The 56,538-nt window shown below is 45.8% G+C and overlaps 1 pseudogene; it reads left to right on the top strand.

The window, feature by feature from the left end:
- Positions 1-27,848: 27,848 nt before the first annotated feature.
- LOC140204399 (galectin-9-like) lies at positions 27,849-55,249 on the top strand (annotated as a pseudogene).
- Positions 55,250-56,538: the final 1,289 nt, after the last annotated feature.

Genomic DNA, 56,538 nt, shown 5'->3' with positions numbered 1-56,538 from the left:
CGAAAGAATGCGCCTTCTGCAATTGTGCTTTCACCGAGGACCCATATCACTGCAACACAAGCAAAATGCTGGAGGTATCAGTGGGTCAGGCAGCATCTGTGGAAATGAATAAACGGTCAACATTTCAGGCCAAAACTCCTTGTCAGGACTGGAAAGGAAGGTGCAAGATGCCCGAATCAGAAGTTAGAAGAAGGGCAAGGAGTACAACGAAAAGGTGATAGGTGAAGCCAGGTGAGTGGGGATGAAGTAAGAAGCTGGGAGGTGATAGGTGGAAAACGTAAAGGGCTGGAGAAGAAGGAATCTGATAGGAGAGGATAGTGGACCATGGAAGAAAGGGAAGGAGGAGGAGCAGCAATGGCATGTGAGAAGAGGAGAGGTAAGAAGGGAGACAGAGTGGGGAAATGAAGAAAAGGTAAGGAGGAAGGGAAAAACTACTGGAAGAATTACCATAAGATATAGGAGTAGAATTAGGCTACTTGGCCCATCGAGTCTGCTCCACTATTTATTCATGGCTGATTCTTTTCTTTTTATTCCCTCCTCATCCCCACTCCCCAGCCTTCTCCCCATAACCTTTGATGCCATGCCCAATCAAGAACCTATCAATCTCCACCTTAAGTACACCCAAATGAGGCTGTGCCCTCTTGTCCTAGACTCCCCCATCATGGGAAACATCCTTTCCACATCTACTCTGTCTATGCCCTTCAACATTCGAAAGGTTTCAATGAGATTTCAACCCCATCCTTCTAAATTCCAATGAGTGCAGACCCAGAGCTATCAAACGTTCCCTGTATGATAACCCTTTCATTCCCAGAATCAGCTTTGTGAACTGCCTCTGGACCCTCTCCAATGCCAGCACATCTTTTCTAAGATGAGGGGCCCAAAACTGTTCACAATACTCAAGGTGAGGCCTCACCAGTGCCTCATAAAGCCTCAGCATCACATCCCTGCTCTGGTATTCTAGACCTCTTGAAATGAATGTGATCATGCATTTGTCTTCCCCACCGCTGATTCAACCCGCAAGTTAATCTTTAGGGTGTTCTGCTCAAGGATTCCCAAGTCCCTTTGCATCTCAGGTTTTTGAATTTTCTTCCCATTTACAAAATAGTCTTATTTATTTCTTCTACCAAAGCGCATGACCATTCATTTTTATCTGTCTAAGTCCTTCTGCTGTCTACCTGCCCCTCCACCAATCTTTGTATCATCTACAAACTTAGCAACAAAGCCATTTATTCCATCATCTAAATCATTTTTATACAACATAAAAAGAAGCCGTCCCAACACCGACCCCTATGGAACACCACTAGACACTGGCAACCAACGAGAAAAGGATTCATTTATTCACTCTCGCTGCCTCCTACCAATCAGCCAATGCTCTAACCATGCCAGAAACTTTCCCGGGATACTAAGGGCTCTCAGCTTAGTCAGCAGCCTCATGTGTGACCCATATCATTGTATAAAAATTCCCTTGCTCAAATATTCAAAACCTTTTGTTATAAAGGCCAATGTTCCATTTATCTTATCTGCACATTTCCTTGCTATGACTCATACAAGGGCATAGAATTCACCCTTTAAATTTCTCATTCACTCACCATTTCAAAAATATACACCTCTCTGTTTATATTGTGGGGATGGATTATTAGCTGTAGTCAGATGTATCAGTATTACAGTGGAGTAAAAGGAATTGCAGAGGTATTAGAGAGGAGTTGACCAGAATTGATTGGAAAGGGACACTGGCAGGGATGATGGCAGAGCAGCAATGGTTGGAATTCCTGGAAGCAATTCAGAAGCCACAGGATATATACATCCAAAAGAGGAAGAAGTATTCTGAAGCCAAGATGACACAACCACATTTGGAGCCCTTGTCCATTCATCCGTCCCCATAGATCTCCCTCCTGGCACTTAGCCTTGCAAGTGGAACAAGTTCTAGGCTTGCCCCTACACCTCCTCCCTCATGACCATTCAGGACCCCAAACAGTCCTTCCAGATGAGGCAACACTTCACCTGTGAGTCTTTTGGGGTCACATCGACCGCTTTGCCTTTCACCTACGTTCCGTCCACCAGGAAAAGTGGGATTTCCCAGTTGGCACCCATTCCCATTCTGACATGACAATCCATGGCTTGCATTATTGTTGCGAAGAGGCCACACTCGGGTTGGAGGAACAACACCTTATATTTAGTCTGGGTAGCCTCCAACCTGACGGCATGAACACTGATTTTTCGAACTTTCGTAATGCCCCCCCCCTTCACCATTCCCCATCCCCTTTTCCATCTCTCTCCTAATCTGCCTATCTCTGATGCTCCTCCCCCCTTTTCTTTCTTCCAGGGCCTTCTGTCCTCTCCTATCACATTCCCTTATCTCCAGCCCTGTATCTCTTTCACCAGTCAACTTCCTACCTCCTTACTCCCCCCTCCTGGTTTCTCCCTATCACCTTGAGCTTCTCCCTCCCCTACCCCCACCTTTTCCTCTACTCCTCATCTTTTTCTCTCCAGCCCTACTGAAGGGTTCTGGACTGAAACGTTGACTGTACTCTTTTCCATAGATGCTACCTGGCCTGCTGAGTTCCTCCAGCATTTTATGTGTGTTGCATTCACTATTTCCATGGTTACCCCTTTCAGTATGCTGGAAAGCAGATTATCAGCCCCTGGCTGAAGAGTCATAGATCATTGCAGCACAGAAACCTGTCACTTGGCCCCCTTGTTCATGTCCTTTCAGAGCCAGAGTGTTAAGTCTCTCTACCGAGATGAAGCATTGATGATATTTACACTTGGGTTCTTGAAGCTATTCCTCCTTGAGGACCACGACATTGGCTTAAGGTTTGGAGGCTTGCATGCCTCAGTGACCCAGAGAATTATGTTGGCTGGATTCAGGGCATTATGCTTTGGTTCTTGGTAGGGTCACCTATGCCAAACAGGTCAAAGGATAGTCAAAGAGTGGACTGCCAATCCTCCAGGTTCAGGGTTTGGCACACGGCTAACAACCCTGAGCGGTAAAATAAAGTTGTTATGGAAACAGCAATGAAGAATCCTTCTACATGTGATGGAATTCCTAAACCTCCAGCTGGGACTTGTATGATTGACAGTAGTGTAAATCAAGAAGAACATAACAAAATAAGAAATAGGAGCAGGAGTAGGCCATCCTGACAGTCGGACAGGACAGGTCTCAGAGCTTGTTAAGCAACCTCATGTGTGGCACCTTGTCAAAGTCCTTCTGAAAATCCAAATACACAACACAAAGTGTTTTTACCCCTGTCTTTGTCTATCCTGCTTGTCATTTCTTCAAAGAATTTTTCAGGCACAATTTTCCCTTGAGGAAACCATACTGACTACTACCTATCAACTCCCAACATCTTCACCACCATGAGGTCAGACTAACTAGCATATAGTTTCCTTTCTTCTGCCTCTCTCCCTTATTGAAGCGTGGAGTGACATTTGCAATTTTCCAATCTTCTGGAACCATTCCAGAATCTAGTGATTCTTGAAAGATCATTACTAATGCCTCTATGATCTCTTCAGCCACCTCTTTCAGTACCCTGGGGTGTACACCATCTGGCCCAGCTGACTCGTGTACCTTCAGACCTTTCAGTTTTCCAAGAACCTTCTCTCTTGTTATGGTAATTTCACACACTTCATGACCCCAGACACCTGGAACTTTCACCATTCTGCTAGTGTCTTCCATTGTGAAGTCTGATGCAAAATACTTATTCAGTTCGTCCGCCATTACTACCTCTCCAGCATTATTTTCCAGGAGTCCGATATCGGCTCTTGCCTCTCTTTTACACTTTATGTATCTGAAGAAACTTTTGGTGTCCTCTTTAATATTATTGGCTAGCTTACTTTCATATTCCATCTTTAACATTTTAATGACTTTTTTAGTTGTTTTCATTTGTTTTTTAAAATTTCCTAATTCTCTAACATCCCACTATTTTTTGCTTTATTATCTGCCCTCTCTTGAATGGGCTGCTGGCGACGGTGGTGGTGGTGGTGGTGGCGGAAACGATAGGGTCTTTTAAGAGACTCCTGGATGGCCACATGGAGCTTAGAAAAATAGAGGACTATGGGTAAGCCTAGGTAGTTCTAAGGTAGGGACATGTTTGGCACAGCTTTGTGAGCTGAAGGGCCTGTATTGTGCTGTAGGTTTTCTATGTTTCTCTTTGGCTTTTATGTTGGCTTTGACTTCTCTTGTTAGCCACAGCTGTGTCATCTTGCCTTTAGAATACTACTTCCTCTTTGGGATGTATATTTCCTGTGCCTTCCCAATTAACTGTTTATTTTAAGTTTTGCAGTTACTTAACTTAAGAACATAAGAAATAGGAGCAGGAGTAGGCCATCCGGCCCATTGAGCCATCCCTGCTATTCAATAAGATCATGGCTGACTGTCCATAAACTCAGCTCCATCTACCTGCCTTTTCCCCATTACCTTTAATTCCCCTACTATGTAAAAATCTTGTGTAGGTTTTGAAGGAAAAACAGTACACACATGGATTTTTGTTCTGTCTTGTCTGTGTTTTTTGGTTTGGGGTTTTTAATTTGCTTTCACTGTAATTGATTTTAGAGAATCCCAAAATTTTACACTGGCCATGTCAAATCCGGATTAATCTCTACTCCGAATATAAGCTGCCCACATTTGAGAGGGAAATGGGTGTTTGGTGAAATTGCTCATTAGTACTGTATACAGTTAATTGGGAATTTGAAATTAACAGTTTTGGAAAGATTGGAATACTAGAAGTTGCTTTATTAACAAGACTCACACACAAAAAATGCTGGTGAAGGCTCTCAGCCCGAAATGTCGACTGTACCTCTTCCTATAGATGCTGCCTGGCCTGCTGTGTTCACCAGTATTTTTTGTGTGTGTTGCTTGAATTTCCAGCACCTGTAGATTTCCTCGCGTTTGCATTATTAACAAGACTGCTTTCTTTGATAGAACATAAAAAATGTTGCTCAAGACTAGGTCCTTGTATCCCACGATACAAGCTCATTGGTTAAGACTCTGATTGAAGTTATAATTTTTTAGATTTAAATTAGATTCAACTTTACATAGAACATAGAACATAGAACATAGAATAGTACAGCACAGTACAGGCCCTTCGGCCCACAATGTTGTGCCAACCCTCAAACTCTGCCTCCCATATAAGCCCCCACCTTAGATTCCTCCATATACCTGTCTAGTAGTCTCTTAAACTTCACTAGTGTATCTGCCTCCACCACTGACTCAGGCAGTGCATTCCACGCACCAACCACTCTCTGAGTGAGAAACCTTCCTCTAATATCCCCCTTGAACTTCCCACTCCTTACCTTAAAGCCATGTCCTCTTGTATTGAGCAGTGGTGCCCTGGGGAAGAGGCGCTGGCTATCCACTCTATCTATTCCTCTTATTATCTTGTACACCTCTATCATGTCTCCTTTCATCCTCCTTCTCTCCAAAGAGTAAAGCCCTAGCTCCCTTAATCTCTGATCATAATGCATACTTTCTAAACCAGGCAGCATCCTGGTAAATCTCCTCTGTACCCTTTCCAATGCTTCCACATCCTTTCCATAGTGAGGCGACCAGAACTGGACACAGTACTCCAAGTGTGGCCTACCAGAGTTTTATAGAGCTGCATCATTACATCGCGACTCTTAAACTCTATCCCTCAACTTATGAAAGCTAACACCCCATAAGCTTTCTTAACTACCCTATCTACCTGTGAGGCAACTTTCAGGGATCTGTGGACATGTAACCCAAGATCCCTCTGCTCCTCCACACTACCAAGTATCCTGCCATTTACTTTTTACTCTGCCTTGGAGTTTGTCCTTCCAAAGTGTACCATCTCACACTTCTCCGGGTTGAACTACATCTGCCACTTCTCAGCCCACTTCTGCATCCTATCAATGTCTCTCTGCAATCTTTGACAATCCTCTACACTATCTACAACACCACCAACCTTTGTGTCGTCTGCAAACTTGCCAACCCACCCTTCTACCCCCACATCCAGGTCATTAATAAAAATCACGAAAAGTATAGGTCCCAGAACAGATACAAAGCCAATGAAATGCATTTAGCATCTGACCGGAAATGCAAAGAATAGTGTTATTTACAAAATAACTGTGAATAAAAAAAGTGGTATAGCACACAAATATAAAAGTACTGAGACAGTACAATATGGGTGCAATACTGCTTAGCACTGTGATGTGAGGTTCAGCAGTGTCACAGCCTCAGGGAAGAAGCTCTTCCTGTGCCTGCTGGTGCGGGAGCGGAGGCTCCTGTAGCGCCTACCGGATGGGAGGAGAGTAAAAAGTCCATGGTTGGGGTGAGGTGCATCCTTGATAATGCTTTTCACCCTGCCCAGACAGTGTTTATGGTAGATGTTCTCAACTGGGTGCCGATAATCCGCTGGGCAGTTTTCACCACATGCTGGAGTGCTTTGCAATCCGATACGGGACAAAGCCCTGCAGCCAACGACTCATAGGAGAATGAAGTATTTCCTAGGGATGATTGGGTATTGTAGACAGTGGATTTTAGATTATGCAGTTATTGTTAGGGCCATCTAGAATATGTGTCCTCCCTATCAACCAGATCTGTTATGCTGGATGGCGGAAGCTGAGGAGGCATTTGAATGAATAAAAGAGGCAAGATATCAGCCCAGCTTTGGGCCTCCCAGACTATAGTAAGGAGTTCCACATTTTCATTCACCATAAGGGTGGCTTTTCTCAGGCCATGTTGACTTGGGACCATGGGGGAAAGCAAAAGCTGATTGCTTATTTCAGATATTGAACCTGGAGATTAGGTGGTGCTGTAGACATTGAAAAGAAAGAACTGTTTGAAACTTTGATCTGGAATATCATTTCGGGTATTGCTGGTCACTAACACAGTCATCAGGGTAAAGGAGAAGCCGCAGCAGGTTCACGCTTCTCACTGTGGGAAGGTGCCTAACGACATAAAGAAAATGTAAACCGCTGAGACGATGACTGGATCAGCTTGTGAACCTAACCTGACAGATGTGACAGCCAGGAACATTCAAGCTGCTGGCAGCACGTAGAAAAGCCCCTTTCTCCCCTTTTTGATACACCCAAATGTTATTGGGGGAAGATGGGGAGATAAATTTGGAAACAACGAGTGTTTCAGAGGATGGCATACCCCTATAGGATAATGCTATCTCCAGGGTAAAAAAACTTAATATTTTCCTTGCTGAAGGTAACACTTGTCCAGGGAGACAGTAAGCCAGTTAGGGAGCTGACTAATATGGCATTAGCATTGGAAAAGTTAGCAAATGAAACTGCAGGAGAAGGAGAAGATGGTGGTGCGACGCAGCGCGCGCAGCCTCGCCAGTGAAATGATATCGTATTTGTTAAATAGGGTACCGTGCACAATTCTGATTTGACGGAGACAGCCGTGAGAAGGATAGAGGAACATCTGGAGAAACTTCTGAAATGCCCGCCTCGCTGCTGCTGCTACTGTACGATCGAGAATCTCCGGAGGGAAGGCCCCAGATCCTCGGCTTTGCCTGCTGCTGGCGGCTGGGGCTGGGGTTGAAGCGCTCGGCAGAGATGGTGCTTGGTGCTCGGTGTCAGAGGGCTGGACGGAGGCTCGAAGTTTTCGGACGACTCAGAGTCGGACTGTGGTCGGGCATGGCAGGGAGAGTTTTGTTCCTTCTCCCGTCTGCGTGAGATGTGGGACCTTCGAGAGACTTTGAACTTTTTTTTACTGTGCCTATGGCCTGTTCTTCATCACGTTACGGTATTGCTTGCACTGTTGTAACTATATGTTATAATTATGTGTTTTTTGTCAGTTTTTCAGTCTTGGTCTGTCCTGTGTTTCTGTGATATCACACCAGAGGAATATTGTATCATTTCTTAATGCATGCATTACTAAATGGCAATAAAAGAGGACTACGTGTCCTCATAATCTAATCTAATCTAATATATTTGTGATCAAACCCAACAAGCAATATCTGAATTGTTGGCAGAACTGGTGGCAGTGCAAATCTGAATGGCATTCGACGCTGTTTCATCCAAGAAAGGTGGCACGTATGGCCTGATTGAGCAGGAATGTTGCACTAGATGAATCAGAAGAATATAACTCACTTGACAGATCACATCCGAGAAGGACCAGGAAGATAAAGAAAGTAGGAGACCATTTCCACAGTTGCTACCTCCATGAAGTTGGTGGTCACTTAGGATGGTGGACTGCTGCCCTGCATTACGGAGTGAGTATTGGTATTATAATATTGGTAGCCATCCTCTTGCAAGAGTAACACTTGCCTTGCCTAGCGGCTTAATCTAGGGGGTGATAACCCCCTGCCCGGCCAAACTTAAGAAATCTTGCTTGGGTGGATGCTGCATGATGTGTCCCCTGTTACAAATCAGTACCCCGAAATAACAAACAGTACACAATATGTGATTAAACGATTAAGCTTTATAATTCTTACTTTGACTATATGGTTAGTAGAGAAACAAAATATAAAAGAAAAAGGGCCCAAATCTTATTAAACAATCTGTGCACAAAGTTGGAGCTCACTTACAGGCAGATCAATCCTCATTGACCTCCTCCGATCGTCGCTGCCATTCGGACCCTTGCTCCGAGTCCACCTCATCCAGCGGTCTACCAAATCTCTCCATTCGTGTCTTCTCTCTTCATCACTCTCTCTCCCTCTGGCAAAAGTCTGTGAAATCAACTGCTTCCAGAATCTCAGGACAGGGCAACAAAATCCTGATTGGCCAACATGCAGCTACACTCCTGTTATCTCCAGCCATAACCCAAACATTGCTGCTACAGAGAAATCATTACTTCAGCAGTGAACATTACGAAAAAACCATTACATTAGCAGTGAAACCTTACAGAGCGTTACATAAGTTTGTGTAATATATCAGGACTAAGAAGGAGAGGATATTGAAAATTGGTATAATGCATTTTGATAAAAGGAACAATAGCGCAGACTATTATCTAAATGAGGAGAAAATTAAAATAACAGAGGTGCAGAGGGACTTGAGAGTCCTTGTGCAAGACTCCCAGAAGATTAATCTACAGGCTAAGTCTGTGGTAAAGAAGGCAAATGTAATGTTGGCATTTATTTCAAAGGGAATAGAATATAAAAGTAAGGAGATAATGCTGAGGTTTTATAAGACATTAGTCAGGCTGCACTTGGAGTATTGTCAAAAGTTTCAGGCCTCGTATCTCAGAAAGATTGTGCTGTCATTGGAGAGAGTCCAGAGGAGGTTCACTAGGATGATTCTGGGAATGAAGGGGTTAACATATGAGAAGCGTTTGGCAACTTTGGGCCTGAACTTAGAAGAATGCTTGGGGATCTCATTGAAACCTACTGGATGTTGAAAGGACTGGGTAGGGTGGATGTGGAGAGCATGTTTCCTCTGGTGGGGGTATTCAGAACTAGAGAGCACAGCCTCAAAACTGAGGGGCAACTTTTTAGAACAGAGGTAAGGAAGAATTCTTTTAGCCAGAGAGCAGCGAATCTGTGGAATGCTCTGCCACAGACTGCGGTGGAGGCCAAGTCCATATTTAAGGTGGAAGTTGATAGTTTCCTGATTGGTCAGGGCGTCAAAGAATATGGTGAGAAATCAGATGTATAGGGTTATGGGATCTGGGATCAGCCATGATGGAATGGCAGAGCAGACTTGATGGGCTGAATGGCCTAATTCTGCTCTTATGGACTTTTAAAAGGGGATTTTGCTTGACTAAATCTGAGACTGTGTCATTATATGAAGTTCTGAAATCACTTTGATTACTGCATTCCAAAGCAGAAGATTATGAAATTATGGAGTTGTCAAGTAATGATAAAAAGAAGGTAATGGGAAATGTAAACAACAGGAATTCTGCAGATGCAGGAAATTCAAGCAACACACATCCCCTCCCCCTCCAACTTTCAAATCCTTTACTCACTCTTCCTTCAGTTAGTCCTGACGAAGGGTCTCGGCCTGAAACGTCGACTGCACCTCTTCCTACAGATGCTGCTTGGCCTGCTACGTTCACCAACAACTTTGATGTGTGTTGTAATGGGAAATGTATTTGAAGGGTTAAGATTTTTATGTATTTAATCTTGTAATGTGACAAAATGGAACCTATATAATCCCAGAGTACTTTTGTACATGTTGAATATGTATGTGACAGGAGGTATATGATGTATGTAATGAACTAAATGAGTATTTTGCATCATTCTTCACTGTGGAAGACACTAGCGGTGTGCCTGATGTTGTAGTGTGTAAAGGAAGAGAAGTGGGTGCAGTTACTATTACAAGAGAGAAGGTGCTCAAAAAGCTGAAAGACCTAAAAGTACATAAGTTACTTGGACCAGATTAATTGCACCTAGGTTTCTGAAGGAGGTAGCGTTAGAGATTGTGGCGGAAATAGCAATGATCTTTCAAAAATTACTGGACTCTGGCATGGTGCTAGAGGACTGGAAAATTGCAAATGTCTCTCCGCTATTTAAGAAAGTAGGAAGGCATCAGAAAGGAAATTATTGACCAGTTAGGCTGACCTCAGTGGTTGGGAAGATGTAAGAGTCAATTGTTAAGGATGAGGTGATGGAGTACTTGGTGACACAGGACAAGATAGGACAAAGTCAGCATGGTTTCCTCAGGAAAATTCCTGCCTGACGAACCTGCTGGAATTCTTTGAGGAGATTACAAGTAGGATAGACAAAGGGGATGCAGTGGATGTTGTACATTTGGACTTTCAGAAGACCTTTGACAAGGTGCCACGCATAAGCAACACACATCAAAGTTGCTGGTGAATGCAGCAGGCCAGGCAGCATCTCTAGGAAGAGGTACAGTCGACGTTTCAGGCCGAGACCCTTCGTCAGGACTAACTGAAGGAAGAGCTAGTAAGAGATTTGAAAGTGGGAGGGGGAGGGGGAGATCCAAAATGATAGGAGAAGACAGGAGGGGGAGAGATGGAGCCAAGCGCTGGACAAGTGATTGGCAAAGGGGATACGAGAGGATCATGGGACAGGAGGTCCGGGAAGAAAGATGGGGGGGGGGAACCCAGAGGATGGGCAAGGGGTACATTCAGAGGAACAAAAGGAGAGTGAGAGAAAGAATGTGTGTATAAAAAATAACAGATGGGGTACGAGGGGGAGGTGGGGCATTAGCAGAAGTTAGAGAAGTCGATGTTCATGCCATCAGGTTGGAGGCTACCCAGACAGAATATAAGGTGTTGTTCCTCCAACCTGAGTGTGGCTTCATTTTTACAGTAGAGGAGGCCGTGGATAGACATGTCAGAATGGGAATGGGATGTGGAATTAAAATGTGTGGCCACTGGGAGATCCTGCTTTCTCTGGCGGACAGAGCGTAGGTGTTCAGCAAAGCGGTCTCCCAGTCTGCGTCGGGTCTCGCCAATATATAAAAGGCCACATCGGGAGCACCGGACGCAGTATATCACCCCAGCCGACTCACAGGTGAAGTGTCGCCTCACCTGGAAGAACTATTTGGGGCCCTGAATGGTGGTAAGGGAGGAAGTGTAAGGGCAGTGTAGCACTTGTTCCGCTTACAAGGATAAGTGCCAGGAGGGAGATCAGTGGGGAGGGATGGGGGGGACGAATAGACAAGGGAGTCGCGTAGGGAGCGATCCCTGCGGAAAGCAGCGCGGGGGGAGGGAAGGATGTGCTTAGTGGTGGGATCCCGTTGGAGGTGGCGGAAGTTATGGAGAATAATATGTTGGACCCGGAGGCTGGTGGGGTGGTAGGTGAGGACCAGGGGAACCCTATTCCTAGTGGGGTGGCGGGAGGATGGAGTGAGAGCGGCTGCTTACCAAGTTAAGAGCCCATGGTATTACAGGAAGGTTACTGGCATGGTTTGAGCATTGGTTGATAGGTAGGAGGCAGTAAGTGGGAATAAAAGGATCCTTTTCTGGTTGTCTGCCAGTGACTAGTGGTGTTCTGCAGGGGTCGGTGTTGGGACCACTTCTTTTTATGCTGTATATAAATGATTTAGATGATGGAATAGATGGTTTTGTTGCCAAGTTTGCAGATGATATGAAGATTGGTGGAGGGGCAGGTGGTGTTGAGGAAACAGGCAGGATGAGAAGGACTTGGACAGATTAGGAGAATGGGCAAGAGAGTGGCAAATGAAATACAATGTTAGAAAATGCATGGTAGAAATAAATGTGCAGACTATTTTCTAAACGGGAAGAAAATCTAGGAATCTGAGAAGCAGAGAGACTTGGGAGTCCTTGTGCAGAACACCCTGAAGGTTAACTTGCAGGTTGAGTTGGTGGTGAGGAAGGCAAATGCAATGTTAGCATTCATTTCAAGAGGTCCAGAATACAAGAGCAGGGATGTGATGCTGAGGCTTTATAAGGCACTGGTGAGGCCTCACCTTGAGTATTGTGAACAGTTCTGGGCCCCTCATCTTAGAAAAGATGTGTTGGCATTGGAGAGGGTCCAGAGGAGGTTCACAAGGATGATTCCAGAAATGAAAGGGTTATCATACGAGGAATGTTTGATGGGTCTGGGTCTGTACTCACTGGAATTCAAAAGGATGTTGGGGGGGGTGGTGGTCTCATCAAAGCCTTTTGTATGTTGAAAGGCCTAGACAGAGTAGATGTGGAAAGGATGTTTCCCATGGTGGGAGAGTGAGTCTAGGACAAGAGGGCACAGCCTCAGGATAGAGGGGCACCCTTTCAAAACAGAAGTGTGGAGAAATTTCTTTAGCCAAAGGGTGGTGAATTTGTGGAATTTGTTGCCACATGCAGCTGTGGAGGCCAAGTCACTAGGTGTATTTAAGGGAGAGATTGATAGGTTTTTGACGGGACACGGCATCAAAGGTTACGGGGAGAAGGCCGATAACTGGGGTTGAGGAAGATATTGGAAAAATGGATCAGCCATGTTTGAATGGCGAGGCAGACTCAATAGGCCGGATAGCTAATTCTGCTCCTACGTCTTGTGGTCTTATGTTGTGATCACTGTTCATTGTCAAAGTAAGGGGATATTGGTCAATAGCCTGGCCTTGAACAGAATAGCCACTGCAAAGTGGGGAAGCTGACACACCCAGAACAGCCAAAGAAATGTATAAAAATGAACTTTTTAAGCAGCAAAACAGAAGCCGCCTGTCATCCATTGTAAGGAGTGGAGGTGGACTTACCTCGCAAGTAATAAGCATGGTTTTGAACAGATTCACTCTGTATTTTTAGTTCTTTGTTATAAAACCTAGCAAAAGGTACATGAGACATCTTTCCTCCCTCCCCCTCTTTCTGCTTTCCACAGGGATTGCTCCCTACACAACTCCTTGTCCATTCGTCCCTCCTCACTGACCTCCCTCCTGACACTTATCCTTGCAAGCGGAACGAGTGCTATACCAGCCCCTACCCCGCCACCCTCATTACCATTCAGGGTCCTAAACAGTCTTTCCAGGTGAGGCGACACTTCACCTGTGAGTCTGTTGGGGTCATATACTGTGCTCAGTCCTCCCAGTGTGGCCTCCTGTATATTGGTGAGACCCGACGTAGATTGGAAGACTGTTTCGCTGAGCACCTACGCCCAGTCTGCCAGAAAAAGCGGGATCTCCCAGTGGTCACCCATTTTAATTCCACTGTCATGATGAGGCCACACTTAAGTTGGAGGAACAACACCTTGTATTCCATTTGGGTAGCCTCCAACCTGATGGCATGAGCATCGATTTCTCAAACTTCTGGTAATGCCCCCAACCCCTACCTTCCCATCCCCTTTTCCCTCTCTCACCTGATCTCCTTGCCCTCCCATTGCCCCCCTCTGGTGCTCCTCCCTACTTTTCATCCTTCTATGGCCTTCAGTCGCTTTCACCAATCAACTTCCCAGCTCTCTACTTCATCCCTCCCCCTCCAGGTTTCACCCATCACCCTGTGTTGCTCTCTCCTCTCCCCCACCTTTTAAATCTACTCCTCAGCTTTTTTTTGCCGTATTTCTGCTGTGCGTTTCCCTGAGAACATCTGCTCCCAATTTATGTTCCCAGGTTCCTGCCTAATAGCATCATATTTCCCCCTAACCCGATTAAGTGCTTTCCCTAATTTTCTGCTCCTATCCCTCTCCATTGTTATGCTGAAGGAGATAGAGTTGTGATCACTACCTCCAAAATGCTCTCCCACCGAGAGATCTGACATCTGACCAGGTTCATTTCCCAATACCAGATCAAGTACAGCCTCTCTTCCAGTTGGCTTACCTACATATTGTGACAGGAAACCTTCCTGAACACACCTAACAAACTCCACCCCATCTGATCCCCTTGCTCTAAGGAGATGCAAGTCAATATTAGGAATGTTAAAATTACGCAGCACAACAACCCTATTATTATTGCACTGTTCCAGAATCTGCCTCCCTATCTGTTCCTCAATGTCTCTGTTGCTATTGGGTCTATAAAAAACAGCCATTAGAGTTATTGCCCCTTTCCTGTTTCTGTCTTCCACCCACAATGACTCAGTTGACAATCCCTCCAAGACTTCCCTCTTTTCTGCAGCCGTGACACTATCCCTGATCAGCAGTGCCACACCCCCACCTCTTCTGCCTCCCTCCCTGTCCTTTTTGAAACATCTAAAGCCTGGCACACTCAGCAGCCATTCCCGCCCCTGAGCCATCCAAGTTTCTGTAATGGCCACACATCATAGTTCCATGTATTGATCCATACTCGATAAGTCATCCACCTTGCTTATGATACTCCTTGCATTAAAATAGATGCATCTCAAATCATCTGGCTGAGTGCATCTTTGCTCTATCATCATCTGCCTATCCTTCCTCATAAACTCCCTACAAGCTGTCACTACTTGTGTGCCAACCGCCCCATCCTCTGCCTCTTCACTTTGATTTCCACCCTGCTGCAAATCTAGTTTAAACCCAACAGCATCTGCAAACCTCCCTCCCAGGATATTGGTTTCCCTCCAGCTCAGGTGCAACCTGTCCCACTTGTACAGGTCACCCCTTCCCCAGAAAAGATTCCAATGATCCAAGAACTAGAAACCCTGCCCTCCGCACCATCTCCTCAGCCACTCACTCATCTGCACTATCTTCCTGTTCTGCCCTTCCCTAGGTTGTGCTACTGGGAGTACCACCTTGGAGGTCCCGCTTTTCAGACTCCTTCCTAACTCCCTAAACTTACTATGCAGGACCTCTACCTCTCTCCTGCCTATGTCATTGGTGCCAACATGTACCATGACCTCTGGCTGCTCACACTCCCCTTCAAGAATATTTTCTAACCGCTCAGAGACATCCTGGACCCTAGCACCCAGGAAGCAACACACTATCCTGGTGTCTCTTTTGCTGCCACAGAATTTCCTATCTGTTGCCCCTAATGATTGAGTCCCCTATGACTATTACTCCACCTGACTTCACCCTACTCTTCTGAGGCTCAGAGCCGACCCCAGTGCTATTGGTCTGGCTGCTGCTGCCTTACCCAGATGGGTCATTCCCCTCAGTAGTATTCAAAGGGGTATACCTGTTGCTGAGGGGAATGGTCACAGGGGGACCCTAGAATGACTTCCCTCTCCCTTTACCTCTCCAGGTGTTCACTCATCTACTCCCCAAATTCTGCACTCTGCATTTAACCACCTGCTCAAAAGTCATACCTATCAACTGCTCTGCCTCCCAGATGATCCCAAGTTCAACCAACTCCAACTCCAGCTCCTTAACGCGGTCTTTCATGAGCTGGAGTTGGCTGCACTTCCCACAGGAGTAGTCATCAGGGAGACTATCAGGTTCCATGAATTCCCACATCCTACAGGAGGAGCATTCCACTGCCATATCTGCCATCCTGCCTGCACTGCACAATGGGCAACCAAGACCAAATCTTCTAACCTCTTCCTTTGGCCTCAGCCTCGTCTCGTCGAAGTCTCTTGAGTCGAAGCCTGATGCCCTTAGACTCACCGCTGGTCTACTCCCAACAATGACGGCCCCGCGTGCCCCTTCTGTACTTTTATCTAATTCTCAGTGCTTTGTTCCTGATGCTGCATGGACCTCTGGAATGGAACTTCTTTCAACTTCACTTGCCCATTCATTGAAATGTTCCCACAACCTCAGGCCTCACTGTCAAGTACTCTTCATCTTATGTTCTCAATATCTATTGCTTATTTATTCATTATTATTGTTGTTATTTCTTTCATTTCCATTGGCACAGTTTGTTGTGTTTTGCACACTGTTTAAACACCCAAGTTGGTGGGGTCTTACACTGATTCTATTATAGCTATTATTCTATTATGGATTTATTGAGTATGACCAAAAGAAAATACCTTTTCAGAATGGCAGGCAGTGACTAGTGGGGTACCGCAAGGCTCAGTGCTGGGACCCCAGTTGTTTACAATATATATTAATGACTTGGATGAGGGAATTAAATGCAGCATCTCCAAGTTTGCGGATGACACGAAGCTGGGCGGCAGTGTTAGCTGTGAGGAGGATGCTAAGAGAATGCAGGGTGACTTGGATAGGTTGGGTGAGTGGGCAAATTCATGGCAGATGCAATTTAATGTGGATAAATGTGAAGTTATCCACTTTGGTGGCAAAAATAGGAAAACAGATTATTATCTGAATGGTGGCCGATTAGGAAAAGGGGAGGTGCAACGAGACCTGGGTGTCATTATACACCAGTCATTGAAAGTGGGCATGCAGGTACAGCAGGCGGTGAAAAAGGCAAATGGTATGCTGGCATTTATAGCGAGAGGATTCGAGTACAGGAGTAGGGAGGTACTACTGTAGTTGTACAAGGCCTTGGTGAGACCACACCTGGAGTATTGTGTGCAGTTTTAGTCCCCTAATCTGAGGAAAGACATCCTTGCCATAGAGGGAGTACAAAGAAGGTTCACCAGATTGATTCCTGGGATGGCAGGACTTTCATATGATGAAAGACTGGATGAACTAGGCTTGTACTCGTTGGAATTTAGAAGATTGAGGGGGGATCTGATTGAAACATATAAAATCCTAAAGGGATTGGACAGGCTAGATGCAGGAAGATTGTTCCCGATGTTGGGGAAGTCCAGAACGAGGGGTCACAGTTTGAGGATAAAGGGGAAGCCTTTTAGGACCGAGATTAGGAAAAACTTCTTCACACAGAGAGTGGTGAATCTGTGGAATTCTCTGCCACAGGAAACAGTTGAGGCCAGTTCATTGGCTATATTTAAGAGGGAGTTAGATATGGCCCTTGTGACTACGGAGATCAGGGGGTATGGAGGGAAGGCTGGTGCAGGGTTCTGCGTTGGATGATCAGCCATGATCATAATAAATGGCGGTGCAGGCTCGAAGGGCCGAATGGCCTACTCCTGCACCTATTTTCTATGTTTCTATGTTTCTATGTAAAATAAACCCCAGGGTTGTATATGGTCACATATATACTGAGTTGAACTGACTTTATTTCTTACATCCTTCACATACACGAGGAGTAAAAATCTTTATGTCACATCTCTGTTTACGAGAATGTTACCTGGGTTTCATCACCTAAGTTACAGAGAAAGGTTGAACAAGTTGGGTCTTTATTCTTTGGAGTGTAGAAGGTTGAGGGGAGACTTGATAGAGGTGTTTAAAATTATGACGGGGATAGATAGAGTTGACGTGGATAGGCTTTTTCCATTGAGAGTGGGGGAGATTCAAACAAGAGGACATGAGTTGAGAGTTAAAGGGCAAAAGTTTAGGGGTAACATGAGGGGGAACTTCTTTACTCAGAGAGCGGTAGCTGTGTGGATCGAGCTTCCAGCAGAAGTGTTTGAGGCAAGTTCGATGTTGTCATTTAAAGTTAAATTGCATAGCTATATGGACAGGAAAGGAATGGAGGGTTATGGGCTGAGTGCAGGTCGGTGCGACTAGGTGAGAGTAAGAGTTCGGCACGGACTAGAAGGGCCGAGATGGCCTGTTTCCGTTCTGTAATTGTTATATGGTTAAATGTACGATGTGCAATTTACAGTAATTTGTAATAAATACTATGTACAACAGGACAATTGATATAACATAGAAATACAGTTGTGTCAGCATGAATTAATCAGTCTGATGGCCTGGTGGAAGAAGCTGTTCCAGAGCCTGTTGGTCCTGGCTTTTATGCTGTAGTACCATTTCCCGGATGGTAGCAGCTGGAACAGTTTGTGGTTGGGGTGACTCGGGTCCCCAATGATCCTTTGGGCCCTTTTTACACACCTGTCTTTGTAAATGTTCTGAAAGTGGGAAGTTCACATCTACAGATGCACTGGGCTGTCCGCACCACTCTCTGCAGAGTCCTGCGATCGAGGGAGGTACAGTTCCCATACCAGGTAGAGATGCAGCCAGTCAGGATGCTCTCAGTTGTGCCCCTGTAGAAAGCCTGTTGGAATTGGGGACTCCTGCCAAACTTCTTCAACTGTCTGAGGTGAAAGAGGTGCCGTTGTGCCACGTGAAATCCTCGGTGATGTGGATGCCGAGGAACTTAAAGCTGTTCACCCTCTCAACCCCAGATCCCTTGATGTCAATAGGGGTTAGCCTGTCTCCATTCTTCCTGTAATCCACAACCAGCTCCTTTGATTTTGCAACATTGAGGGAGAGGTTGTTTTCTTGATACCACTGACGGACTTTTACCGCTATACCATTGAGAGCATACTCACCAACTGCATCTCAGTGTGGTGTGGCAATTGTCCCGTTTCGGACCACAAAGCACTCCAGCGTGTGGTGAAAACTGCCCAGCCGATTATCGGCACCCAATTGCCCACCATTGAGAACATCTACCATAAACGCTGCCTGGGCGGGGCGAAAAGCATTATCAGGGATGCATCTCACCCTAACCATGGACTTTTTACTCTCCTCCCATCCAGTAGGCGCTACAGGAGCCTCCACTCCCGCACCAGCAGGCACAGGAAGAGCTTCTTCCCTGAGGCTGTGACCCTGCTGAACCTCACATCACAGCACTAAGCAGTATTGCACCCATATTGTACTGTCTCAGTACTTTCATATTTGTGTGCTGTAGCACAATTTTTATTCACAGTTATTTTGTAAATAACACTATCTTTTACATTTCTGGTCAGATGCTAAATGCATTTCATTGGCTTTGTATCTGTACTCGGCACAGTGACAATAAAGTTGAATCTAATCGAATCTAATCTGTCAACACACACCAAAGTTGCTGGAGAACGCAGCAGGCCAGGCAGCATCTCTAGGCAGAGGTACAGTCGATGTTTCAGGCTGAGACCCTTCGTCAGGACTAACTGAAGGAAGAATTAGTAAGAGATTTGAAAGTGGGAGGGGGAGGGGTAGATCCAAAATTGATAGGAGAAGACAGGAGGGGGAGGGATGGAGCCAAGAGCTGGCCAGTTGATTGGCAAAAGGGATATGAGAGGATCATGGGACAGGAGGTCCGGGGAGAAAGAAAAGGGGGAGGGGGGAAAAAACCCAGAGGACGGGCAAGGGGTATAGTCAGAGGAACAGAGGGAGAAAAAGGAGAGAGAGAGAAAGAATGTGTGTATATACATAAATAACGGATGGGGTACGAGGGGGAGGTGGGGCATTAGCGGAAGTTAGAGAAGTCAATGTTCATGCCATCAGGTTGGAGGCTACCCAGACGGAATATAAGGTGTTGTTTCTCCAACCTGAGTGTGGCTTCATCTTTACAGTAGAGGAGGCCGTGGATGGACATGTCAGAATGGGAATGGGACATGGAATTAAAATGTGTGGCCACTGGGAGATCCTGCTTTCTCTGGCGGACAGAGCGTAGATGTTCAGCAAAACGATCTCCCAGTCTGCATCGGGTCTCACCAATATATAGAAGGCCACATCGGGAGCACCGGACGCAGTATATCACCCCAGTCGACTCACAGGTGAAGTGTCACCTCACCTGGAAGGACTGTCTGGGGCCCTGAATGGTGGTGAGGGAGGAAGTGTAAGGACATGTGTAGCACTTGTTCCGCTTACAAGGATAAGTGCCAGGAGGGAGATCAGTGGGGAGGGATGGGGGGTCGAATGGACAAGGGAGTCGTCTAGGGAGTGATCCCTGCGGAAAGCAGAGAGATGGGGGAAGGGAAAGATGTGCTTAGTGGTGTGATCCTTTTGGAGGTGGCGGAAGTTACGGAGAATAATATGTTGGACCCGGAGGCTGGTGGGGTGGTAGGTGAGGACAAGGGGAACCCTATTCCTAGTGGGGTGGTGGGAGGAATTAGTGAGAGCAGATGAAATGGGAGAGATGCGTTTGAGAGCAGAGTTGATGGTGGAGGAAGGGAAGCCCCTTTCTTTAAAAAAGGAAGACATCTCCCTCGTCCTAGAATGAAAAGCCTCATCCTGAGAACAGATACGGCAGAGACGGAGGAATTGCGAGAAGGGGATGGCATTTTTGCAAGAGACAGGGTGAGAAGAGGAATAGTCCAGTTAGCTGTGAGAGTCAGTAGGCTTATAGTAGACATCAGTAGATAAGCTGTCTCCAGAGATAGAGACAGAAAGATCTAGAAAGGGGAGGGAGGTGTCGGAAATGGACCAGGTAAACTTGAGGACAGGGTGAAAGTTGGAGGCAAAGTTAATGAAGTCAACGAGCTCAGCATGCGTGCAGGAAGCAGCGCCAATGCAGTCGTCGATGTAGCGAAGGAAAAGTGGGGGACAGATACCAGAATAAGCACGGAACATAGATTGTTCCACAAAGCCAACAAAAAGGCAGGCATAGCTGGGTCCCATACGGGTGCCCATGGCTACACCTTTAGTTTGGAGGAAGTGGGAGGAGCCAAAGGAGAAATTATTAAGAGTAAGGACTAATTCTGCTAGACGGAGCAGAGCGGTGGTAGAGGGGAACTGATTAGGTCTGGAATCCAAACAGAAGCGGAGAGCTTTGAGACCTTCCTGATGGGGGATGGAAGTATATAGGGACTGGAAATCCATGGTGAAAATAAAGCGGTGGGGACCAGGGAACTTAAATTCATCGAAAAGTTTAAGAGCGTGAGAAGTGTCACGAATCTAATCTGTGTCAGTGTGAATACATATTTTTCTGTACACTGCCTCGTCATTATTTGAGATAAGGCCAATCAGTGTAGTACCTTTAACAGTACTATGATAATAGATTTACTTTGATTCTGAACTGATTGTATTTTATCCTTCATAGTTCTGATTATTCCACTGACCTTGGGTAGAAACAAATTCTATGCTTTCCTTTTTTATTAATCTCCCTTTATCAGTTTGTATTGAACTTTGGTTTTATTGTTGGTTTCTCTGTAAACCTCCATCTGCCATGTACCTAAAATAAATACTGTACAATAGACAATAGGTGCAGGAGTAGGCCATTCGGCCCTTCGAGCCAGCACCACCGTTCACTGTGATCATGGCTGATCATCCACAATCAGTACCCTTTTCCTGCCTTCTCCCCATATCTCTTCACTCCGCTATCTTTGAGAGCTCTATCTAACTCTTTCTTTAAAGAATACAGAGAATTTGCCTCCACTGCCTTCTGAGGCAGAGCATTCCACAGAACAACAACACTCTGTGTGAAAAAGTTTTTCCTCAACTCCGTTCTAAATTGTCTACCCCTTATTTTCAAATTGTGGCCTCTGGTTCTGGACTCCCTCAACATCGGGAACAATTTAATGAGTTCTGGTATCTTTCATCCTTGAGCTGTCGTGTCAAAGTTCAAAGTACATTCATAGTTAAAGCATGTATATAGTATACAACCGTGAGATTTGTCTCCTAACAGACAGCCACAAAACAAAGAACCCTTTTAAAATAAAGACTGTCAGACCAAAAGCAAACCATGCAAACAATAAACATGGTTTCCACGAGGGAAAATCTTGTCTGACAAATCTATTAGAATTCTTTGAAGAAATAACAAGCAGGGTAGACAAATGAGAATCGTTTGATGTTGTATACTTGGATTTTCAGAAAGCCGTGGTCAAGGTGCCACACATGAGGCTTGCTTAACAAGCTATGAGTCCATTGTAATACAGGAAAGATCCTAGCATGGATAAAGCAGTGGCTGATTGGCAGGAGGCAGAGTGGGAAGAAAGGGAGCCTTTGCTGGTTGACTGCCGGTGACTTGTGGTGTTCCCCAGGGGTTTGTGTTGGCACCGTTTCTCTTCACATTATATGTCAATGATTTGGATGATGGGATTTATGGCTTTGTGGCCAAGGTTGCAAACAATATGAAGATAGGTGAAGGGGCAGGTTGTTTTTTGGAAGTAGAGAGGCTACAGAAGGACTTAAACAGATTAGGAGAACGGGCAAAGAAGTGGCAGTTGGAATGCATTGTCAGGAAATGTATGGTCATGCACTTTTGTAGAAGAAATGAAAGGGTTAATTATTTTCTAAATGGAAAGAAAATACAAAAGAAATACTGAGGCGCAAAGGGATTTGGGAGTCCTTGTGCAGGATTCCCTGAAGGTTAATTGCAGGTTGAGACCGTGGTTAGGAAGGCAAATGCATTTTTGGCTTTCATTTCAAGAGGACTAGAATATAATAGCAAGGATGTAATGTTGAGACTTTATAAAGCACTGGTGAGGCTTCACTTGGAGTATTGTGAGCAGTTTTGGGCTGAAAATAGAGAGGGTTCAAAGGAGGTTCAGGAAAATGATTCCAGGATTGAATGGCTTGCCATATGAAGAAGATTTGATGGCTCTGGGCCTGTATTCACTAGAATTCAGAAGAATGAGGGGTGACCTCATTGAAACCTATCGAATGGTGAAAGGCCACAAAGAACATTTTAATCATAATTGGTTTTGTGATGGGGTCCTGAATTAGCCCTATGAACTGTGCTTTTGAAAAGAGAGAGAGAGATATTTAACACCGACATCTTGTTTTTAAGCGAGAGAGAAAGAGAAAGAGAGAGAGGGAGAGAGGGAGGAAGACTGCTTTGAGATGGTGTTATGAACCCCTAAGGGTTCATATTTGCTGTGGACTGTCACTTTAAGGCACGAGGAGGAACTGAGACTAACTTTTGGATTTATGCTAGTGGTGTCCCACAAGGATCGGTTCTGGGACCTCTACTTTTCGTGATTTTTATTAACGACCTGGATGTGGGGGTAGAATGGCGGGTTGGCAGGTTTGCAGACAACACAAAGGTTGGTGGTGTTGTAGATAGTGTAGAGGATTGTCAAAGATTGCAGAGAGACATTGATAGGATGCAGAAGTGGGCTGAGAAGTGGCAGATGGAGTTCAACCCGGAGAAGTGTGAGATGGTACACTTTGGAAGGACAAACACCAAGGCAGAGTACAAAGTAAATGGCAGGATACTTGGAAGTGTGGAGGAGCAGACGGATCTGGGGGTACATCTCCACAGATCCCTGAAAGTTGCCTCACAGGTGGATAGGGTAGCTAAGAAAGCTTATGGGGTGTTAGCTTTCATAAGTCGAGGGATAGAGTTTAAGAGTCGCGGGGTAATGATGCAGCTCTATAAAACTCTGGTTAGGCCACACTTAGAGTACTGTGTCCAGTTCTGGTTGCCTCACTATGGGAAAGATGTGGAAGCATTGGAAAGAGTACAAAGGAGATTTACCAGGATGCTGCCTGGTTTAGAGAGTATGCATTATGATCAGAGATTAAGGGAGCTAGGGCTTTACTTTTTGGAGAGAAGGAGGATGAGAGGAGACATGATAGAGGTGTACAAGATAATAAGAGGAATAGATAGAGTGGATAGCCAGCGCCTCTTCCCCAGGGCACCACTGCTCAATACAAGAGGATGTGGCTTTAAGGTAAGGGGTGGGAAGTTCAAGGGGGATATTAGAGGAAGGTTTTTTACTCAGAGAGTGGTTGGTGTGTAGAATACACTGCCTGAGTCAGTGGTGGAGGCAGATACACTGGTGAAGTTTAAGAGACTACTAGACAGGTATATGGAGGAATTTAAGGTGGGGGGTTATATGGGAGGCAGGGTTTGAGGGTCGGCACAACATTGTGGGCCGAAGGGCCTGTACTGTGCTGTACTATTCTATGTTCTATAGGTTCTTGATTAGTCAGAGATGCAAACGTTCTGGAGAGAAGACAAGAGAATGAGATTGATAGGGATAATAAATCACATTTATTTGTTGATTATGAACACAAGTGGTGCAATTCACTGTGTGTTTTGATTTCCATGTGATGTATGATTATGAAAAGGAATCTGAAATGGCGGAATAGACTCGGTGGGAAGAATGGCCTAATTTTGCTTGCATGTCCCATGGACTTATGTTTGTTTCATCATCACCATCTTCATTCTCTCCTTTCCCAATTTAATGAGTTCTGGTATCTTTCATCCTTGAGCTGTCGTGTCAAAGTTCAAAGTACATTCATAGTTAAAGCATGTATATAGTGTACAACCGTGAGATTTGTCTCCTAACAGACAGCCACAAAACAAAGAACCCTTTTAAAATAAAGACTGTCAGACCAAAAGCAAACCATGCAAACAATAAACAGAACCTGATAGGATATGGGACTGACGTGTCGTTCACAAAGCGTTTCCAAAACATGAGAAAACCTGCAGACGCCGGAATCCAAGCAGCACACCCAAAATGCTGGAGGACTCCGCAGGCCAGGCAGCATCTGTAGAAAAGAGCGAACAGTCGATGTTCATCAGGACTGGGAAAAATGATGCGAAGTCAGAGTAAGAAGGTGGGGGGAGGGGAGGAAGAAGTACAGGGTGGTAGGTGATGGGTGAAACTGGGAGAGAGGGATGGGGTGAAGTAAAGAGCTGGGAAGTCGATTGGTGAAAGAGATAAAGGGCTGGAGATGGGGGAGTTTGCCCATGGAGCCTGGGTTCTGTAGAGTGCCGAATCAATGTTGTGGAGCAGCAAGCTGAAGGGGCCCTACCATCACTTCCAGTTCCAACACTGTGATGTTTTCAATCGAAATTGCCGTCCAAACATCAGGTTCAGTTGTTTTGATACGCTCTGGGGCCTAGACCCCGCCACCTCAATTTGTACTGTACTTGACTTCTCGGATTCGGTCTGGTGCTTAAATCTTCATCCAAGCATTGTGTTTGGTCGCTATGAAATGCTCCGGGGCCTGGATCTTGGTGCCTTGACTTGACTTGTACCCGACCTCTCTGATTTGGAACAATGCTTGAATCGATCAAACGTCAGGTCTTCCTCGCTGTCTGCGATGGGCCCACTGTTTTGTGTTGTCTCAGTTCTACCACACTGAATTGCCTCCAAATGGAAGGTACAGACTATTGCTTGCAATGGTCATTTGCCAGAAAAAAGAGTGAATAATAAAGTTTCTAGCTGTTTTCCTTGTTTCATTAGCCGCCAGCCAGAAGTTGCTGAGACCCACCAGCACTATTTTGAACTGTAATTATGTAACTTCGAGAAGAGTTTCTCAGTCTATCTGAGTTAATGAAAGGTGACTAAACAACCCCTCCCTCATCAGCACCTACCACTCCCCCAATAACACAGAGCTTCTACATGCGAACACCATCTGGAAGAAGTTGTTAACGGTGCACGTAGGAGTGGAAAGTGGTTATAATGTTCGAGAGGAAGCACATCAAGTACTGGGAGCTGCTATTTCCCCGGGAGTACTGGTTGTATGATTTTCACGAGTAAGGTATTAGATTATGAGAACACTCAGTCCTCTTTTATTGTCATTTAGAAATGCATACATGCATTAAGAAATGATGCAATGTTTCTCCAGAGTGATATCACAGAAAACAGGACAGACCAAAGACTAACACTGACAGAACCACATAATTACAACATATAGTTACAGCACTGCAAGAAAATACCATAATTTGATGAAGAACAGACCATGGGCACAGTAAAAAAAAGTCTCAAAATCCTGAGTCGATCGACTCCCAAGTCCCTGATAGCAGGCGGCAAAAGGGAGAAACTCCCTGCCATAAACCTCCAGGCACCCGTCAACTTGCCGATACCTTGGAAGCAGCCAACCACAGCTGACACTGAGTCCATCTGTCCGAAAACTCCGAGCTTCCGACCAGCCTCTCCGGTACAGCCTCCTGAGCGCCATCCTCTGCTGAGCGCCTTCAACCACTCCCCATTTGCTGAAACATGCAAAGCCGAGGATTTCGAGGCCTTCTGCTCTGGAGATTCCGGTTACCACACAGTAGCAGCGGCAGCGAAGTGGGCATTTCAGAAGTTTTCCAGATGTTCCTCTGTACTCTCACGTCTGTCTCCATCAAATCAGAATTGTGCACGGTCCCCTACTTGACAGATAACAGATATCATCACCGAAGTGTCCGCATGCGCGGCCGTCGCGCTGCCATCTTCTCCCTCCTCCTTGGCGCTGGAGAGCGTGATTGTGCGGATCCTTATTGGCCTAGTAGTGTGAGCGAGGGGAATTCGCTTCAGGGTCTAGCGTAGACATGTTTGGAAGCTAAACTTGTGTGTGCCAAAGTAAGCATACAGTGGTAGTACTGTATTCTGAGCATTCTTAGTGAGGGATGCCGCCTTCTCGAGGCACCACCTCCTGAAGATCTTCTTGGTGGAGGGTAGGGTTCGAACTGAGGAATTTTTAACACTCTGCAGCCTTTCGTAATTCTCTGCACACAAGCCTCAACAAAAGGCAGTGATGCGGTCAGAATGCTGATCATCGTATATCTGTCGAATTTCCAAGAGTCTTTGGCGATGTTCCAAACCTCCTCAAACACTTAATATAGTAGAGTGGACAGCATGTCTTCTTCATGGTTGCATCAATGTTTTGAGCCCAGGAGAGACCTTTGAGATATTGACTGTGAGGGTAAAAGGACGCTGATATAGTTATATACAGTAGCCAGGATGTGGGGAACAAATTACAATGGGAGATAGACAAGGCATGCAAGCAGGGTAATGTTATGATGATGATGGGGGATTTCAATATGCATGTAGATTTAGAATAGAGATGAAGAAGAATTTCTTTAGAACAGGGGTCCCCAACCTATTTTGCACTGTGGACTGGTTTAATATTGACAATATTCTTGCGGACTGGCCGACCGGGCCGGGGGGGCGGGGTGGGGTAGGGTTGCCAACAGACAAGAGTAGCAGTCAAATATGTTGTGTTTACCCAGAGAAAGATTACAATGACCATGAAGCTTTGCGCGGGCACCAGTGCGCACGCATGACCTGCGCACGTGTGTACCTGCCGATTTTTTTTCTACAAATTGTTTTTGGCAATTCTTTTCGTGGGGGGGGGGTGTTAATCACGACCGGAATATTGGTGATAAGTGGCTAATACACTCAATTTCGTTTCTAAAAGGGTTTATCTAATGAATTTCATATTAAACACACAGCGCATATTTTCCTCGCATGAATATAGTGATAAGTCAATTATCAGGGGATAAAAAGCACCACTGTGGAGCCTATGGAAGAGAGAGGTACAACACGCAGCTCTCCTACACGTGTGCGTGGTGGCGAGGCTGACACGGGGCCTCGTTCAGGCGAAGTGGCAAATATGATAAGGGTTTTGGAAGAGATAAGGGAAGTCCAAAAAGATATAAAACAGCAACTCAGTGATTATAAAGTCAGAGCTCGCCAACGTCAATCGGAAAATAGCGGCGACAGAGACCCGAACTGAGAAGGTGGAAGATCACGTGCAAACACGAGAGCTGTGTCGCGTCGCCATCTTCTCCTCCTGCCCAAAAACTCAGCATTATCTCTTTGCTCTTATATTCTATTCACCTTGAAATGAATGCCTTTGCCTTCTTTACCACCAATGCAACCCATATATTAACCTTCTGGGAAACTTGCATGAGGACTCCTAAGACCGTCAGCATCTCTGATGTTTGAACCTGCTCTCCATTTAGATAATAGTCTGCACTATTGTTCCTTTTACCAAGTTGCATGATCATATATTTCTGAACATAGTGTTTAGGTCGCCCCACTACAGGAAGGATGTTGAGTCTTTGGAGAGACTGTAGAAGAAGTTTACTTCTTCTGGTTTAGAGGGCATGTGCTATGATGAGACTGGATAATCTTGGGTTGTTTCCTCTGGAGCGGTGGAGGCTGAGAGGAGATCTGATAGAGGTTTACAAGATTATGAGAAGTGTAGATAGTGGACAGTGAGTATCTGTTTCCCAGGGTTGTAATGTCTAATCCCAGAGAGCATGCATTGAAGGTGAGAGGGGATATGTTCGAGGTGGGTGTAAGGGTTAAGTTTTTTACTCAGAGAGTTGTGGATGTCTGAAATGCGCTGCCTGGTATGGCAGTAGAGGCAAATACATCAGGGGCTTTTAAGAGATGTTTAGATAGGCACATGGATGTAAGGAAGATGGAGGGATATGGACATGGTTTAGGTAGGAAGTGATTAGTGTTTGGGTGCTTTAGATTTGCTTTTTAGCTGGTTTGGCACAATATTGTGGGCAGGATGACAAGTTCCTGTGCTGTACTGTTCTAGGTTCAAACATACACAATGATTTGGCCTCCACAGCTGTCTGTGCTAATGAATTCCACAGGTTCAGCACTCTCTGGCTCATCTCTCTAATTCTTATACTGAATGCTGTTTTTAACTACTTGCTCATGGTAATGAGTAACCAAAGTTTTGAAGTCACAACCAACCTCTTCTCCAGTTGTTTATTGATGATATTTCATTGGTAAAGAGATTGCCATCAGTTGCAAATGTTTTTTGGAGGAACTCTGGAAATGGTATTTTTGAGAAGGAGGATGATGTTCACACGACAACCACAGAATCAAGAGGAAATATGGTGGCCTTTGAGTATTCTAAGCATACTTATTCCTTCTTTCAGACTATCCCCTTCAGAGGAAGTATACCTGGTGGACTTCAAGCTGATTATAATTCAAGGACAGGTGCCAGATAATGTACAGAGGTAAGATATCTAGTTCTTTGACAGTCCAGGCTTAAACGGTTATGAGCTGTTTCACCATACACGTTCAGGCCTCCTAATCATCACCAGACAAAGGAACAGAATTTGTCCAATCAGCCTATCGAGTCTGGTCCACCATTTGGTCATTGTTTCTCCATCATTTGGTCTTTATATGTTGGAATATATTAAATTTCTAAAACATATTGTAGATTGATTTGAAATGAATCAATCCATATTTGATTGGAACATTAACTCTAGTTTTCCTCTCCACAGATGCTGAATAATCTGTTGAGTGTTTGCTTATGTTTCAGATCTAAGGAAACTGCGGGCTTTGTTTTGCTTTCCTAAGCTTTCTCCTACAACATCCATTCCAATCCCTGTACTTCCCGACCCACCCAAATTTTTGTTATTAAACAGAACATCAAGTGATTTACTGACCTGAGTACTGAGCCAAGATCAAAACACTGCAGATGCTGGAAACTTGAAATAAATACAGAGAATGCTGGAAACCCCCATCAGGTCAGGCAGCATCTGTGGAGACAGAAACAAAGCTTTCTTAGGAGAGCAGACAGTTCAGTTTTTAAGTTGCAAATATAAGAAAGATATCTACCTAGACACAAAAGCCTGAAAGTATGTATCACTGGTCTCAAGGACAGCTTCAATCTCACTCTTGTATAAGGTGGACTCTTGACCTCACAATCTACCTCATAAAGATCATGCACTTTATTGTTGCTTTGGATTTTCTCTGTAGCTTTTGATCATTTAGTCTGCATTGTTATCGTTTGACCTTGTTCTAGCTCAATGCACTGTGTAGTGATCTGATCTGTATGAACAGTATGCAAGACAAGCTGTTCATTTTATCCCACTACATGGGAGAGTATATTGACTGGCTGCATCACAGCCTGGTATGGAAACACCAATGCCCTTGAATGGACAATCCTACAAAAAGTAGTGGATACTGCTCAGCCCATCATGGATGAAGACCTCCCCCACACACACATTGAGCATAAAGAGCATTAACACAGGAAAGCAGCATCCATTATCAGGGACCCCCACCGCCCAGGTCATGCTCTCTTCTCAATGCTGCCATCAGGAAGAAGGTACAGCAGCCTCAAACTCACGCCATCAGTTCAGAAACAGATATTATCCTTCAGCCATCAGGCTCTCGAGCCAGAGGGGTAATTTCACTGAGATGTTCTCATAACCAATGGACTTCCTTTCATTTCAAACAAACTCACTTTATGGACCTATGGACTTACTTTCCCATAGACTGTGGAATCCTCCACCATTGTGTGTGTGCTTCACTTTCAAGGACACTTCATCTCATGTTCTCAATACTTATTGCTCGTTTATTTATTATTGTTGTTTCTGGTTTTCTGTGTTTGCACAGTTTCTTGTCTTTTGCACACCCGTTGGACGCCCAGTTGGTGCAGTCCCTCATTGATTTTATTATGGTTATTATTCTATTGAGGATTTTTTGAGATTGCTTGCAAGGAAGTGAACCTCAGAGTTATATCTGGTGACATATATCTACTTTGATAATAACGTTACTTAGAATTTGAACTTTGAACAAGTGACAATAATAAGCCAATACCAATAGTGCACATCAACTTTTTTAAGTCCACAGATGCTCCTTTCAAACTACACAACAGCTTTCAGTTAAGACCATGTTTCCAGTGTCCTGTCATGACTGGTTCACTGGCTACTCTGGTGACACAGGCTGTTGGAGGTTTACAGACAAAGCAGGCTCACTGTCTGAACTTTGTTCTAAAGGTTTGGAGTGGATTTCATGTGCGGCTCCTGTGACAGTGCCTTTCACTTCAACGTGCGCTACGATGAATCCGCTGTGGTCTGCAATATGGTGGAGCGTGATTGCTGGGGATCTGAAGAGAGGAAAGAGCAGATTCCCATCAAAGCTGGGACGTTCTTTGAGCTGATCTTTAAAGCACAGTACTATGGTTTCCAGGTACGAGCAATGGCCTCAGTTCCAACTGCAGCATAACCAGTGTTAATGGTCAGCATGGGCTCAATGGGCCAAAGGGCCTGTTTTGTTTCCATGCTGTTCAACTCTATGACTTGAGGTATTGTAAATAACCTTCCTATCTTCCACAGGTTTCTGCGAATGGACATCACTTGTTGGAATACAGCCTCAGGCTGCCTCTGACCAGAGTGGACACTCTGAAGATTTCGGGAGATGTTCATGTGAACACCGTCACTTTTAAGAACCCAAATGTAGGTAGCACACAGCTGCTTGTCAAGCCCAAACCAAGTGTGGAATGCAGAGACCGAGGCAGCTGGGACCACCACTGCTCTTCGGAGCTCTCTCTGCCCATGATGGAGTTTGTTTGCCAATTTTCACAGCCAGCTACATCACATAACAGAAAGCCAGACCTTCAGGTCTCAATTTAACACAGGACTCTGCCCCATGATGTTCTGCTGTTCAATAATCAATCTAATCCTTCCATTTGACACAGCCAATAACCCTGCATTTGTTTTTTAATCTGTGTACCTGTCTAAGAGTTTCTTAAATGTTTGTATTGTATCAGCCTCAAGCACCGACCTTGGCAGCGCGTTCCATACACCCACCACTCTCTGTGCAGGAAAAATACTGTTGCTACTTCAGTAATCCTGAGGTCTGTGCAAAATATCCTCAATTCAAAACCCACAAAAACGGCTGTGGAAGTTAATTTGAGTTGACTGTATTATGTAGGTTTAGAACAACGTCCTGTTACCAATATTTCCCATGAAACTGGTGTCTTGTAAACCAGATTTTTATCACAATATCCTTCAGGGAAAAGGTTCTGAAGGAGACTGCAATATCTTTAGGGGTGGGAATGAACATTTTTTCCTAGCAATCCCCGCTCCTGTAAATTAATTTGAAACACTTTGCCCTTCTCCATCCCAATCTTCATCAAACCCTCTGAGATTTCTGCTCTCCTTGTGTGGATGTCTCCAGCCAAACCCCACCAGCTCTTGCTCCTTTCTTTTAAAAGCTGAGCTCTTTGACTGGCCCCAACATGCCCCTCATTGTTGATATTTGCTTGTGTGATGGACACCATGTAAAAGCAAGCAGGGCTTGCTGTAGCAATGGTTTTTGCTCCTGGTTGCCATCAGTCTGTCACTGACTCTCTTTCTGTTTTAGGTCACTCCAGCGTATCCTCCTCCTGCTTATACCCCATGTCAGTCTTTTACCGTAAGTTGCATTGTTTTACCTTGTTCTGTAAAATACCTTCTGCCAAGTGTTAGCTGCATGCTTCTTGGTTGTTGACAATAGGTTAGCTCATTTTCCCTGGTGAGATATCTGTTTCTCTTGATGTCCTACTATTCATTGAAATGATGTGGCATCACAGCTCAGTGATGTAGTGATAACGGAAGAGCCTGGCCAAGGGCACTCCAGCTTTCTGAGCATCAGCATTAAATATCATTGCCAGAAACACAAGAGATTCTGCAGATGATGGGAATCCAGAGTAACACACACAGAATGTTAGGGGAAGCTCAGCAGGTCAGGCAGTATCTATGGAGAGGAATAACAGTCGACAGTTTGGGCTGAGATGTAGTGGAGATGGAAAAACCAAGTAAAGAAAATGACAAATGACAGGGTGGGAAGATACCTTTGAGAGTCAGTAGACATGTGTGTTAATATTACCAGATGTTGTCAGGGACCAGAGACTTATTTGGACCCCTTGCCTGAATTTAGAGATGACTGACTATCCTGAATTGGGATGTGGATTTTGAAACATCGTTATAAGCCTGACCTTACTCCTATACTATGGGGACTCTCTGTTCCCCTCCTTTTTATCTCACCACCTACCTGGGCTCCCACTCAGCCTCTCCCAGTTCTTATCCTCTGCCTTCCCCAGTCCACCTTGCTATACCTTGCCCAAGGGTGACCTGCAGGCTAGCGGAGGGAAGGAACACCTTAGACCTCTTTTGGTAGAGACAGACTGACCTCCACCCAGTCACCCAGGGCTCCCACTCAGCCTCTCCCATTTACTTTCCCTGCCCCAGCCCACCTGTTTCTGCAGGGGGATTCTGTAGAGTTTTATTTAGAGTTGTAGAATACAGAAACCATCTCTTTCGCACAGGTCCACTTTCAATTCTTAATGTACAGCAGGACCTTGCGATAATTAAAAATAGGTTTAAATAGGACAGTAGCACCTCTTGTAGACCCTGTAGAGGCCGCTGCAACCAAACACACTGCCATCTCACTGGAACAGAACCTTTATATTTCTGGCCTCACTTGCACGTGGCACTGGTAGCAATCCTGAGATCACAACCCTGGAGATCCTGCCCTTTAACTTAGTGCCTAACTCCCTGCACTCTCTTTGCAGAATCTTGTCACTCATCCTATCCATGTTATTGGTACCTACGTGGACCATGTCCTTTAGCTCTTCACCCTCCCACTTAAGAATGCTGACGACTTGAGTCGAGATGTCCTACACCCTGGCACCAGGGAATCTCGTTTCCGTGCATAGAACCTCATTTCTATTCCCCTAATGAATGAATCCCCGATCCCCTAACTAACAAATCCCCTATCACCACAGCTTGCCTCTTCTCCCCCATTGCCTTCTGCATCACCGCTGTGACCTTCCTCTGCTAGGTCATCGCCTCCAATGGAATCCGAAGAGAAACCCGTGTTGTTGAGGGGTTGGCCATGGGTGTACTCTGAACTAGTCCTTTAACTCCTTTCCCCTTCCTGATTGTCACCCGTTTTCCTACATCTGTAAAGGTCCTGTCTACCATGTCCTCAGCCTCCCAAATGATCTGGAGTTCATCCAGTTCCAGCTCCAACTCCTTACCACAGATTGTTAGAAGCCGCAGATGGATGCACTTCTTGCAGTTGTAGTCATCAGGGACTTGAAGCCTTGAAGAGCCAAAAATCTCCACTCTGCAGATCTCTGTCCACTCTGACGATGGCCGCTCCTCTTGCCTCTGCCTTACTTTAATTTGTTGTTGCAAATCAATCCCAATTGCCAATTGGATGCCAATCAAAGCTCCAAAAAACTGCAGTGCCTTTAATACTCGAAAAGTAACCTGAGTGAGTTATGTCCTCTCAGTTTCTGATCTCTCTACCGCCTGTTCTCCTCATCTGTCTAAGCCCTTCTGTAACCTGTCCACCTGCCTCTCCACCTATCTTTGTAACATCCACAAATCTGGTAGGGAAGGATTGGATGTGATGGTCAGGGTCTGGTCCAGGGTGTTGACTGCGAAGCCTGGGCTGTCAGAAGTGCCGGATGTAGGGGCGTTGGGTGCATGGGTTTTCAGGAACATTACCTTCTTACCATGGTGTTGGGTGTCTTGGTTTGGCAATATTATCTTGGGCAATTTCTCATGGAAATTCCAATAGATATAGACAAATAGAGTACAAGAACAAGCTGTCCCACAATGTTGTACCAAACCAGCTAAAAAACTGATCAACTATATCCAAACACTAATGCCTCTTTCTTACACCATGTCTATATTTCCCAGCTTCCTTATATCCATGTGCCTATCCAAACATCACTCAAAATCCTGTAATGTACTTGCCTCTAGCACCATACCAGGCAGCACATTCCAGGCACCCATAACTCTGAATAAAAACTTACACCTCACATCCCCTTTGAACCTATCCCCCTCACCTTCAATGCATGCCCTCTGGTCTTAAACACTTCAACCCTGGGAAACAGATACCCTCTGTCCACTCTATCTATGCCTCTCATAATCTTGTAAACCTCTCTCAGATCTCCCCTCAGCCTCCGACACGCCAGAGAAAGCACCCCAAGTTTATCCAGACTCTCGTAATAGCACATGCCCTCTAAACCAGACAGCATCCTGGTAAACCTCTTCTGCACCCTCTCTGAAGCCTCAACATCCTTCCTATAATGGAGTCACCAGAACTGTACACAATATGTTAAAGATGACGCCGGTAACTGGTGACTTTGCGCGTGCTCTCCCGAGCAAACTGCCCTCTCCACTATCCTATACCCGAGAAACCCTTCTAAACCTCCAATTTAGCAAGATCAAGATCAATAACACCCTGGCGAAACTACTGACCCAGCTGGAGACCACCGCGCCAGAACTGCTTCTTAAACTCCGGACCGCACCTGGACCCGACCAACGAGGCTCACCACGTTCCCGGAGACCCGCGGCCTGCTACCGTGCCGGAGTGCTTGGAGACACGGCCCATTCCGACCAGCACCTCTCCGGAGCAGACAACCACACAGAAGTGACGGCAGAGACCTCACGGTGCCCCAAACACTTCCCCAGAGTGACCACTGTAAAGCCCCGTTGGTGGCTATCCACAGTTGCCAGAAGTGAGGCCTCCGCCGCTGAACTCAGAAATCCAGCCTGAGGCTCGGCTGGAGCGGAGGCCTCCGCAACCGTTACTCGGCTTAAGAACCTGTTTCAGCAAGGAGCCCGGCCATCCGGGATTAAGTGTCGGCTTCGGGGCCTGACCCAATCGACAACCCCAGCCCCCGGCAGCTGGAAGTGGCAGCGGAGCCTCCCCCGTCACTCGGCCTGACCCGGAGTGTCTGACGACGCGACCCGCCAATCGATCCCCGCGGGACACATCCACCAACCTCAAAGAGCTGCCAACAACACGCTGCATCGATGGAAACCCGGAAAGATGCACTATTTACCGAGGAAGCGTGGGAAAAGAGCTGGGCTGCTGGTCAGATTGAAGCTGAGGGGCTTCAGGGTCCCTACGCCCACCATCCTACTAGCTAATGTGCAAGCCATAAAGAACAAGGTGGATGATTTTAAAGGGAGACTCACCTACTGCAGGGAGATGCAGAACTGCTGTGTATTCTGTTTCACCGAGACCTGGATCTACCCTGCCACCCCCAACTGTACCATCTAACCAGAGGGATTTTCGATCCATCGGATGGACCACACGGCGTCTTCGGGCAAGACGAGGGGAGGTGGTGTCCACCTACTGATCAACACTGGGTGGTGCTTGGACACAGTGGCACTGACAAGCTCCTGCAGCCCGGACCTGGAACACCTGTCGGTGAGGTGTCGTCCCTACTATCTGCCACGGGAATTCACCTCGGTCATACTGACAGTGGTCTACATTCCCCCCAAGACGGATGTGGAGTGTGCTCTGAACATACTGTATGCCAACATCAGTGAACTAGAGACCAGGTATCCGGAGGCTTTGCTCATTACAGCCGGGGACTTTAACCAGGCCAACCTCAGAAAGGCGCTGCCAAAGTTATACCAACATGTCTCCTGCCCCACTAGAGGCCCGAATATACTTGACCACTGCTACACAGCAGTCAAGGATGCCTACCGTTCCGTCTCACGACCTCACTTCGGAAAATCGGACCATCAGGCTGTACTCCTTCTCCCGGCTTACAAACAGAAACTGAAGCGGGAGGTCACGGTGTCAAAAGTAGCGTCGTGTTGGACAGAGGAAATGGATGAGGTCCTCCGTGACTGCTTTGAATTGGTGGACTGGTTAGTATTCAAGGACTCGGCAGCTAACCTCAATGAGTATGCCTCAGCTGTCATGGACTTTACTTGGAAATGCACAGAGGACTGTGTGTCTCGCAAGACGATCCGGGTATTCCCTAACCGGAAACCTTGGGTGAATTATGAGGTCAAGTCCCTTTTAAAGGCTAGAGCTGCGGCTTTTAGGTCCACGGATAATTTACATATTAGTGTTTAACTATTTATGGTTTTATTACTATTTAATTATTTATGGTGCAACTGTAATGAAAACCAATTTCCCCCGGGATCAATAAAGTGATTATGACTATGACTATGATGACTAAACTACTACCCTTTGTCTTCTATAAAATTCTAAGGGAATTCGACAGGCTAGATGCAGGAAGGTTGTTCCCGATGTTGGGGAAGTCCAGAACGAAGGGTCACAGTTTAAGGATAAAGGGGAAGCCTTTTAGGACCGAGATGAGGAAAAACTTCTTCACACAGAGAGTGGTGAATCTGTGGAATTCTCTGCCACAGGAAACAGTTGAGGCCAGTTCATTGGCTATATTTAAGAGGGAGTTAGATATGGCCCTTGTGGCTAAAGGGATCAGGGGTATGGAGAGAAGGCAGGTACAGGGTTCTGAGTTGGATGATCAGCCATGATCATACTGAATGGCGGTGCAGGCTCGAAGGGCCGAATGGCCTATTCCTGCACCTATTTTCTATGCTTCTATGCGCAAGCCAGTTCTGAGTACAAACAGCTAGTTTACAATGGATCCCATGCATCTTAATCTTCTGGATTAGCCTCCCGTGAGGGACTTCCTCAAATGCCTTCCTAAAATCCATGTGGACAACATCCACTATCCTACTCTCATCAATCTCTCTTGTCACCTTGTCTTAAAACTCAATCAAGTGGTAAAACATGACCTGCCACACACAAAGCCATGCTGGCTCCCTGTCATTAGGCCATGGGTTTCCAAATGTTCGTATACCCTATCCTGAAGAATTTTCTTCAGCAATTTCCATATAACTGATGTGACACTCACCTGTCTATAGTTTCTAGGATTCTTCCATTTTCCTTTCTTAAATAAAGGTACAATATTAGCCACATGCCATTCCTCCGGGATCTTGCCCGTGTCTAGAGAGGACACAAACAATTTCTCATTGCAACCCTCTGCTTCCTGGTGATGGTATCTGGATATTGTGGGTTTGTTGGAGTGGTGTGCCAAATATAATCCAGGAAGGAAGTACTAACATTTTTTAAAAAATTCTCTTACAGGGTACATGTCCCCCAGTGACTATACTTAATCCGGTTAGTGTTTGTTTAGATTTTGTAAAAGTACTTCTTGTTCTCTTCTGCCATAATTGACGTTGTTTCTTTCTTGCATCTTGACCTGTCTCCTTTCCTTTAGTTCACATCTTTTCCCACTTCTTACTCCATTCCACACTGCCCACAAACCTTTCTCTAGTTCCCACCCCCTTACCCCTGTTCTCACCCCGCCTTCCCCTCTTCCCATCCCGCTTTTCCCTGTTCACAACCTCCTTTCCCCCTTCCCACTCCCCTTTCTCCTCTTCCCCCTCATCCTTTCCCTTCTTCCAATGCCGCTTCCCCTCTTCCCCCTCCCCTTTCCCCTCTTGCCACCCACCTTTTCCCTTTTGCCACTCCTCCACTTCCCCTCTTCCCCCTCCCCCGCTTGCCTGCTGCTCGGAATAATTCGAATGGCTGCCACTCAACTGCTGGCACCGGGCAATGATATGCTTTGTCTAAAAGGAATACAGACAATGCAATGTGAATCTCCACTCTCACCACCTCCATGGTGAGGGTTGGTGAAGCCTTGGGGAACATGAACAAGATTTGAAAAGCACAACAGGGCTTTGAGGATATGCACATGATTTGGAAAACACGACAGGGCCTTGAGGAACACACACAGGGCCTTGAGGAACACACACAGGGCCTTGAGGAACACGACAGGGCCTTGAGGAACACGACAGGGCCTTGAGGAACACACACAGGGCCTTGAGGAACACGACAGGGCCTTGAGGAACACGACAGGGCCTTGAGGAACATGACAGGGCCTTGAGGAACACACACAGGGCCTTGAGGAACACGACAGGGCCTTGAGGAACACGACAGGGCCTTGAGGAACACACACAGGGCCTTGAGGAACACGACAGGGCCTTGAGGAACACGACAGGGCCTTGAGGAACATGACAGGGCCTTGAGGAACACACACAGGGCCTTGAGGAACACGACAGGGCCTTGAGGAACATGACAGGGCCTTGAGGAACACACACAGGGCCTTGAGGAACACAACAGGGCCTTGAGGAACACACATAGAGTCTTGAGGAACATGCACAGGATTTGAAAAGCAAAACAGGACCTTGAGGGACATGCACAAGGCCTTGAGGAACACTCACAGGGTTTTGAACACACGACAAGGCCTTGAGGAACATGACAAGGATTGGAACACATGACAAGATCTAGAGGGACACGCACGGGGATTAGAACACACAAAAGGGCCCTGGGGAACACGAACAGGGATTGGAACACACGACAGGGTCTAGATTTGAAATGAATTGAACTGACTTTATTACTTACATCCTTCATATACATGAGGAGTAAAAATCTTTACATTATGTATCTGTCTAAATGTGCAATGTGCAATTTATAGTAATTTATAATAAATACAACAAGATAGTCAATGTAACATAGAAATACAGTTGTGTCAGCATGAATTAATCAGTCTGATGGCCTGGTGGAAGAAGCTGTCCCAAAGCCTGTTGGTCCTGGCTTTTATGCTGTAGTATCATTTCCCGGATGGTAGCAGCTAGAACAGTTTGTGTTTGGGGTGACTCAGGTCCCCAGTAATCCTTTGGGCCCTTTTTACACACCTGTCTTTGTAAATGTCCTGAATAGTGGGAAGTTCACAACTACAGATGCGCTGGGCTGTCCGCACCACTCTCTGCAGAGTCCTGCGATTGAGTGAATTACAGTTCCCATACTAGGCAGTGATGCAGCCTCTCAGGATGCTCTCAATTGTGCCCCTGCAGAAAGTTCTAAGAATCTGGGGGCCCACACCAAACTTCTTCAACTGTCTGAGGTGAAAGAGGCATTTTTCATTACACAGCCGGTATGTGCAGACCGTGTGAGATCCTCAGTGATGATTATGCCGAGGACCTTAAAGCTGTTCACCTCTCAACCCCAGATCCATCGATGAACATGCATGGGGGCTGGAATACATGATAGGGCTTTGAGGAACATGCACAGGATTTTGAACACAGGACAGGGCCTTGAGGAACACAGATAAGAATTGGAACACATGACAGGGTCTAGAGGAACATGCACAGGGGCTGGAATACACGACAAGGCCCTGGGGAACACGCATAGGGATTGGAACACACGAAAGGCTCTAAGATACACAGGGACTGGAACACACAACAGGGACTTGAAGAAGACGCACAAGAATTGGAACACGTGACAAGGCCTATTTCTGTGATATTTGACTCTAACACGGGAGCTTGTGGACAACCCTACCCCCGTGCATGTTGCTCAATGCTCCCTGCACCAAAACCAGTGGAAGGAAGGGATCAGTAAGCCAGATTGTGGAGGTGTGATGAGCTGGTGGTCTGTTAGCCTCTGATGAAGGTAGTGGGTTGGGTCAGTGGTCTCTCATATCCACATTACTGAGCAGTGACAGTGCTGAGTGTAGGTTGACATCTCACTCAGGTATCCATTGGCCAACCTTAGCCTTCAACTATAAGTCTTGCGCCTGCATTTGATTTTTAACTCTCCCCATGATCCCATTTCTCCATATTGTTGTAATCCCCTCCTGCCCTACAAACCTCAGCCATCTAGAATTACACTGGTGAGTCTAGAACTAGAGGTCATGGGTTAAGGCTGACAGGTGAAACGTTTAGGGGAACATGAGGGGATCTTCTTCACTCAGAGGGTGGTGAGGGTCGAGCTGTCAATGCAAGTGGTGAAGGTGGGTTTGGTTTTGACATTTTGGATTTTGGATAAGTACGTGGATGGGAGGGGTGTGGGAAGCTTTGGCCCAGGTACAGGTTGATGGATCGCGGCAGAATAATAATTTGGCATAGAATAGATGAGCTGAAGGGCCTTTTTCTGTGCTGTATGCTGATTGACTCCATCTATACCTTTCAGCTGTCATTGACAGACGCCTCATTTCATTCCTCAGGTCGTTCCATACCAGGCCTACATCGGAAGCATCCGGCCTCAGCAGCTGATAAAGGTTATTGGGACTGCGAATATTAACTCTCACCGGTATGCATTGTATTGTGTGTTTCTTAATCTCATAAACCTCAGTGAGGTCACACCTCGGCCACCTTCATTCCAGGGAAAACAGGCCCAGCCTCTCCGATCTCTCCCTATAACTAGAATATTCTACTTCAGGCAACTTCCTGAAGAATCTCCTCTGCGCCGTCTCCAATGCAGTCATTCTGTTCCTACATCTTATGCTCGTATGGTCTTTTTGTGGCCCATGTGGGGGCTCAACGTGGGGGATTGAGACCCTTGATCACACCAGGATACTGAACTTAACCTGGGTAATCTGTGAACTGAGAGTCCCTTCAGAGCAACGCTTAGAGCCGTTGCCCACAGTGGCAGTGACCCTGATGTTGGCTGTTATCTGTGTGGAGTTTGCATGCTCCTCCTGGTGCACCGGTGTTCTCCCACATCCCAAAGGAGTGCAGGTTGTTAGGTGAATCAGCTACTGCAGATTGGCCCTGGTTTGTGAGTGAGGGGTTGAACGTGGGATAGGTAGTGACTGAGAAAATAAAACTGGAACCGTGACCCAGATGGATTGTCTTTGTTTCAGGTTTACTGTGAATCTGATAGCGAGTTATTCCAACAACATTGCCCTCCACATCAACCAACGATTTGATGAGAACGCGGTAGTGCGAACCTCCAGGATCGACACGAACTGGGGAGTTGAGGAGAGAGACGTACCGTTCCTCCCCTTTGTACCTGGCCAGACGTTTGAGGTAAGCCATCACACCTGGGTGCAGAATGAAGTGGGCAGAGTCTGGCAGCTTGCATTTGCTGCAGATTAGCTGTGGGTGCCAGGGTACAGTAGTGGGTAGCGTGATGCTACGTCGGCTCGGGGCGTTGATTTTCGGAGTTCAGTTCCGACATCTTCCGTAAGGAGTTTGTATGTTCCATCCCGCAAGCAATGGGTTTCCTCGCACAGTCCAAAGATATAACGATTAATTGATCAATGTAAATTGTCCAGCAATTGGGCTAAGCAGGTGGGTTGCTGGACGGTGTGGTTCGTTTGGCTGGAAGGGCCTGTTCTGCACTGTATTTCTAAATAATTCAGGTGACTGCCCTTGATGTAGCTCTTGTTACCCTGATAATGCTACTGTCAACTCATGCCAACCACTTTGCCTGCACTTGGCCACCATCCCTTTCCTATTCAAATATCTGCCCAAATGCATTTTAAATGTCATAACGGTACCCAGCTCTGCAACTTCCTCTGGCAGCTCATTCCCAAATCGAGTTGTTCTTGAACCTGGAGGTGTGGAACTTCAGGCTTCTGTACCTCCTCCTTGATGGTAGCTCCACCCTTCCCCGCCTTTTCTGCATGTTGTAATATATTTTATCTCTGTTTTTCCACCATCTTCCATTTCCTCTGGCAACAAACCCAACAGTATTTTCCTCTGTATGAGTAAGTTGTCCCACAAGTCCTTTGCTGCATCTTTCCCTTCTTGCTTTAAACCTGTGCCCTCTAGTTTTGGACTTCATTACCCTGAAGAAAAGACTTTAGTTATTCACCCTACCTACATTCTCCCCACCGACCCTCTGTCCCACGATTTTATAAACCTCCAAAGGCCTCCAGTGCTCCAGGAAATAAACGTCCCAAGCTATCTCGTCTCTCATATCCAAAGCCCTCCTGTCCCAATAACATCCTCACCAGTCTTTTCTCCCTCTCCAGATTTATCGCTTCCTTCCTGTAGCAGGGTGACCACAGAGTAATCCAAATGTGGCCTTAGCAGTGACATATACGAGGGGTAATTAATAAGTTCGTGGCCTAAAGTAGAAGGAGTCAATTTTAGAAAACCTAGCACATTTATTTTTCAACATAGTTCCCTCCGCCATTTATACACTTAGTCCAGCGGTCGTGGAGCATACGGATCTTGGACCTCCAGAAAGTGTCCACAGATGGGTGATTGATAAGTTCGTGGCCTAAATTAGAAAGCGATGAGTTATACAGCTCTCGTTACATGCACATACAGGTCAACTCTTTGACTGATTATGCAGAAAGTTTGAAGTTAATAACTCATCTCCTTCTACCTTAGGCCACAAACATATCAATCACCCCTGATGAGTTATTTCCTAACACTGTGTTCCATCTGCCACTTTTTCGGCCATTCTTCCAATTTGCCTAAGTCCTGCTGCAATCACATTGCTTCCTCAGCACTACCTACCCCTCCACCTAACTGTATCATCTGCAAACTTTGCCACTAAGCCATCAATTCCACTATCTAAATCATTTGACAAACAATGTGAAAGGTAGCGGTCCCAATACTGACCCTTGAGGAACACCACTAGTCACTGGCAGCCAACCAGAAAAGTCTCTCTTCATTCCCACTCACTGCCTCCTGTCTGTGAGCCATTCCTCCAACCATGCCAGCATCTTTCCTGTAACGCCATAGGATTTTATCTTATTAAGCAGCCTCGTGTGTGGCACCTTATCAAGCGCCTCCTGAAAATCCAAGTAAATGATATCCACTACCTTTCTTTTGTCCACCCTGCTTGCTACTTCCTCAAAGAACTCTAACAGATTTGTCAGGCAAGATTTCCCTTTACAAGAACCATGCTGACTTTGACTCATTATATCATTAGTCTCCATGTGCCTTGAAACCTCATCCTTAATAATAAATTCCAACACCTCTTCAATCACTGTGGTTAGACTAAATGGCCTATAATTTCCTTTCATTTGCCTTCCTCACTTCTCAAAGAGTGGAGTGACATTTGCAATCTTCCAGTCCACCAAGACCATGCCAGTATCAAGTATTTCTTGAAAGATCATGACCAATGCATCTGTTATCTCTTCAGCAACCTCTCTCACGACTCCAGATTGTAGTCCACCTGGCCCAGGTGACTTATCCACCTTAAGACGTTCGAGTTTGCCGAGCACTTTTTCATTTGTAATAGCAATGGCTCTCACTTCTGCTCTCTGACACTCACGGACCTCTCGCACACTCCTCGTATCTTCCACAGTGAAGACAGATGCTGTGTACATACATCTGTTGATGCTTCTGGACACATCGTCAGTGATGTTCCTGGAATCATCGGGTGTTTCGGGTCTTTCAACATCATACACCCTCCTCCAGGTGACCCAGCCGGGGCTGATCAGACCCCAGCTTGTGTCCAGATGGCTAGCTACTTATGACTCCATGGCTCCCCTCTTTTGAGCCACAGCCATCTTGAGGCCCTCTCTGCCGCATCGGTGGCACTGCGGATGGCTCTCCTCTTCCTCTCTCCCTCGATGCCCAAAATGCTGAAGGCTCTAACTAAAGAATGGGCTACGAATCCCCTACAACCAACCTCCACTGGGAGACACCTCGCTCTCCATCCAGCCTGCTGACAGTTGCTGACCAGTCCTGCGTACTTGGAGAGCTTCCTTTCAAAGGCCTCCTCCAAGCAATCTTCCCATGGGACTGTCAGCTCCAGCAGCATCACTTGTTTAGTAAACTCAGACACTAGGACAATGTCGGGTCGCAGGGTGGTGGCTGCGATATGGTTGGGGAACTTCAGCTGCCCTTGGAGGTCCACCAACAGCTGCCAGTCCCTTGCAGAGGTCAGAATGCCTGCAGATGTTCTTTTGGCAGGTATTGGCTGCTCCCCAGCTCTGACAAAGGCAATGGTCTGCTTGGAGGGTCAGGACCACTTCGCCCACTCAACTCCTGCACTGACGGCTTCAGCGATGGTCTTCAGGACCTGATCATGCCTCCATCGGTACTGTCCCTCACTAAGCGCCCTTGCACAGCCGCTGAGGATGTGCTCCAGGGTTCCTCGCTCGGAGCACAGTGGGCACGCAGATGACTCTGCCTTGTCCCATGTGTGCAGGTTTGATGGGCTTGGAAGCACATCGTACACTGCCTGGATGAGAAATTGGATGCGGTGTGGTTCGGCTTTCCAAAGATCAGCCCAGGTCACTTTCCTCTCAACCACAGTCTCCCATCTTGTCCAAGCTCCCTGATGCTTCATTCCCACCGCCTTGCAGGCTCTCGTCTCCTCCACTACTGCTGTCACCTCCTCCTGAACTAGACAACGCCTTTCCTTCCCCCTGGTGTCCATTTGGGGAGTTAGAAAGGATCTTAGCCCAGTTCGGCCTCGTGTGACCATTCCCACCAGCCTCCTGTGACGCAGCCTTGCCTCTGCCTCCTGAACAGCTTCCTCTGCCCTCCACTTCCTGCCAGTCCTCACTTGGATCCCTGCTCTAGCCACCTTCGGGTCACTTGACTCCCTATACTGTAGCACTTCTCTGGCTTTTATTAGCTTGAATTCTTCCTCCAAGGATTTGAATGGCAGTTGCAGTTTGTTGTGGAGTCCATAGAGTGCGATGCTGCTCAGGCTGTTTGGCAGCCCCAGCCATCTCCTGAGGTGGTTGCTAACCCTCCCCTCTAAGGTTTCGACTGTCGAGATCGGAACTGCATAGACGAGGAGGGGCCACAGGATTCTGGGAAGAATGCCATGCTGATACACCCAGGCTTTAAACTTCCCAGGGAGGCCAGACTTGTCCACAGATTTCAGCCAGCCATCCAACTCGGTGCAGGTTGCCTGAATGGATGTTGTGTCCCTTAAAGAGCTGTCAAAAACTTTGCCTAAGCTCTTGACTGGCTTTTCTGTGATGGTTGGGATGGCTGTGCCTGCGATGCTGAACCGGAACTTGTTCTCCACCTTCCCTTTCCTCAGCACCATCGATCTTGATTTGGCAGGTTTGAACGCATCCAGGCCCACTCCACCAGCTTTTCGAGCCCTTGCAGAATCCTCCGGCAGCCTGGGACTGATTCTGTGGTGACTGTGAGGTCATCTATGAATGCCCTGATAGGTGGTTGCTGTTGAGCGGAATTCATTCTGGGCCCTCTGCACTCTGGTTCAGCAGACTTAGTGAGCATGTTCATGGCTAGGGAGAACAGTGTCACTGAGATAGTGCACCCTGTGATGATGCCGATCTCCACCTTGTGCCAGGTTGATGTAATTGCTTCTGAAGAGACCCTCATCCTGAAGTTGCTGTAATAATCAGCGATAAGGTCTCTGATTCTGCTGGGGACGTGATATTTGGTCAGTGTGAGCTGCACCAGCTTGTGCGGAATGGAGCCATATGCATTTGCCAGGTCGAGCCACAATACTGGCAGGTTGCCCTTGTTCTCTCTGGCCTCCCTGATGAGCTGTGTCACCACACCGATGTGCTCCAGACAGCCCGGCATCCCTGAAATGCCACCCTTCTGGACTGATGTATCAATATAGGTGTTCTTTGCTAGGTAGGTGCACAGCCGGTTAGAAACGGCACTGAAGAAGATCTTCGCCTCAACACACAGCAGGGAGATGATGCGAAACTGATCTATCTGGGTGGCATCTCCTTCGGAATCCACACCCCTTCAGCCACTCTCCACTGTTCTGGGATCTTCCCCCTTCTCCAGAAGATTCTCAGGATCTTCCACAGACGCAGCAGGAGTTTGGGGCAGTTCTTGTACATTTTGTACGAGGTGTTGCTTGGTCCTGGAGCCGAGCTTGCCCTTGCTTTGCAGACGACCTCTCTGACTTCCTTTAGTTGCAGCTCTGACATGTCAAACTGCACCTCCGGTTCAGATGGGTCTATTAGGGTGTTGCACTCTCCCAACTCCTGCTCTCTTTCAGCATCATTATATATCTTCTTCAGATGTTGGTCTATGTCTTCTTGCAAACAGGCCAGTTTCCCACTGCGCTTCTCCCCCAGCAACTCCTTGGAGAACTTGAAGGTGTTGTCGATAAAGGCAGCACGTTTTCAGGCCCTTTCACAACGTCGCCTCCGATGCCACTCTGCCCGGCGGAGAACCCTGATCTTCTTTCGTAGTATGCACATCAGCTGGGCCAAGCCAATGCGCTCCTCTTCTCCTGCCTCCTTGTATTGGGACTTCAGCGCTTTCATCTCCTGCCTGATGTTGTGGATCCTCAATGCTCTTTGGTTCTTCGAGTAAGATGTTTTGGAGCCTTCCTTCTCCTCTTCTCCGAACCGTTCAGCTGCGATACTGACAATAATTGTTGTCATGGCTTGCAGCTTCCTATCAACCCCTCCCTTCACTGTTGCCTCCAGAATTTGGTTAACATCTTCATCAAACTGCTTCCACAGTGAAGTCATGTTAGCTGCAGGCCATTTGATCCACCTCCTGTTAGACTTCATGTTAGAGGGATTAGTTTGCAACACTTGGAGGTTCCGGGCACTATGGGGTGACTCCGGGCCTGGCTCCTCCTTCGTCTCACCAGGTTGGACGCCTGCGCGTTGTGCTGCTCCTGCTCCCGCCAAACACTTCATCCTAGCTTGGTGGATCTTCAAGCCACGATTGTTCTTGCAGATTTTGCCACATGCACACTGCTTCCTCATCGTCGTTTGTTCATTGTCTGGGTCTGATGTCGTTGTGTCCATCCGACTGGGGTGCTCATCCCTCCCCCCTCTTGGGCACCTCTGGGGGTATCTTTTCCTTTGATTCTGCAAAGTACCCATTAGGTTCATCTGCCATTTCATTGTCCCCCATTACTACCTCACCAGTATCAATTTCCAGTGGTCCAGTATCAACTCTCACCTCCCTTTTAGTCTTTATATAAATGAAAACTTTTGGTTTCCTGCTTTATATTATTGGCTAATCTGCCTTTATATTTCTTCTTTTCCCTTCTTATAGCTTTTTTAGTTGCCTTTTGTTGGATTTTAATAGCTTTCCAATTATCCACCATCCCACTCACTTTTGCTACCTTATATGGCCTTTCCTTGGTGTTTATGCAGTCCTTAATTTCCTTTGTCAGCCACAGCTGCCTGCCTCTGCCATTTGAGAACTTCTTCCTCTGTGGGACATATCTATCCTGTGCCTTGTGAACTATTCCCAGAAACTTCAGCGAACTGTGCTCCACCATCATTCCCGCCAGTATCCTCCTCCAATCCACCTTGGTAAGCTCCTCTCTCATGCCTCTGTAATTCCCTTTATTCCATTGCAATAATAAAGGAACTTGTGAGTTATGCTTCTTCCTCTCAAATTGCAGTATGAATTCAATTATATTGTGATTACTGCCTCCTTAGAGTTCCTTTACATTAAGCTCCCTAATAAGATATGGGTTATTCCACAACACCCAATCTAAGATAGCTTTTCTTCAAATAGGCTGAAGCATAAACTGCTCTAAAAAGCCATCTCATAGGCATTCAACAAATTCACTCTCTAGCGATCTAACACCAACCTGATTTTCCCAATTGCTTTGCATATTGAAGTCCCCATTACAATTGTGTCATTACCCTTTTCCAGCTCCTTTTGTAATCTCAACCCCACATCTTGGCTACTATTTGGAGGCCTATATATGATTCCCATAGTGTTTTTTTCATTCTTGCAATTTCTGAACTCCACCCGCAAAGATTCAATATTCTCTGACCTTATGTCACCTTTTTCTACAGATGTAATTCCATCTCCTACCAACAGAGCCACACCACCGTCTTTGCCTTCCTACCTGTCCTTTCAATACAAAGTATATCCTAAGCTCCCAACTATAGCCTTCTTTCAGCCACGACTTAGTGATGCCCACAATGTCATACCGACCAATCTCTAATTGCGTCATGAGTTCATCCACCTTATTCCAAATGCTATGCGCATTTAAATACTAAACCTTCAGTCCTGCATTCTTCATGCTGAATTTTGCCTCTGTAGTACAATTTAACTCTTTGCCTTATCTGCATTTGTACCCAGTTATTAGCTTGTCTTTCCTTACATTCATGTTACACTCATCATCTACTTGTAAACCTGCTGGCTCATCCTCAGCTCTATCATATGTTACGTAACCGGCAACAATGAATACCAATCGAGACAGGTTATATAAAAACAACCAAACATTTATTAAATACGGATAAACGATAAGGAAAAAACAAACGAAAACTTTAACTGGAAGTTAACCGTTATGCAGCTGTTCAACAAATCGTCACTCGGCACTGATTCTTAAAGCGTTAAATGCAAAAACAGTTCTTACAGTGATAAAGTCGGATATAGTTCTTAAAATGGTAAATTCAAAAGTCCAACAGATTTATATGTTCAATTGGGAGAGACTTCTCTGGAGAAGGATTTCTTCATAGACCCGACTTTCCTGCTGGTTCTGTCCACAGGATTCACGTGGCAGTAAATGCACAGTTTAAAACAACTGACCTTGGTTTCTAGAGAGCAAACCTTTGCATGATCTCTTTACAACAGGAATTCTGCAGATGCTGGAAATTCAAGCACACACATCAAAGTTGCTGGTGAACGCAGCAGGCCAGGCAGCATCTGTAGGAAGAGGTATAGTCGACGTTTTGGGCTGAGACAAAGGGCCTGGCCTGCTGCGTTCACCAGCAACTTTGATGTGTGTTGCATGAACACTTTGCTCTCTTTGGCAAGAGTTATCTCAATGCAGGTCGCTACTCCTTCAACAAAGACTCAATAAGGTCGATCCTTTGTTAACTGCCAAACGATGCCGACTCCTCTCGATCCTTCGGGTCCTGTACTTTGATAAGGTCTTCACTCTCCCTTCTACTGCTGGAATAGGGTAAATCAGCACATCTAGCCAAAAATTTCCAGTCCAATAATATTGTATCTTGCAACAGAACGCACAACCGCTTCAAAAATGAAACTGCATCACAAAACCAAATACGCAACAGAAACGGAGACACAGTACGTTCTACCTGGAAATCTAAAAACTAAAAACTAACTGCGTCATCTGGGGTCTCCCCTTATATACCCATGGTGCACATGTCATCACGTGACCTGACATCGGCAGGAAAATCACATCAGGTGACCTCCAAAAGACCATTACATCATTCTCACAAAAAAAACAGATCTCCTTGAGGCACGTAACACATACTAGTTTCCATCTCCCTGCCATGTTAGTTTAAACCACTCCAACCAGCTCTAGTAAATTTGCCCGCAAGAATATTGGTCCCCCTCAGATTCAAGTGTAACCTATCCCTTTTGTACAGGTCCCATCTGTCCTAAAAGAGGTCCCAATTATCCAGAAATCTGAATCCCAGCCCCCTGTTCCAATTCTTCAGCCAAGCATTTATCTGCCACCTCATTCTCTTCCTGTCCTCACTGTCATGTGGCACAGGCAGCAATTCCGAGATTACTCCCTTGAGGTCCTGCTTCTCAGCTTCCTTCCTAACTCACTGTAGAAGAATGAGGGGAGATTTGATAGAGGTATAAAAAATTATGATGGGTATAGATAGAGTGAATGCAAGCAGGCTTTTTCCACTGAGGCAAGGGGAGAAAAAGACCAGAGGACATGGGTTAAGGGTGAAAGGGGGAAAGTTTAAAGGGAACATTGGCGGGGGGGTGGCTTCACACAGAGAGTGGTGGGAGTATGGAATGAGCTGCCAGATGAAGTGGTAAATGCAGGCTCACTTTTAACATTTAAGAAAAACTTGGACAGGTACATGGATGGGAGGTGTATGGAAGGATATGGTCCTGGTGCAGGTCGGTGGGACTAGGCAGAAAAATGGTTCGGCACAGCCAAGAAGGGCCAAAAGGCCTGTTTCTGTGCTGTAATGTTCTATGGTTCTATTCCTTTTTCAGGATCTCCTCCCTTTTTCTTCCTATGTCATTGGTACCAATATGTACCATGACTTCTGGCTGCTCACCCTACCTTTTCAGGGTATACACACTCTGGTCCCGCCAAATCCATGAAATTGGGATGTCTCGCCCACCCAGCCCTGGTTTGTGTGACTGCTGTGTGACTTGCTGCCCTATTACAGCTCATCACAGGGAGTAACAGCTTGCACATGGCATACAATTAAAAGGAGTGTATTTATGAATATTAACTTAACTAAAGAGTTAGTAGAGAAAAGAAAAGAAAAAACACAAAAAGGGCCCATTATAAATAAAAAGTCAAATGTGCTCAGATCGTCCAAAAGTCATACTCACCGATCCCCAGTAGACACCCACACCTTGCTCTGTCGAATCACGATCCCCTCCAGATCAAATCCTATGACTGGTTCTCTCTTCATCTCCCACTGACCAAAAGACCAAGACTCCCACCGGTGTCAGGCACGAAAAAAAACCCTGCTCCCCCAGCTTTCTCTCCTGACTGGATGGCCCACATTCCCAAGCACCCCTTATCTCCAACAATAACCCAAACACTGTCAGCAGCGAAACCTTTACCAGGCGTTACACCTGCTTGCACTTAACCTATCTATACTCCTCATAATTTAGTATACCTCTATCAAATCTCCCCCTCATTCTCCTGCACCCCAGGGAATAAAGTACTAATCTATTCACCCTAACCCTGTAGTCCAGGTCCTTGAGTCCAGATGAGGAAGAAGTTAAAGGGAAGTAGTTGTTCTTGAACCAGTTGTTGTGGGACTTCAGGCTTCTGTACCTCCTGCCTGATGGTAGCTCCACGCTTCCCCTCCCCTCCCCATCTGCATATTCAAAGATATTTTATCTCACTTTTTCCAGCATCTTCCAAAGGTATCTTAAATATCCATAGCTATTTTCTAAAACCTAGCACATTTATTTTTCAACATAATGCATTCATACTGGTTTCCATCTCCCTGCCATAATAGTGCAGACTATTATCTAAATGGGGAGAAAGTTCAATCATCAGAGGTGCAATCATGCAAGACTCCCAGAAGGTTAATTTACAGGTTGAGTCTGTGGTAAAGAAGGCAAAATGTGATGTTAGCATTTATTTCAAGGGGAATAGAACATAAAAGCAAGGAGATAATGCTGAAGCTTTATAAGACACTAATCAGGCCACATTTGGAGTATTGTCAACCATTTTAGGCCACATATCTCAGAAAGGATGTCTTGTCATTGGAGAGAGTCCAGAGGAGGTCGAGAAGGATGATTCTGGGAATGAAGGAGCTAATGTATGAGGAGCATTTGGCAGCTTTGGGCTGAATAAAGGAATAACATCTACAACTGTCCAATCCTCCGGAATTGATGATGCAAAGATCATTGCCAGAGACTCAGCAATCTCCTCCCCCGCCTCCCACAGTAGCCTGGGGTACATCTCATCCGTTCCCAGAGACCTATCCAACTTGATGGTTTCCAAAAGCTCCAGCACATCCTCTTTCTTAATGTCTATATGCTCAAGCTTTTCAATCCACTGTAAATCATCCCTACAATCGCCAAGATCCTTTTCCATAGTGAATACTGAAGCAAAGTATTCATTAAGTACCTCTGCTATCTCCTCTGGTTCCATACACACTTTTCCACTGTCACATTTGGTTGGTCCTGTTCTCTCATGTCTTATATTCTTGTTCTTCACATACTTGTAGAATGCCTCGAAGTTTTCCTTAATCCTGCTCGCCAAGGCCTTCTCATGGCCCCTTCTGGATCTCCTAATTTCATTCTTAAATGCCTTCCTGCTAGCCTTATAATCTTCTAGATCTCTATCATTGTCTAGTTTTTTTAAGCTTTTCTTCTTGACTGGATTTACAACAGCCTTTGTACACCATGGTTCCTGTACCCTACCATCCTTTGCCTGTCTCATTGGAATGTACCTATGCAGAACACCACACAAATATCCCTGAACATTTGTCACATTTCTGCTGCACATTTCCCTGAGAACATCTGTTCCCAATTTATGCTTCCAGGTTCTTGCCTTGTAGCGTCATATTTCCCCTTACTCCAATTAAACGCTTTTCTAACTTGTCTGTTCCTATCCCTCTCCAATGCTATGGTAAAGGAGATAGAATTGTGATCACAATCTCAAAATTGCTCTCCCACTGAGAGACCTGATACCTGACCAGGTTCATTTCCCAATAGCAGATCAAGTACAGCCTCTCCTCTTGTAGGCTTATCTAAATATTGTGTCAGGAAACCTTCCTGAACACACCTAACAAACTCCACTCCATCTAAACCCTTACTCTCAGGACATGCCAATCAATATTTGGGAAATTAAAATCTCCCACCACGACAACTCTGTTACTATGACACCTTTCCAGAATCTGTCTCCCTATCTGCTTGATGTCCCTGTTACTATTGGATGGTCTATAGAAAACACCCAGGAGAGTTGTTGACCCCCTTCTGTTTCCAACTTCCACCCACAGAGACTCAGTAGACAATCCCTCCATGACCACCACCTTTTCTGCAACTGTGACACTATCTCTGAGTAACAGTGCCACACCCCCACCTCTTTTGCCTCCCTCTCTGTCCTTTCTGAAACATCTAAAGCCTGGCACTCGAAGTAGCCATTCCTGCCCCTGAGCCATCCAAGTCTCCGTAACGGCCACCACATCATAGTTCCAAGTACTGATCCACACTCTAAGCTCATCTGCTTTGTTCATGATGCTTTTTGCGTTAAGATAGACACATCTCAAACCATCGATCTGAGCACATCCCTTCTCTATCACCTGCCTATCTTCCCTCCCGCACTGTCTCCAAGCTTTCTCTATTTGTGAGCCAACCGCCCCTTCCTCCATCTCTTCAGTTTGGTTCCCACCCCCCAGTGATTCTGAAGTACCATCACTGCAATCTGCAGCCTCTAATTTCCCTTTAAGCACAATTTGTTGTCTTTTGCACATAGAAACATAGAATATAGGTGCAGGAGTAGGCCATTCGGCCCTTCGAGCCTGCACTGCCATTCAGTATGATCATGGCTGATCATCCAACTCAGAACCCTGTACCAGCCTTCCCTCCATACCCCCGATCCCTTTAGCCACAAGGGCCATATCTAACTCCCTCTTAAATATAGCCAATGAACTGGCCTCAACTGTCTCCTGTGGCAGAGAATTCCACAGATTCACCACTCTCTGTGTGAAGAAGTTTTTCCTAATCTCGGTCCTAAAAGGCTTCCCCTTTATCCTCAAACTGTGACCCCTTGTTCTGGACTTCCCCAACATCGGGAACAATTTTCCTGCATCTAGCCTGTCCAATCCCTTTAGAATTTTATACGTTTCAATAAGATCCCCCCTCAATCTTCTAAATTCCAACGAGTATAAGCCTATTTGATCCAGTCTTTCATCATATGAAAGTCCTACCGTCCCAGGAATCAATCTGGTGAACCTTCTTTGTACTCCCTCTATGGCAAGAATGTCTTTCCTCAGATTAGGGGACCAAAACTGCACACAATACTCCAGGTGTGGTCTCACCAAGGCCTTGTACAACTGCAGTAGTACCTCCCTGCTCCTGTACTCAAATCCTCTTGCTATGAATGCCAGCATACCATTCGCCTTTTTCACTGCCTGCTGTACCTGCATGCCCACTTTCAATGACTGTTGTACAATGACACCCAGGTCTCGTTGCACCTCCCCTTTTCCTAATCGGCTACCATTCAGATAATAATCTGTTTTCCTGTTCTTGCCACCGAAGTGGATAACCTCACATTTATCCACATGAAATTGCATCTGCCATGAATTTTCTCACTCACCTAACCTATCCAAGTCACCCTGCATCCTCTTAGCACCCTCCTCACAGCTAACACTGCCGCCCAGCTTCGTGTCATCCGCAAACTTGGAGATGCTGCATTTAATTCCCTTGTCTAAGTCATTGATATTTATTGTAAACAACTGGGGTCCCAGCACTGAGCCTTGCGGTACCCCACTAGTCACTGCCTACCATTCTGTAAAGGTCCCGTTTATTCCCACTCTTTCCTTCCTGTTTGCCAACCAATTCTCTATCCACATCAATACCTTATCCCCAATACCATGTGCTTTAAGTTTGCACACTAATCTCTTGTGTGGGACCTTGTCAAAAGCCTTTTGAAAATCCAAATATATCACATCCACTGGTTCTCCCCTATCCACTCTACTAGTTACATCCTCAAAAAATTCCATGAGATTCGTCAGACATGACTTTCCTTTCACAAATCCATGCTGACTTTGTCCGATGATTTCACTGCTTTCCAAATGTGCTGATAACATCTTTGATAACTGAATCTAGCATTTTCCCCACCAACCGATGTCAGGCTTACCAGTCTATAATTCCCCGGTTTCTCTCTCCCTCCATTTTTAAAAAGTGGGGTTACATTAGCCACCCTCCAATCCTCAGGAACTAATCCAGAATCTAAAGAGTTTTGAAAAATTATCAGTAATGCATCCACTATTTCTTGAGCTACTTCCTTAAGCACTGTGGAATGCAGACCATCTGGCCCTGGGGATTTATCTGCCTTTAATCCCTTCAATTTACCTAACACCACTTCCCTACTAACATGTATTTCCCTCAGTTCCTCTATCTCACTAGACTCTCGGTCCCCTACTATTTCCGGAAGATTATTTATGTCCTCCTTAGTGAAGACAGAACCAAAGTAGTTATTCAATTGGTCTGCCATGTCCTTGTTCTCCATGATCAATTCACCTGTTTCTGACTGTGAGGGACCTACATTTGTCTTAACCAATCTTTTTCTTTTCACATATCTATGAAAGCTTTTACAGTCAGTTTTTATGTTCCCTGCCAGCTTTCTCTCATAATCTTTTTTCCCTTTCCTAATTAAGCCCTTTGTCCTCCTCTGCTGGATTCTGAATTTCTCCCACTCCTCAGGTGTGCCGCTTTTTCTGGCTAATTTGTATGTTTCTTCTTTGGAATTGATACTCTCCCTAATTTCCCTTGTCAGCCACGGGTGCACTACCTTCCCTGATTTATTCTTTTGCCAAACTGGGATGAACAATTGTAGTCCATTTGTTTGTCCATTTTTGGATGTGTTTTTTTTGTTGATTCTATTGTGTTTCTTTGTATTCACAGTGAATGCCCACAAGAAAATGAATGTCAGGGTAGTATGTGGTGATATATATACACATTTTGATAATAAATTTACTTTGAATTTTGAATTAGAATGAAACCAGCTGAACATCATTCTGTGATACTGCAGAATGAAGTGTGTTGCTCTGGATTTCCAGCATCTTGTGATAATCATTTATCTGCATTTCTGTCTTGCCAGCTTCAGATCCACGTTGAACCAACCTGCTACAAAGCCGCGGTGAATGGAAGGCACCTGTTTAACTACAACCACAGGTTACAGCCCCTGAACCAGATCGATACACTGGAAGTCTCTGGTGATGTCACCCTTTCTCTTGTGCAGTACTAACGCATTGAAGTAACTAATATGCTTTATCTCAAAAACAATCAGAGCTGCAGAGTGTTCCTATATTCAAATCAAATCAAGTTTAATTATCATTCAACTACGCATGGATACATCAGAATGAGACAGCATTCTTCTGGGGCCAAGCATAATCAAAATAGAGAGAAAATAACACACAGTCACAAAAGAAACATGAGTGACATGTCCCTCAAATTGATGGTATAGTTCCCAACAGTCCAGCCTATCATCCCACTGATTGAACACTGGAGAGCAGCACTAACATTAGAGGCCATCCCTCAACCAAATGCAGATGCCTCGCTATACCACCTCCAGCGTCACCTGGCAGGCAAGCCCATGGCTTCAGGCCTAGTGCTCGCGACAACCGCGCCCAATACTGCGGCCTGGCCAGGTCTGCAGTATCTTACAGTAGCAATGACCAACAGGGCTTTGCGATTGCAAGAGAAATATCTAAGACAGTCACTCATGGTTACTCTGCATGCCGCCAACTTCGAGTAGTGGGCAGCAACAGGGTCTGCATCCAGGTCAACTCCTCTGAACCCAATCTGGCTCCTCCAATCTGTCGGATGCCTCCTCCTTCTCTGACCCACCCACTGACTCCTACAACATTCTGGCCTGCTACTCTGAACCACATGCAGCTCACTTATGGGGTAGGCCTGCTGTATCCATAGTTCTTGAAGTCCTGTATAGTCTTACAGTCATAAAATACACATTTAACAAGGAAAAGCACACCTTTGGTTGGCCTCCGAGAGGCCACTGCACCACCTCACAGGAAGTTAAAAAACCATGAGCCATAGGATCAGAATTAGGCCACTCGGCCCATCGAGTCTGCTCCACCATTCCAACATGGCTGATTTATTATTCCTCTCAACTTATTCTCCTGCCTTCTCCCTGTAATCTTTAACGCTCTTCCTAATCAAGAACTTATCAGACTCCACTTCAAATGTACCCAAAGACTTGGTCCATTGGGACCAAAAGGGAAACATGCCTGTATTGGGAAGGAATGAAATATGAAAATCTGGGACCCGTGCCTTGAAATAATGACTAGCAGCTGAAGAACCACAGACAGATTTGGTCACCTTACAGGAAATACATGAATTCAAGCATGACATGGCCTCCGTAGCTGTCTGTGGCAATGAAGTTTTTACTCCCTACTTCTCTTAGCATACACCCTATGCACGGTCATCTATTACACAAAAGGAGGCCTTCTTGTTAAGTGCAGTGAAGGTCATTCTCTCATTTACATGAATCCATCAACTAATGACATTGATCCCCAT

Source organism: Mobula birostris, chromosome 10 (assembly GCF_030028105.1).
Source record: "Mobula birostris isolate sMobBir1 chromosome 10, sMobBir1.hap1, whole genome shotgun sequence".
NCBI classification, from domain to species: domain Eukaryota; kingdom Metazoa; phylum Chordata; class Chondrichthyes; order Myliobatiformes; family Myliobatidae; genus Mobula; species Mobula birostris.
Note: the sequence above shows the minus strand (reverse complement) of the source record. Positions and strands in the feature narration are given on the sequence as shown.